The sequence below is a fragment of the Amblyomma mixtum genome, chromosome 5 (genome assembly GCF_055824585.1).
Source record: "Amblyomma mixtum isolate Tamu chromosome 5, ASM5582458v1, whole genome shotgun sequence".
Lineage (NCBI taxonomy): Eukaryota > Metazoa > Arthropoda > Arachnida > Ixodida > Ixodidae > Amblyomma > Amblyomma mixtum.
Window position 1 is genome coordinate 26,317,291 of NC_143016.1, and position 60,948 is coordinate 26,378,238.

Consider the following 60,948-nt stretch of genomic DNA (forward strand, 5'->3'; position numbering starts at 1 on the left):
AAGAAACCTCTACCTGGCAAGTCTGGCCTATCCGGGCAATTCACTCGAAAGCAATCAGGTAACCGCGCTTGTTGACCTACATGCAACTTAAGACCACTGTCGCTGCTTTTTGCTTACTTTATTTGCTGTATATCTACTAGTTACTTCATAGCAGTACCGTAATATCGCATTGTATGTTTCTTTCAGCATCAAGTTTCGGAACCGAAATAGAAACTCGATTATAGTGCGAATCACTGGTTTTTTTAAAAAATTTCGGCCAAGGTCGAATTTCAGGAGTGGCCAGGGTCAATTTTTGAAAATGACCCGAGCTAAATTTTGAGGTCACCATCGTGTTGGCCACGGTCGATTATGGTTGGGCATCGATTTTGGTGCAAATCTGCCAAGGCTGAAAATTCTGGTGTTGGCACGGGGCAAATTTTATAAATGATCAGGGACAAATTTGGAGGTCTGCATAGTATTCAGGATGGTCGATTGTGGGTGGGTATCGATTTTAGTCCAAATCTGCCAAGGCTTTAAATTTTGATGGTTGCCCGGGCCAAACCTTGGACACTGACAGGAACAAATTTGGACGAAACGTTCGTGTTGGGTACAGTCAGTTATGGCTGGAGATCAGTTTTGGTCCAAATCGGCCAAGGTCAAATTTCAGGGGTGGCCCGGGAAAAATTTCTAAAATGGCCAGGGCCAAAGTTGGAGGTCACCATCGTGCTGGGCGTGGCCAAATTCGAGGTCGGCCGAGCCAAATCATGAAATATCTATGTGTTGTGATTTTTTGAACTGAATATGACGTCGCTGTTGCTGGTTTCGTCACAAGATCGCACGGTCAAGATGCTTGGTGTTGGTGAGTGCATGAGTGCTTTCGCACTAATAATCTGCAGATTCGTTCCACGTTTGGACCTACTTACCTACGAAAATTCTCAAACTTGCAACAAATAAATGACAAAAAGTTTTGAGACAACAGTGAGGGTAGTGGCACCAGATTTATCACTAGCTTACTGAATACCAATGTTTCGGCCTGGCAGAAAGGAATGCTCAGGTTAATTGAAAAATAAAGATCTCTAATCATTCATCTTAGGCAAAATACAAACTTTTTCTTTACACGTATAAAAATGTACCAAAGGAAAGATAAGTGCATTAATGTTTTTGTTTTAATTATTCAGCCTGTGTTTTCTCCTCGTTGAGCTCCTATTTCTCAGTCTAGTGGTCAAGATGGAAACCCTGGCAGCATTATATGCACCACTGTATCACTTTTTTAGGGTCATTTTTTTTACAAAACTTATCTTCACAGTGAATGACCTGAAGCTGAACGTAACCTTAGAGTGTACACTCACCGTCAAAAGTAAATGGAAGGCGACTTTGTCAAAACAATTTAATTTCTTTAAATTTAAAGCATAATGGTCCATGCTTGTTGGTGCACAGTGCAATTCACAAAATCAAAATTAGGCTGCACATATGTATTCAAGGGGCCAATGATTAAATTTTTTTCATGAATATTGCCTTCCATTTACTTTTGACGGCACCTGAACATACGGGACAAAAGTCTCCGGACCACGTGTTCCTCTAACGAAGCCGATAGCTCTGCTATTAGTCGGCGGCTGAAGACCGCACTTGTGGAGGTAAAAGTTAAATTTTTGTTCTTTCATCTCCACAATTGCGGTCTTGAGCCGCTGTCTGATAGTAGAGCTATAAGCTTCGTTTGAGCAACACGGGGTCGGGAGACTAAGTTTCTAAATTTCTAACCAGTAGAAGTGCGATAAATATAATTTCAACGCAAAATAAAATTGTCTTTTGCTTACTTAAAGCCTCAGGCGAGAGAACTACAGGCAGTACTACATCGACCTTCGAGACATCGCCATTTCTGACAGAGTAGCTTGAACGGCCTAAAGAACAGCGATTGCCAATGTGTATAGATTAGCATCTTAAGACTTTTTTTATTCTACCTAGTCGTCATAGCTACCCCCGAAACAAAAAGTCAACTTTATAAAGGCGCGAAGCCATGTTGGCTTAACTAAGGTAAATCTTAATAATCACTTGAATATTTATAATAACAGCTTAGATGTGTGCAGGTGTAGCAACAGCTAACAGAAGAAAAAAGTTCTGCTTTTTTGTTGATACCTTGTTACCAGCGATACAGTGTGAGCGACTTAAATATTTTGACAACCTAACTTTCAATTTCTGTTGGGCTATAAAATGCACAAAGCAAGAGCGTCACGAACGAGTCGCGCTGTCACTGATGCAATATGTAAACATACATGCTCTACACATCCTTCGCGTCATTCTTTATTTAGTGCTAGGCCGTCTCGAAAATCGGCGTGTCCTAGCAATAAGCGATGCGTCTAGGAACTCTTTTATTAGCGATTAATGCTCAACAATGCCTCACATGGTGCACTGACCGATGCAACCCTTCCACACTGCTTCGACACCTAAATTCAGCCTAATTATTGCTTTTTTTTTTCGTGCTGCCAGTTCTGAAGTCGTGTCATATGCTTTTTTCGCGCAAAAGTAATGGAAGGTTTTTGTGTGCAATAACGTATGCGCAGATCCCCAACGCATCAACATTCAAAGAGCCGTTTCGATGTGATCGGGATGGTTTTATATCCTTAAATTCGCCATACCTCTGGCATCTCCCAGAACTAACTAGAAGACCGCACCAGCCGCTCGCTAAGAGGTGATGATGGTGAATTCTTAAAAATCTCTTTTTCTAACCCGCCTAAACGATACCGTACTGGAGGCAAATCTAGTGTGTTGTAGTTAGACCCCGTAATTGCATAGGCAGGGTATAGCGGCTTCCTGAATAATAAGAAGTCACCACATAAACCGGGTGAAAATGACTTTCGCTGTACTCGCAGACGTGGAGTACATCACTCGGAGCCACATAACTTCGGAGCGCTGGTTGGAGACCATCAACCGCCACCTGCCGGACGGGGTTGAGCTTGGCCTGGACAGTGAGATGCACTTGCTCGACGAAGCTCTAGTGGGGTACGTGAGCACACGCGAGCCTTGCAAAGTTAAAACGTAGAGTGCAGAATGGTTTGCTAAACCATTCTGCACTGGAGATATTAGAATTATTATTAATGGTTTGGAGATATTACCATTGCATCGTTTAGCAAAATGCGCCGACATCCACTGACAGTCACGTGGGACCACAACAAGCACTAAAGCCACCTCCCTGCCTCTGTTCGCAATGTGAAGCTGTGCACAACGAAGTTCGTTGTAAAAATTTATGGAAATTATATGAACCCTTTATTGGGAGTCCTTCTTGTGACGAGCTTGGGTCTGTCCAGTGCGGCCGTTAAAAGTCTTAATAAAGTTCTGATTAGTCGTAACACTCTCACATAACGTTAATAGCCAACTATTTTTACACCCACTCATGAGTACTGCTACTCAATTCGGCTTACGTCCCCCTATTTTTTTATTTTTGTCTTTATTTTCCACTTTAATAATCCAGCGTATTTTAACAAAAATTTAAACAGATGGTAACGTGCTGTAGCCATGCTTTTAAATGCACATGCCCACCAATTTTGAACAAAAGCATTTTTGAGCGGGAAAGAGTTTATGAACGCAACTTTTCGTATATTATAAGATTTTACTAAAACAATCAATATATCCTCAGATCTCCCGTCGGCAGGATCGCATTTTTTTTTTCTATTAGCGTTTTTGCTATCGCGAAAAGCGTTCCCCGTTGGTTTTTTATGGCAGTCTCAACTGCTTGATGCGAGCGATGGCAAAACTTTAAAAGAAAGATATTGCTACACACAAGAAGAATGGACCATTATCTTCAATATTTCCACAACACTAGCTTACAATTTTCCAATATTCAAGATTTCTGTCCAAGAATGGTGGACATGATATGCAGTGAGAAAACCGCATGGTCTTCCGTAGAAAAACCACAGAAAACCTTGTGGTTCTGCAGCACGACGGTTTTCGAGGTAAGCTAGCTGTTATTAGTGCTCCAATGTGATGCAGCAAACTAACGCGAATTTGCTCCAGGCTTTCCCATATATGACTATTGAGTGATTGCAGTGTAGTAAACACTCAAAGCGAGTCAACTGGAATCCATCATCGTTGGAACGTCGCTTTTTCGAGCCACCTAAACGAGCAGTGCCGGTGCCGCTGATTACAGGAACATCGGCGAGTTCGTGAACTTCTTTGAGTCCAGCAACAAGGAAGATGGAGTCGCGGTCTTAGCTGGCTGGGTGCTAGCCCTACACATAGCGCCGGCCCTCAGCTACAAGGTCTTCAAGGGCTACGAGAACGCTGTGCCAATGGTATGATATCGATTTTATTAGCTCTCGGTTACAAACACCGAATGAGCTGCATGAGCACATCGCTTCAATAGCCGCGTTGTTTGAGGAGAAAATGCACGAAGTGATGTAGTCCACCACAACCTGAAAACGTGCTCACACAGCAGGGCTCTTACTCGATAAACTGCTTTAATTAGGACGCAAGCGGCGGTTAAATACGAACAATGGCGTTGAAATTTAAACTTCAGGTAATTCAAGACTGGCGGCTGTGGCTCAATCTACTCAAAGCCATACGATGAGAACTTCCAGGAAACTCTGGCATCTCAGTACAGTCGTCAGTCTCGTTGCGTTCATGGCATTCTCACTGCACAGTTACTAAAAGGTTCGTAGTCAGTGTTTACTTCAAGCTGCTGGCATCAAGAGTAGGCATAAACATGTAATGGTTCCAGACATTTCGGTACGCAAAAAGCAGCTTCTGTCTGAGAACAATTAACTCATCAGACTTGTTTCTGAACGGCGCTAGATTTTTCTTCTTTTGTAGCATCGCTGAAACAACGCTTCAAGCTATATATTAGGTTCACGAAAGTGGAAGTGGATTTCAGTGTTGCCAGCACGTTCACAGCGGTTATTTCATGCTTTGAAGTGCTTTTTTTTTGCAGAAATAACGCAACCTAATTAAAACCGTTTCTATTTTCCGCGCTGATTATGCACTGGCTGCATTATCCACTACGTCTTTGTAGCATTCCATGGAACTTCAAGTTTGTGTAGTTTTTATTGTGGTATAAACTGTCCTGGCTATGCTAACGGCATGAGACCTTGGTTAAGCGAAAACATGCAAGACAATGTAATGCAAATGACAGGCGCGGTAATATTTTTAATTTACTTATTTATTTTATTTTATTTTACTAATACGGTTGGTCTTGATGGCTCTAAATTGGTGCGATACAGTACAAAAATTACATAATCATTTGGACACATTATCCAAAAGGTAGAAAATTCACTGGGTTCAACGATTACACATTTCATACTACGTAATTCATTTAACATTGATCGTAATATATAATTCATGAATACGTAGTTCACGGGTTCAATTTGAAACGCGAGAACAAATAGAATAGAAATAAAGTACATTTCTGGTCTGAACGTTGAGTGCACGATGATCACGAAGTGCAAATATAACGGAGCAATCGGTAAAATGCATTTGTAAAGTTAAATGAAAAGTTTTTTGTCAAATATTATTAACGTACTGGACTGCAACAAAAATTATAGACACATTAAATTACTTTTAAATATTACGCCTCACAAGCAATCCATGCCAGCCTCAACCTCATCACAAGGAGTTGTTTCATCTCCTGTGTACTTTGCAAACAGCCAAGAGCTCTGGTAGACATCTAAATCTTCTCTTAGCGGCGTATAAAATTTATCCAGCATAACACACAAAATTTAAGTCCACTTCAACGTCACTTAAGCTCAAATAGGAGGGGGATAAATTATGGAAGGGTTCCACCCTCGAGCAATCCTCATCTAATTCTTACTAGCGTTGAGCTCATGATTTTTAATGAAAAAGAATGATTACCGTAGACGCTGGTTTTTCTCATAAATTAAGCAGAAAAGGCTTCAGATTTATCATGTTGCAACACAGCAACCATAAAGCGGTGTAATATTGAACATTATAGAAGATAGGAAGTAAGCAAATTATTCGCACTCAAGGTAGTCCCCACCCGGTTCTTTGAGCTTGTCTGAAATATTTCATTGGATTCTTAAAGAAACAAAATTCCTGTTGGCTCTTTAGCCGCCAATTCCCCAAACCCTAGATGTCATCAGAACTGAAATTTTGGTATATGGAATTTTTCACTGGCCCATAGACCTATGGTGCAAAAACCGTGAGAGTATAAAATGTTCAGTAATGCGACCTTGCAGCCACAAGAAGATTTGTAATGACTAATGAGACTGCCGCCAATATTTTGGACTAGTACCGCTTGCTGTGAATAGAAACTCCTAGAGGTGCCTTGTTTAGTTTTAAAGGTTTTTCTCCCCAGATTTTTCCCTTAATTTTGTAGCATACAGACCTACTACCAAAAAACATTTTTTCTTTCAATGGGTGTCGACTCGTTTTTGGCTGTCTGCTTGAAAGAATTGCACGATTTCAAACAGTTCGTATTTGGTGGATCACTTTGTCCCACAGGAATAAGTAATTTCCTCAGTGGTTGGCGATTAACTGCGCACCACAGTACGCGCTAGACGTCGGCAGATAAGCACCTTTAAGAAATCAGCCGCTATTTTATCGTCGTAAGTCTATATCAATTTTTGTTTCAGTAAATTTCTTCGTGCTGTTTGCACATGCCGTAGGCAATGTGCTTAACTACACACGATTATATTTCCGAATACAAAGTTAGTCAAATAGGTGCAGCTAAATGCTTGGTCTTCATTTTCTCCGTACAGTCGCAAGAATGCCTTCGGACAGAATGGCACCTACTATTCGTCTCGCGAGCTGTCACCCAGTACGTTGCAAAGTGTTTCAAAGTCCCGCATAGCTCAACAGACCTAATTCTTAGGTCAACGCATTGTGCATATCGGCGAGGTGCGTGAAAACACAAACGTGACAATACGAACACCGTTCTAACTTACAACTGAATTTAATTCACAGCCTGAAAGCATTTATAGAGAAACGAGCACGTGAAATACAAATCGAACAAAGCGCACTTGTGTTCCAATCCCCCCTTTCTTTATCTGAGAGATTGATGGATGCCGCACTCACTCTGCACGTTCCTTTCGTACAAGATTTGCCCCTATAATTTCTCAAATGTAACGGCTTTGTTCTTTCCTTCGATGGTGCATTCCTGAGTGATTCCTGAGCATTCCTGAGTGCATACCTCTCGTCCAAAAACAAGTAAGAGAGAACCTACGTGCATGTTAAACCTCACATTTGCATGAACGTTCTTTTAAAAACAGCAATATAAATTATCGAGGAAAAACACGTGTAATTTGATAAGAAGGCTGGTATCTTCAGTACAAATGTGCACAAGTCCTCATACAGCTAGTTCAGATTAATCAATTTAGCAATCAGAATGGCAAATAGGCCACCGCGGTGGCTCAGTGGATATGGTGCTCGACAGCTCACCAGACAGACGCGGGTTCGATCCTGGTCGCAGCGGTCGTATATCGTTGGAGGCGAAATGCAGGAGGTCCGTGTGCTGTGCGATGTCAGTGCGCGTTAAAGAACCCCAGGTGGTCGAAACTATCCGGAGCCCTCCACTACAGCGCTCTTCATAGCCTGTATCACTTTGGGAGGGTGTTAAACCTCATAAACCAAATCAAACAATAGTGGTAAGCCCAACGTTCCCAAATTGTCGACATCAAAATTGCGAAAGCTTTACGAAACAGTCCATGCTTTGGACAATTCCCTGAGGATTATTAATCACACTTTGGTGGCCGAGCGAGAGCACTCTTTATTCTGCCACCGTGCTGTCAGCTTAAGACACTTTCGAAATACTTTACTTTCAAAGCGCCTTGTCCGCTGCCCAAAGTGGCGTCCACTTGAATCATCACTGGTTACACGTCGAACATGCATCGCTTTCATAATCTCAGAAGCGTTACCTCGACGTGTACTCTGGCACTGTTTTTCTCTTGTGCGCATTTGCAGTAATGATTGAAGCACAATTTAGCTTACAAATAACTGTAGTAAGAAAGAGCAACTATTCCAGAAAAGTTCTTGGTCGTGGAAAGTGGTGGTGTTTTTTATTTTCTTTTGTACGCGGTATTACCTAAGTTGGTTGCTACCGTAATAAATCACACTGCATCAACATTCTGTGGCAACACTTCAACACAAAACAAGTTATTATAATAGCACTTCATTTTTTTTCTTCATAGATTGGGCAGAATCGAAAGTACGCACTTTTCCGCTGATATAAAAGAAGGAGAAATAATTTTCTTCAGTGCCTGAAAGAACTTTGCGAACTTTGCACTGGAATTTTCGAAAGAATTGCAGGATATGCCTTTCTCTAGGCAGTGAGGCGGCATGCGCTAGAGAATTCTTCCGACCTCTACAAATCTGTACGTAATGAAGGAGCGCACAGCAAAAGTTGTCTCTTATCCCGCCAGGCAAGAGTTTTTAATATAGACTGGGCGTACCGCGGAAAAAAATTTAAATTGCTTCGAATAGTAAATAGTCGCTTAGAGCAAACCGGCTCGATTTCCTTCGCAAGTATGTCCGCCTGCCTTCTGCGGGCGTTTGCTTCCAATCAGGAACACCTAGCCCGCGTAACCTTCTCTTTCACACCTTCATTCCTTTCCTCATTGAACGGTTCAGGTGCCCACTCAGAGAGATGCAGTCCACTCAAAGCGAGCCTTTCCTTTATTCATGACCTCCACCTACCCTTTCCCTCCCTCGATGATGACAATGAAACAATAATAATTAGAGCTCCACAAATATTTTCTTTGTTTTTACCCCTTCCGGTGCCTACGGTTTATGACACAATGGCTTATAATTAATAAGCAATGTACATCGCAGGCTCTCATATTGGAGGTGAAGCTCGCTCATGCCAGCTGATCAGAAGAGTATCGGGAAAAAACTCGTTACGAAACGGAGTCTCAGAAGCCTATATCTTTTTCCTAATATTTGTTGTTTGTTTTATATTTTTGCGTTATTCTTTGTGGCGGTGCGAAAAGCCGGCATTCAATCCCGCGCCCTAGGGATTAGCAGACGAACGCCAAAGCCAGTGAGCCACCGCAACGGGTCGTCTACTGAAGGCTGCAACAGCTGCAATTGAATTCCAACCACGGCGGCCGCGTTTCAACAGAGGCGAAACGCTAAAAGCTCCCGTGTGCTGTGCGGAGTAATCACATGTTAAAGAATCTCAGGTGGTCTAAATTCATCCGGAGCTGTTCACTACCGGGCCCCTCGTAGCCGCATATATCGCTTCGGGACGTTCAATCCCCAGTAGCATATCATACTTTAGTAGGCACTGAATGGAACTAAGGCTCAAAGCACAGCTATCAAAGGTACTACTGATTTCTTGCCCAACGCCCCTCATGTGCGCCCTTCATTTAAAACGATAAAAGTATTTCTTGGGGAATAATATGTTGCGATCAGATAAATATCTATTATTTGTTGCCTTATTTGCTTCATAACCAACTTTATGGAACGGGATCTACTGTGCGCCTAAAAAGAATGCTGACCTGTGAAATACAACGGCCGTAATTAGAGCATGGCTATACTTGGCATTTGCCTTCGTTTTCTGCAGGTCTCAGCATAAGAATCGATAATATGGCGAGTGCCACTCGGACTCGCAGAAACATCCAGATGTACAGTCTTTAATAAATATTTAATAAGCCTGCCGGTAACTCTGCGAGGCGGTGGTCAAGCACTGTCAACGCAGACGAATGGCTAATTCATACGTGTGCCTTTGCAGGCAAAAAAATGTGCGGCTGCAGATGAGCCCAGCAATGCAGAGGCAGAAAAGTAACTAGACGTGGTTGTAGCGCATGCTTCGGGCACTGGTCGCTCAAAAAGGCTTTGCTGTCGCATTATGCGAAAACTTTTTTTCAGCGATAACAAAGCAGCTCAGCCAATAAGCGCGTGGGGACCGTAACATGGGCACGAATTCAAATATGTAAGAGTCTTTGTAGGTAAAGAAAATAGACCTCCCTGCGGGCGCAAACGAAGGCCTACAGAGGTTATAAAAGCATGCCGCACTTGCGCTCTTATTGTTTGGTCTTCCTGGTATAACTCCAACGCCGATTCCTCCTGTCTTGCCTCCTCCACTGGTTAAAATAGGCGTTCCGACTTGAACTTCCGGTTAGGTGCGCCTCGCACTGCTTATCGCTAACAAAAATCTGACGAGGGAGATACTTTTTCTCTCCCTACACATTTCGCTTAACAACAGTCGCCGTCACTCGACAGTAATCAACGTATTTTCCTGACCTCGCGGGTTCTATCATCAAAGCAAGTTATAGCTAAGGCAATAAACTATCAAATGGAGATCGTGCAGCAGTTTGGAAAAAGTTCCTAATAGCCTTTTATTTAGTTGGCAATGCAGTTGCGTTGAATCGGCCTGTTGCTCGATGCCATGCGCGAAGAAACTGCGTCGAGGCTGACTTGAAGCTGACTTGCTGTGGATGCAAGCGCTTCCGGGATGGTTTAGAGCAAATTTTTGATCCAAACTTAGGAAAGCACTGACAAGAACTAGAAGCATAGAATAAATTTTACATTTCAGAGAAAAGACATAAAGTAAGCTTTAGTAGCAATCTCTGTTAGAACCGCCCATTCCGCAGATGCCGTTTTATCATTTTTATCGCGATAGCTTTAAAGGCTCCGTTACGCAGAAAATACCGCGTCGGCGTTGTTGTTGTCGAAGTTGTCGGCGTTGTGGGCGATAAAGAGGGTGGCACAGGCAGCCACCTTTGCATTATGGGCGGGCAACCTAGGTTACGTGATCTCGTGGGGTCGTCACAGCCTACGCACCGGATTGAGAGAATACCTATCACACTGGCAGGTTGCAGTTCAATTAATGGTTGATCGTGAGAGGCTGTTCAGGAAGAGCGGCTTTGGCAGCACAATACCCACCGGTGGCAGCACCTGCCATCGCAGGGCAGTGGCGCATCCCTTAACCTCTGCGCCATTGCGCAAGGAGTGGTATGAAGACTCTAAGGGACATATGAATGTAAAGTTGCGAATGACCAATTCCGCATGTAAGGACATTAACTAATTAACTCTATCGCATCATGTCCTTAAGGCGGAGCTTAAGTGTCCCCTTCAATTTTTTTTTTTTTTATCTAGGGATCGTATCTTCTTTCGGTGCTTAATTCCTATTTATGGCGCCCTCTTTGCCACCATCGTAGACCTCAGAGGCATCTCACGTTTAGGTTTTCCTGTCTTTTCATCACAAACTGCAAGAATGCACCCGTGGGCATTGCGATGTCGGTACAAGTTAAAGGGGCTTTGAAAAGGGCTCCGAATCAAGTTGCGGAATGCTTGAGACGTTAAAGGACGCCGCTTCACGAATATATTGTCCATCAAGATTTCTTTGAACGCGTTTGTTATAATCTGAGTTATTTGCAGTCAAAATTTTAATTTCAGCATCTTCGTGGTTTTCTGTATTCTCTTGCCACTTTTTGCTCGTTGAAATGTCGGCGCTCCGACGCTGGCTCCACCCACTCGGCCCCATAGCCGGCTGCCTAAGCACGCAGTAATTTCCCAAGGGCTGTTCACTGATCCACCGGAGCGACGCGGCTGACTGCAGAACTGAAAGAATCTAATCAATAACCACATATTAAGAGACATATGCAGACACGCGACACTGAGGACAGCGAGTTTCAAAAAGTCGCCGCAAAAGGCTTACGAACTTTCTCGCGCGATTGTGTGTTCGCTGCTGGGTTTAGAAGCATTTTCTTTGGCTCAGGTGTTCATGACAACTCAAAGTAGTGATTGAGCCAGTTTATGTACTCCATTCGGATGCAAGGCTCCTTTAAAAAATTAAAGAAACACAGGTGGTCGAACTCATTCCGGAGCCCTCCATTACGGCATCTCTCATTGCCCCTGTGCAGCTTCAGGACGTTGAACTCCGCATAACATAGCACATCAAAACATAACGCAATGTAACCTGGCATTATATAAGCATTCACTTGCTGTGAAAACGAACGGTATAAGCGCTATTGCAGTAGTTTTGTTATATCCGCCACACTTTCATTAGTAATCGGTAGTGCGCCTGGTATTTAGATTGCTTTATTAGGCGTCCAATCAGTATTCCGATGACGTATTCTTCTTTTTGACACTGCGAATCATGAGGGAGAACACGTCTTTTCTAACAAGTCGCACTATAAACACACTGAAAGTGCTCAGAAGGCGAAGATACTTTCATCTCGCTCCTGTCGTCGAAACTCACACTGAATTCATGTGGGACTTGTGGCTAGACATTGAATTCGCGCTGTACACCACTGAACATCGACGACTGAAAAAGAAACGTTGTCTAGCAGTCTTTCCAACGTGCATGCTGTCAAACCCAGTCAGTGTCACAAGTTGTGTTAGGCATCCGGCCGTTCCGTTTTCCTTTATGAAGAAACAGAGAAATTATGTCCTGCAGTTAACGCTGAGTGCATCCTATTTTGTTTGGTCTTACAACTAGCAATAACTAAGAATGAACCACGAGACCACAAACACGCGTGGTTGTGCATGCTCTCCGCTCGAACATTTGAGGACAACGACATCAATGTGGCGCGTAATTTTCAGCTGTTTAAAGGGCACTTCAGGAAATATTACTTAAAAGCGATCTCGTGGAACACGTCAGGTCATTGTTTCTGCTTTTCCGTTTTGGGCTATTTGAAGCGCTGTCCGAATTCGTCAAGGCAAAGAGGACACTTGACAACATCCTATCAGCATTGCAAGGTCATAGACCCAATGTTATCCTGCAATATCTCACATGGTGCTCAAAAAAGGTAACTTTGGCTTGGCCATTTTGGAAGTAACAGCACCGCTCCCTCGGAGTTCTAGCTGGCAAAATTCAGTTCTCCTTAGCAGATAAAGAAAAGTTGCTCCTCGGTTGCGCGAGCCCACGTGTGAAGCTGCACGTGGGCTATGAAAAACTCTGCCGCGGAAGATTTCGGATTGATTTCGATTGCTTAAGGCTTTGTAACGTGCACTGATATAGCACACAACAGAGACGTTCTCGCGCTTCGCCTCCGTAAAAATGTGGCCACCGCGGTCGTAATTCGAGCCCGTGGATTAGCGCTCCGCAGTCGAACGTAAAAGTGACTGGGTCACCATGACGAGTTCGAAACAACCAATGAAACATGCCAACTTGGTATAGATGGGCCAATAGAACATGCTTTCTCCGATACAGAGGTAGAAAAGCTGCTCCATACTGATTGATGAGTGGAAATAGCTTTAAAGAGAAACTGAAGTATTTTTAGAATTCCATAATTTTAAAGGGGCCGATTGTGTGAAGCATGCTGGTAAAGACTGCGAAATCATTTTGCGCTACTATTTGAAATGGTGGCGTAATCGCCGAATAGAGTGGCGTTGGCGATCAAGCTTCTCTGCAGAGCATAGCGATGGGCAGAGGCCCTGATAATGACGTCACATATGACGGAGTTGCGTTTCCAGTGACGAAACAGTTGTTTCATGGAAGAAACCCAACGCCATTAGAGGTGAGCTCATGAAGCATTGTTTGGCGGCATCGGATGACGCACAGCAGCATGCAGGCGAAGGCAGCGGACGTCTGGAATTTCGGGGATAATGACGTCAATAAGAGTTTCCCCGCATTCTTTAATACAGTGAGGATAAGCCTGAACGCCATCGCGATTTTAATCTGCGATCACTTCACCATTAAAAATGCTAATGCAAAAATACTTCATGTTCTATTCAGAAGCTTCATAGATTCGAATTCTTGGATAACCTCGAGTTCTCAAAAAAACAGTTCAGCTTCCCTTTAAGGTAATAAAGTGGCTAAGGGGCTACTTGATGTGGATAAGTGTCGGAACTTGTACAGTACTAGTATAGCACGCGAGAAGATAGATCACCCCATGCATGTATATCACTGGCTGGCGCTGTATTGCTACGGAGTATTCCTCCTACGGGCAGCCTAGGTAGTATCGTGTTTGTTTTAAAACTTCATAATAAACTCGCACTTGTTTGTCAATAGTGGCGACCTCGTGTGAGCCAGACTTTCATTTCGCGAGGGTGTAAAGGAGCAAGCAAGAGACAAGGAAGAAATCGCGCTCTGCGGTTGGAAAACAGCTGGCATGAAAGAGAAAGGGTATCGACGCAAACTTTGGATAGAATTCTAAAATGGCAAGGTCAACTATGAAGACTTTCGTACAACGGGTGAGTGGCAGAAATGTGAGTGCATTTTTCTCAATTTTGCGCTACAGGAAAGGAATAACCAGATATTTCCAAGCTACGTAGAAGCTACAAAGAAAGAAAAGTTTGCCAGCCAATGGTGTTTCAATTTTAACTGACAATTGAATGACACCTTTCGTGTTTCAAAACTTTTATTTACCACGTGTCACATACGAATATTGGTTTCTAACGAAAACAGCTGGGAAGCCTAAATTATGAGGTCGCCTTTTCCGCGCACTCTTTTCGCGAAGCATTTACTGCGCCTTCTGTTCTGTTTGTAAGCAATGAATGGAAGGCATATAATGAATGTAAGGCCAAAGCGGCACAAGTCTTCTCGCTCGATATTATTCGATTCTTATCATCCGCCTGTCTGACTAACCAATCCCTGTCATAGCGAGGGCATGGGCAATGACGAAAGGCAAAACCAATCATAATTAAATTTAACTCGAACGAAATCTAAAAAAACCCGAACAACACCCCGCTTTCCGTGAAGAACAAAGCACCACATCACCATACTGTCATGCTGTAATAATGCCTGTCATTACAGAGACACTCACACACAAAACTCTTCGCCCTTGTAATGTACCCTTTAGTCAAGTGTGCTCAGCGACTCTTGTTAACGGTGGTGCCTCTTATTTACACAGGTCATTGAATTCCATGCAAATCATTTTATTTTAGAAATATAAGCTCAGTGACACCTGGCGACTGTTCCGTTTCATCAGAGTGCAAACATCCGTATAACAGCGCTTCTAAGATACATTTATAGAGAACAACTATGACAACAACGTCTGAATGCGCCGTCTGAGCACTCGCAACGAAACTAACGATTCCACGCGCGCAGATGCTTGTTAGAGTAGTTCGCCGTTCCACTACAGCGTGGTGTCGATTTACTCCAAATCGACAATATGTATAATCGCATATCTCGTATCTCTGCTCCCATGTGTCTAGAAATGCAATTTATCACGTACTTTAATGGTGTTCTCAACACTGAGTTTGTTACTCGTAAGTTTCCTATAGGTGGTATGCACTGGCGCACAGCCGCGCCGCGGCGCTGCGGTGCACCGCCGCCGGCCGCCATGATTGAGGTGCACGTAGCAGACGAACTCCTGCTCCGCAAGCATGTTTCCTTCGAGTGTCGCGTTCAGACTGCCGTTTGGAATCCGCGTGCTTCGGAAATTCAGCCGGTAAGTCGCCCAGCGCTAGAGCCGCACGAAACACGTCGTAAACGAATGCCAATTTGATTGGGAAGCTGCGCTTGTTAGCGCTGCTCGAGCCGGCCGAGAAAACAGGCGCAGCGACGAAAGTTCGTCGCGTGTTTAGTTCCCCTCGGTTCTGGGATAGAAGCTCGGATAGCAGTCAATGACAGCAGCGCTTCCGTGAAACCGGAGAGCCGCATGTAGCACACTCGTGGAGAAGTGATTGGTGACTCGGCGCCACTCGATAGCTGCGGCGTCCGCGGTGCATGAGCACACCGAGTAAATGTCTGACAAAAGGGGCCGGTATTATGTCTTGTGTAGGAGTCCTCTGCACAGAATGCTCACTCACATGGCCGGACATCGGAAGCCTTTTTACCACTCTGGAGCAGTCGTTCTTCAGCACAAAGGTGGTCGTATAGATTGTCACAGCAGCCGCTTATAAGGCAGCATGCAGATTGGGCTAGGTGCACTGTGCACGCAATGTTGACAAAATTCGACACGAGAGTACCTGCTAGCTTACACTTGATAGCCCGCGCTTTGTTAGTATCGTGCCTCTTTTTCGTGTCAGCATCTGACAACATAGCGCACAGTGTAAAAATTTGCGAGCTGTTTTGGTAACGATCGGGTTTGCCGTGCAGCTCGCAAACCATGCAGATCACCCTGACGCAAGCGTAAATTTCACACCGTCCGGACGCCGCCTGGGTGGCCACGACTCCATCGAAAAACGAAGCGCATGCCCCAGGAATTCAAGACCAAAAAAAGCACGAGGTCACATCCTGTCATTTAACATATCTAAGCAAACTTTGGTGGCCGTCCTGCGTTTTTTTAGGATGCACTTCGTCCAAGAATTTTGCAGATCAACCTAAGATTAAAGTATGAAACGTTATATCACGGTGAGATATGTAGTGCAGCTCGGAAATCAACAGCTCTGCGCAGGTACACAGTCCACAGTAATGCAAGGAGCACAGCAGACGCGCCGCAGCTGTCGAGTGGCGCCGAGTCACTGATCATTTCCCCTCGAATGGGCCTGAACTACATGTGGCTCTCCGGTTTCACGGAAGCGCTGCTGTCATTGACTGCTATCCGAGCTTCTATCCCAGAACCGAGGGGAACTAAAAACGCGACGAACTTTCGTCGCTGCGCCTGTTTTCTCGGCCGGCTCGAGCAGCGCTAACAAGCGCAGCTTCCCAATCAAATTGGCATTCGTTTACGACGTGTTTCGTGCGGCTCTAGCACTGGGCGACTTACCGGCCGAATTTCCGAAGCACGCGGATTCCAAACGGCAGTCTGAACGCGACACTCGAAGGAAACATGCTCGCGGAGCAGGAGTTCGTCTGCTACGTGCACCTCAATCATGGCGGCCGGCGGCGGTGCACCGCAGCGCCGCGGAGCGGCTGTGCGCCAGTGCATACCACCTATAAGGGACTGGCGCAAGAAACGCAGACAGTTCAGGACACAAAACACACAAAATCAACTCTGCCATTACTTTTCTCTCCGTCTTGTGACGATGTCCTTTCATGCATCAGTCTTCTGCCACGTAATGCCTTGCTTGTTTCAGCAATTTTTAGCAACCCACTTCAGCAAAGTCTACTTCGGCCCATAACCATCTCTTAATAATCCAGAGTGAGCCCTGATCGCCAGCCGAAATGACGCTCTGACCACCCCTCTCGCGCGCGCTCGCAGGCCGTGCATCACTGCCTGCAGCTGGTGTCCGACATGGCGCCGTATCCGCTCAACTGGTTCCTCACCGAGAAGAGCGTCAGTCCCGCCGACTGGAACACCACGTGGGCGCTTCTCGCCGACGTGCACCACGCCATGGCGCAGTACTTCGACTGGATGGACGCCGACTCCCGCGAGAGGGCTCTGCGCAGGTTGAACGTCATACGCCACGTGGTCGCTTACCCCAGCGTCGACTCGACGCGCGACACCGTCGAGAGGCGCTTCGCTTACCTGGTGAGCCCCGAGGCGTGTGAAGTAAGGGCAGTGACGGTTCCTTGTTGAAAAGTTCTTGGGAGTTCGGAAAAGCATGTACACATCATGCAGCTTACAGCACGACACGAGACTCACACGGAAGATCAGAAGGCTGAATGTTAGACAGGACAGAGCTCTGCGTCGCTTGTGTGTCTTAGTGTTGCTTGCCAAGCCAACTATCTCGCGTAGAATGTTCCAATTTAAACAGTTCGGTATTTGTAATGCGCGTTTCAGTGAACAACGAAAACGAGTAGAGCAGCCGCTGTGTCGAAATATGAAGCTCAGTGGCGCTTTGCGGATTTCTCAGTAAGGAGTATACTTCAAGTGACACATGTAATCGCCGTTCATGATAGGATAAGCTGTATGCTGCTTTCACTTCAAGAGTACCGAACGATGCGATGCCGTAGGCACTAATGGTAAAGGTAGAGATAGTCCCATGGCCTTTAAGTTTTCACTTGAACTATAATCTGGGCCGAAACATTAATGATTATCTCTTTCGATCATGAATTATCAAGTATTGAGATAAAATTCTCAAATTTATATTTCCTCGAGAGGAATGTTCCAAGATTACCAAACTAATTCCCGTCCTCTAATATAACTAACTGCCCCGATTATACTTGTTTAGTTACAATATTAGTTACAATTTTGGTTGTTTGGACAATTTACGTGCACTGGAGAGCTTGCTTTGGCTGGAAGCTTCTTGAAAGCCCATGTACTATCCCGATGGAAAGAAATGCGAACAGAGTGGGAACTTAGGCGCTCCACTGTTCGCATTTTATTTAAACACGGTTTTAGTTCGGTGGTAGTAAAAAGATGCTAGAGTTGTCCGTGACGCATTCTAGGATGACTCTAAAGTATTTTGCTTACCACCCAGGTAAAAGCGCCATCAAAAAAAATCGAACAGTGGAGCACGTAGGCGCCGCGCTGTTCGCGTTTCTTTCTATCGTGATAGTACTTTGGCACGATGTGAACAAAATTTGTTGGGCCACAGCGGCGAAGGTGACCACAATTTCGAAATTCTAAAAACTGCTATGGGCATTACTTATAGTGGTCTGCACGCCTCTCAATAATTAAGAAGCCTAACTGAAATAGTTGACAAGTTACCTATCCAATATCAGTTAACCAGCCCGTTAGTTAAGAAGTCATAGCTGTATCCTGACGTACTACACCGCTGACAATGATATGCCGAAAAAGCTCTCTTCCAACTCAAGAAGCCAATTTTTAAAAACTGTCTAGAGCCTTAGGTGAAACACCCTGTATACACAACCATGAAGTCACTCAATGAAAACTGTATTTCTCGAAAACGGTTAGAATGGGGCTCTGCCTGTTTCGCGTCCGAAGTGCGGCGCATTGAAAACTAGATGTTTAAAGTTGTTTGCTCATCTGCTTTTTTGGGGCTCTCGAAGCAGTTCACGAGCCGTCATAGCCACAATCTCTTCGCTTCTCCTACCTGCATTTCTTTATCGAAGTTATTCTGCATCATTCGACTCTGTAAGAAATTCGCTGTCGTTTTTAAAGGTCAAAAAACACGGGAAGAAAGCACGTAGCTCTCTGTACGCTTACTCCAGTGGCTAGTTTTGACGTACCTGCTGTCAAATAGATGCCGAGACAACCTCCAGCAAGAATGTTTGTCACGACTCCGCTCGAAACAGCACACAACTCATTATACAAAATTAGAGGTCCAAGTCCGTGCTACGCGTTGATTACCTTACTTTATAAGCGTATGCAGATTGTTGAATATTCTCATTTCACGCACACAAAAGGAACAACACAAGAAAGACTGTCACTAAAGAACCCTTTATGCACTCGTCCGTTACGTCTCTGGTGAGCACCCATGACTTAGCGTGTGCGGCATCTCCGCTCAGAATAATCACCTGTTATCGGCGTCTCGCAGCAAGCATTTGTTTTTGATTTCATTTTCTTTTAAATTATTTCACGTATTCCAAGTGATGTCGGTATGGTGGATGCAAGAAAGGAGCACGCTAGCGTTGGCACAAGTATTATTATATACGTGTTATGAGTGTTATGAACATATAAACACTGTCACGCACGAAGAAAAAAAAACAGATACTACCAACAAGTGCAAACGTGGACTGGCACGTACTAGGGAGGCTACTAACATGTTCTCGAGCGAAATAGAAGGCGCATAACAACGCAAGACACTGTGCACACTTCAAAAGTATAAAAAGCTGCCACGTTCCGAGGAGCCTCGGTTTGGTCATCACGTGAGGATATTTCATATCCATATGCGGATAAATTATCTCTTCCTACGCTGTCTTCTGACTAAATCTATGGGTTCCCTCTTGTGTTTTACTACGTACGAATATAAGAGAGTTTCTAGCAACGCTGTTGTTGTTAATGTCGCACTAATTTCAAGCTAACTACGAGCAATTACCTTTTGCATAAGCTTCTACGATCTGCACACGAGTTGAAAGGGGAGCATTAGAGTATTGGTGGTATCTTGCTGCCGCAATCGCTTCGGCGGACGTGGCTGTTGAGATGCGCCTTTTCTTTTAATCTTTTCTTTCGCATTTGTTTATTTCAATTCCCTTCTGTCTGCACTCGGTAGTCATAGTGGCCCAATTGGAGATAGTCATTTTCGCTTAGATCGGATGAACGATGGACAAAAATCTGCAGAGAGGTGGAAATGAATAGAGCTATCAGAAGGCATTAACTTTTCAGACACCGAGAAGAGTGATTTCGAATTGAGCAAGTCTTGTGCACTTTGCCTAGAAAGCAACTGCACGCATCGATCACAGTGTCACGGCCCCAATGGCCCCTGTTCCTGACCCCAAGATTGCAGGTCCAATCCTTTGCCTTGGTTGCATTATCTGAGTCGGACAAACTGGTAATTTTGACAGTAAGCACGCAGACAGTGAGGGGCGGAGGTGGTGAGGGCGGTTTATCATAGCTAACGGCGCAGCTTCAGGACGCAATGAACAAGTCAGCAGCGCTCCCTGCCGGAGGCGTAACCACGGCCAGATGCACATACATTGAGACCAGCGCGTCTGTGATCCCAGAGATTGAAAATACGGCACCTGCTTTCGGCTAAGGAGGACCATTGGCCATCTCCCCATATGCATTGCGTAACGAAGCATCCCAGTCAAGAAGAACGGTCTCCTTCCATGGCCTTCTCCCCGCTACCTCGCAACAGACAACGTCATTTGCATCGCTGACAGGCCTATACCTGTGCATGTCGTTGCTCTCGGGCGTGTTACTGCTGACGAAAACGCAACAAAAACGGCAAGGTAGCCGCGAGTTCTGCTGTAGTGCCATCGATCGCGGCGTGACAGGATCGAAGACCGCTCATGGTGACTGCAATTTAGCGGTGTGTCCCTTCGCATGACGCTGTGTGGTGAGTTTATTGTTGTTGGCTCCACCAACAAAGATTACCTTTCAGAATTATGAAAGAAGGATGCCAGCTTGATGTTCGATGAACTATCACGCGTTGTTTATTGAAAAGTTCGCTTCAGAAGTCTATTATGCTACGGGTTCATTGCCCCCACAGCGACGCTGTCATACAAAAGATATAAAGCGCAAATAAAAATAAAATAAGATTCCTTTCGGCTGTTTTTCTTGTACAGCATAAATCAGCGACCTTATTTGGACATAACTTTGTGAAATCAAAAAGCTCCATGTAAACACGTTGAATGGAAGCTGAAACGCTTTTCTGAGAATTCGACGAGGTTCTAGGGCTCGAAGGCATGACTTGTACTTAAAGCATGCCAACCTTTTTAGGCTAGGTCGCATAGATCTTCGGGCTTCTTCTCGCTTTATCTAAGAAGTGTGGAGAACCTCATACTGTCATTGTGAGGTTTCAGATTTTCAATGAATTCGCCCCAGTCCTGCCGTGCGTCATCCTATGCCAGCAAACTACGCTTCGCAGGCTTTGCCTTCGGTGGCGTTAATTTCCTTCCTTCGAGCAAAAGTTGCTGCGTTGTACATGTACAGCCGCTGTAATGACGTCATCATGGGGCCCCTTACCCGGCTCTGGGGTCTGCAGAGAAGCCTGAAGGCCACTTTGGTTTAATTCATCAATTGAGTCATCATTTCTAATGCTGGAGCAAAAAAATTTCACATGTTTTACTCGCAAATTTTATGCATTCGATGCCTTTAAGAGCGTCCAATTCTAAAGCATCTTTAACTGCTTAATTTATTTAACAGTAATATTAAAATTATTTAGCAGTAACATTAAAGCGAAAACCCTATTCTGCTTTCACTTTCCGCCGGGCCGATGTAATTTTTTGCGGCAACGTAAGATCCAAAGAGGTTCACCGAGCAGTATTAGAAATTAACTGAGGATGCATTCAAATTTCACTTGCATGCACACTTCTATGTTGAGAGTGCTTAAGAGCGAAGGATACATGACAGGGCTGGATCATAGAGACAAAAATTCAGCTCAGGCTTCGCTCATCATCATCAGCCTGACTACACCCACTGCAGAGCAAATGCCTCTCCCATGCCTCCTCCCTATTAACACACTATTTTCCAACTGCGGCCACCGCAACCCCGCAAACTCCTTAATCTCATCCGCCCACCTAACTTTCTGCCGCCCCCTGCTACGTTTGCCTTCTCTTCGAATCCACACAGTTACCCTTAAGGACCATCGGTTATCTTGCCTTCGCATTACATGCCTTGCCCCAAGCCCATTTCTTCCTCTAGATTTTGAATAGCATGATATTAACTCGAGTTTGTTCCCTCACCTATTCGGTCCGCTTCCGGTCTCTTAACCTTACACCTATCATTTTTCTTTCCATAGCTCGCTGCGTTGTCCTTAACTTAAGCTGAACCCTTTCCTTCAGCCTCCACATTTCTGCCCAGTAGGTGAATACAGCTAAGATACAGCTGTTGTATATTTTCTTCGTGAGGAATATTGGCAAACTGCCATGCTGCGCTGTTCCCCTTTATATATGCATGAAGAATGAATAAAATGTTTCACTGTGCAACCGCGGCATCGGTCTGCAATAAATCTGGCCACTGAGGACAAACTGTAGTTGGCCTGTGTGAACAGATTACGGCGTTATAATTATAATGAGACGACGTTCCCTGATAATGGAGCTATTAAAAGCTACTAATTTTAAAAAATTGAATACGGGTGTCGTTATCACAGGCCAAAGCGCAAATACACTGCGGTGCGTCAATGATTTTTTTTTTTTTAAGCACGGATTCCAAACGCTAGACAACACACTCAGTTATGGTAATCACGGAGGTCTGTCCGGGTGTAGGTATGAAGAACTTGAACCGAGCGGCTGGAAAAATTTTTAATAGAATTTTCTCAATAATAAAAGCGTATTACGCTCCTGAACAAACATGAGCATAACATAAACCGCCATAAGTTTAATTTTAGTGCGGTCAAAAATTTCAATGAAATTGTCCCCAGGGTTCCTTTAAGTGTGTTGGCTGATCAAACGACAATTCCCATCGAGGCTCGAAAGATATTAAAATGTTATACATTGAGAAATTTAAATTCTGTGCTCTAAATCTAACAATATGTTTTGATTTCTGTTCAATTGGAAATGTTTGCCCTTCGGACGTGCTAAATTATTATTCCTGAAAAAGAATGCGCGATGGGTTTCTGGAATGTTAAAAATTTTGCAGGCTATATATTAGATCCTTGGAAGTCTTGTATGTGCTGGACGCTGCACGCAGTTTCAGTAGATTTATTTTAATGCACAAACAACTTTCGTGGGTAAGGTTCCTTCGTTATACCCTAAATCTTAGGGAATAAGATGCGCAGTAGCCTAGGACACTTCCTTGGAGCTGATAAAATTATATGGTTCACCCTCTATTGTGCTGGCCTCCGTGCAGTACAAAATATCCTACTGGGCAATAAATTTTAAAGGAACGTGTGCCCAGCGCTCACCTCCTGGCCCCTAATGTATTTTGTGATTAAAAACCTAATGCTCCTTCTTGCGCCTAAAGAAAGCAATACATTAAAATGTTCTTTCCGAAAGGTACAGAATCGCCAGTGCCCACTAAAAAACGCAACTTACAGGGGCTCTGAAATATCTTCCGAGGAGAGCAGATCAACTCTCTCAATCACTGCATTATGCTGTCATGAACACCTGAACCAAATAATATACATCTACACGCAGCAGAGAAGCCACAATCACGCGCGAAAGTTTTCGAGCCCTTCCCGGCGACTTTTTCATGCTCGCACCGTCCTCCGTCGCTCGCACCTGCGTATAAAAGTTGATAGATGGCTATTAGTTAGATTCTTTCAGACGTCAGGCAGCTACCACGGCGCGGCCAATAAGCTGCATAGCTCGGGCAGGTCAAAAAGTCTGCGTCCGGAGGAGGGGCCGGCGGAGCAGCGCCGACCTTCCAGCGAGCAAAATAGTGACGAAAGAAGGAAAGCCGCGAAGACGCTGAGATTCAAGTTTCGGCTACGTGTAACTCAGCTTCCACAAAGCACATTAAAAACAATCTTGCTGGACAATATCCGTGAAGCGGGGTGCTTGAACATCACAGGCCCACCGCAACTTTATTAGAGCCCTTTTCCGAGCGCCTTTAATATTTCCTGGTGCGCTCTAGACTTTTTTGGTAAGTAAGCCTTATTTACTGAAAAGTGCAGTTTCTGCTGTTTCAGTCCCGGCGGTCACTCGATGTCGGCACAGGTTGAATAATACGGAGCTATCGCTGACGTTCTTCTCACGTGATCGCACAAAAACAGTCGTCTCACCTCGTGTTGATTCAGCGCTTCAAGCCACGGAGGTTATATTTTTAAAAGCGGAAGCCTTGCAGCCCAATTACGAGAAAAGCCGGCGACGTGTAGTATTACGTTAGTGTGTACTCGCAGATGGTACAGAAAATCCGTGCGATGGTAAGAAAAATAGGGTGACGTCATCAAGCGGCCGTAGGTCACGCACAGCCAGCCCGGTACCACCGTTTCAGACAACCAGATACATTTAGTTCATCTATATATACCCCCGACTGACCGACCTCAATCTCTGGCGCCAGTATTCCCGATTAAATTTGTACTAAAATTGTGGTGCAACCGTTTGTCGCACAGCGTTCCGGGTACTGTCATGCTATTTCTGGTTGCGTATAGCTTACATGTGACAGTCAAGCTGGAGACCAGTTTGCGATAGAGATTCGAACCGACAACATATGCACCTTAAATTGTATGCCTTCCTAGACTCTTTACCTCTTCCCTTAAGGCGCGGTTGAGGTGGCCACTGAGAGTGGAGGCCTTTACTCCCTCATTTCTTTTCCTCAAAAACCAATTTTCCTATTAAAATTGTGATGCAACCGTTCGTTGCACATCGTTGCGGGTGGCATCATTCGATTTCTCGTTTCATATAGCATACGTTCCTTTTATCTCATTAAAGTCCATTCTCTCTCTCTCTCTCTCTCTCTCTCTCTCTCTCTCTCTCTCTCTCTCTCTCTCTCAAGTTGTAGGCTGTTCGATGCAGGAATTCGAACCGAGCGTCCAAGTGTTCCACACGTATCTTTGTAGATTCAGTGTTTGCGGAATCAGCATTCGGAGGCGCGTCTTCATTTCATATCTCAGTGCGCAACCTGCATCGACGTCGAACGCTCACCATGACACACTAAAGCGTTCGCCCTTACAGCCCGTAAGCAGTCTTGAGTGCCCTCTAAATTATTTTTCTTTTTCAGCTGCCGGGTAATGTTACGCGTGCTTTGGTTCCGCTTATGTATGAGCCCCAAAGACCTTAAAAACTTTCCGGTGACGGGTAGTTGCATTGTTTTACTAACTTCCAGAGTTCGGCGTAAAATGTATCAACGTTCTCACCAGGATGTTTTAGTTTGCAAACATTTCTTCCTCGGGCTGCGAAGTGGCTGTCGCATGACAGTCCAAGAGATTTACATACGTCACACTAATAGACATCTGCGTCATCACAGTGGGTAAACCGTAGCGTTTGCATCGTTCAATGTCGTGCTCTTGCCATTGGGCTTTGCATCAAAGATATATAATTCTACACATATATGTAAACTGCATGTTAGTTGGTCTACACCCATTGAATTAGGGAGCCTTTCTGTCGTGATCATGTAACAGTAATTTCGCGCGCCTTAGTCTAAATTAGAAACTAGGAACAAATTTGCGATGTCGTTGCTTATTTAACAGTATGTCGACCCTCATCAAGGTACTGTCAGACAGGTGTTCGACAACAGACAGAAAATATTACGCAATAGCCTACTGAAAGCATTTATCTAATCTTCAGAGGCGGCTCAGCGGTTCTCGCTCCCAACATATCTTAAAGCTGAACATGAACAACCAACACAATTTAGCACCTGAGTGCACCAAGAAACCAGCGGACAGCCAAGGAGCTAACGCTGAGGGCATTCACTCCTTAGCCGTGGCAGACGCAAGCAAAAAATTATTCTGTCTCCTTTAGCTTAACTTCGCCTGGAGTTATTTGTTTCATTAACAGAAAGCTTGTCACTTGCGATGACTGCCCACTAAAATTGGCAGCTGTCTGTGTAAGCCAACGCTGTGTAGATTTCAATACACTGTAGCGCAGCAAAAGACGAGGACACAAGAGACGAGAGACGAACACCACGTGTAGATTATCAACAAACCCGTGACACATCTATTTCGCAACTTCCGAAGAGCAACAGCTCTGACAATTCTTTTTTTTATTTATTTATGCAACACTGCAGGCCTTAAGCCTTCGGTCAAAGCAGGGAAAGCGTAGAAAGCGTTTCCATCATAACACACTGTATGCACGCTCTATAAAATAATGTGCACAGGTAAGAGAGCGTCTCAGCGCAACTTACAGCGTCACAGCGCAATGTGCAAAGATGGGCAACCAACCATCACGTATTCATGACTAGGCGTAAGCTAAAGGATCTTTGAGCACACAAACTACTCTTCGTTCTGTTCCCACTTGTTTTGTAGCCGTCGTTTCGGTCGTCTTTTACGGTGCTACAAGAGGGCAGTGCGCTACAGGCTTTCTTGGGGTGCTTGTCCACGATGTCGTGATCGTATATTCTGCCCAGAAGACGCCGCTCCGAAGGGACGGACTCTCCAAGTCGGGCCCGAGCTACTAAGGAACGGTCGAGTCTCACGAGCTCGTATCAAATATGCACCGCTCCCACTCGCGCCGCAACTTTCAGTGCTCCAAGCAACTGCCCAGGAGGATGCACTCCACTCTGCCTCATGAGCTAGATTACAGAGACTGACGCTTCCAGACTTTTCTGACCAGAAGCTTTTTGAAGTGAAGCTGACAGTTCAGGAGCTGCAGTCCACGGCTTTTACCTCATCTAGGCTTGTCTCGCGTCGTTTACTAAAATTACTCAGCCAAATCACACCATGCGTCGAGTTTAGGAGTGCAAAGTGTAGTACTTTGTAAGGATTAATTTTTTGTAACTAACTGGAATCTAGTCTCTTTACCCCTGTAGTACTGGTAGCGACTGCTCTTGAGGTACCTCCTGATTGCGGCGCTAACCAATTAAAAACTGAATGAAAATAATGAATCAGGAAAATAAAAATTAGAACATACGGTGCCAAGTTTTCATCTCATCCTGTATAACAACGATCATCATCATCAGCCTGACTACTCCCACTGTGGGGCAAAGGCCTCTTCCATGTCTCTCTAATTAAACCTGTCCTGTCTTAGCTGCGGGCGGTCACCGTGTCCATGCAAGCTTCTTAATCTCATCCGCCCAACTAACTTATAAAAAATGCACCCTCTATGCACTCGTTTAATTAAACTTTGCGTGGAGTGCTGCAGGGCTTACAGGTGGTGTCAGTTAGCCAGCAGCATAATCCACGAAGCCCCTCGAACATAAAAATGGTGACCCATGGCCTAGAGGTGACCGATTATTTTTTTTAATTGCACAAACTTCGTGTGTGACGTTCTTCTCTTCTTTGTGTCTGAGTTTCTTGGCGCTGCTGAGCCATGATGTCTTTGTACCAACCAGCCCTACTTTCAGTGTTATTTCGCTTCCTTTTCTGTCGCGTAGGGTGAGAAGTGACAGCGAAAGCGCTTTGACTTATTCGTGTGATTTATTCAGTGTGCGTTCTAAACACGAATGGAGTAAAAATAGAGTAATCTGTTCTCTAGAGCACTTCATTTACGGGGAAGGACATAGTGCCCAAGCCATAGGGTAGATTTCAATCGCTAAATATACGGAATACGTACGTTTGGTAACGGAAAGAAATTCCCTCTTCAAAACATGCGAAGTTGCAGCAGTTATGAATATTTAAACCGAGGTTTCAACCTCCTCTATTTGCTAACCTCAAGACCACCCGTGCCGCGTTTAAAAGCATTATCCCATTACTAACCACATCAAGTTACTATGATTTGCAGAAGTAATATACCTCCGTTTCCAAGAGAGCATTCTGGATATTTACTCATCAAAATCTGCTCCGGGACTCAGAGGAGAGCCCTTTTTACCCCAAACAGGCATATTCGTGTTCAGAGTGTGAGCTATTTGCCTCGGGTGAGAGCAAGAAGTTTTATAACACACCTGAAGTTAGTGTTGTGCATGCCTGTCCGCATGCCCTTCCCACAGCGACATCTGTCGACTTTTCCGAGAATAATCGTGGCATATCCTTTGGCGGGTGCCCTGTGATTAGAAAAGCACGGTTCATTGCAACGGCGGTTCGATGCATCAGACACGTGCGTGGGCCTTCAACACTGGCGCCAGCAGAGAAAAACGACCGCAGCACTTTCACGTGCCACACGAAAATTAATTATTACGCTCCGCGCAGCCGCTAAAATGGTTCCGACCTGTTTCGCCGCAAACTAAATACGCCTCTCCTGAATAGAAACAACGGTATTTGCATCTGATTAAGAACCGACTATGCGTTTTTCGTTATGACATGGCAGGTGAGTCGCAGGATTTTCAAAGCAAACAAAAAATGTTGCACTCGGTAAGAGCGACTGCAATCTCAGAGCTTTTTCATGTGGTTGCCACTTCTCAATAAAAAAAAAAGTGCTCAGACAGCGGAGCTATGCGAATTAACAGTTTGTGCAAGCCTCTAACAGCGACTCTACCCACATGCGGGGAAAATCACATCGCACCCCTACCGCCCTCAGCCATCGTGCGGCCTTGCTGTAGTAACTAAGGCCTGGCTCTAAAAAAAAGAGCGTTTTCACTGATTTTTCTTTCTTTTATGCACATGCCTTGGCATCTTTTTCTGCAGGCATCACAAGTTTAAGTTAAATAACACTTATACTGTGCATACAAATGCCTGTCTCTGAATGCTATTTTACACATTGGTCGTAGCGGCATGAATGCGCACCATCTATTCTTTCATCTTTCTTTCAGGAGGGGGGGGGGGGGGGGGGGCGGCAGGAAGTAGGAGGGGGAGGCATTTTGCTTCAGGGTACAGCTCCTAACACTACAAACGCGTTCTTTCTAACTAACGGTCCCTTTATCTGCTACTACTGTGCACTTTCATTGTCTGAAACGAGAAGGAACCCTTTGTGCAACCGCTGACAAAGAGGTAGTTACTTCGCACAAGCGCTGACAGCAACTTTCGTTGCTCATGACCACCCACACCTTTATTTGCTCGACCTGTAAAATGCGGTTAAGGCGTTTATTACAAACGCCGTTGTTAATTAATCAACAAGCAAATAAATACATAATTACTTATTTACTTATTTATTTACACACTTATGTGTTTGTTAGATTGTTTTATTCGTTCTTTGTTATTTGTTCGTTCAATTATTTGTTTGTTCGTTTTCTTGCTTAGCCATTGCTTAGAGTGGCACTCGCTGTTATAGAAAATACTCTGATAACCTTCGTTATTATTGCGAAAGCAATATAATGCCACGTATCATTGTAGTGTTTGTTCGTTCACGCTCAAGGCTGCAGGAAAGGGTTGTTATCACTTTTGTTCGTGACGCGAGAAGCGACCAGACTAATCTCGATTGTTCGCAGCCATGAAAGGCTGCATCTAGGTTTTTCCAGATTACCGTAGATGATCTTGACCTGTTATCTGGAAGTTTCCTTGCCGGCTTTAAATTGAGCGATGCCGGGAGCGACGGACATTCGTAGTTCGACGACTGACGAGCACGTTTGGTGCTAACGCCGCCGTCGAGTGACTCAGTTCTTTTTTGGGCGCAAGTCAGCCCAAATAAAGAGCTTCGTTTCCAAGACTGGTTGGTGTCTTCCTGACCGCTGCACTGCCGTCACTACAACGTGACATCTGGTGGAGGTGCGGGGTAGCCTTCCAGGTACCGGACAACCCCTGCAGGTCGTGACGCCAGCCCTTTGAGTTATTCGCCGAAAGACCTGACTCCAGTCTACCACGCAGCATCTGGAGCCTCCAGCCATGACTTACGCCGCAGCAGTGCGCCGTCCTGTACCTCGACGACGAGACCCAAGCCCCTATCCCACTTAGCCAGCTGCGCTGGAGCGCCGCCCTCTCGCCCCAACTCGCCCGTCCTACGAGCGTCGTACACGGCCGAGGAAATGCGTCGAGTGGAGAACACCCGACCAGCGCCGCCCACAATGCTTCCAGTGCGGAGAAGCCGGTTACATTCTCCGGTACTGCCCATACAGGAGAATGGGCATCCGAGGGTTCCATTACGACGCCCTACGACCACAACCCGGCCAGCGACCAGCCGAAATCGAGGATTTTTTGCGTCGGGAAGGATACTCATCGCCGAGCCGCCTATCGCGTTATCCGTCGCCATCGTCACCGCGCTAAGTATCTCCTAGCCGAGGCTACGCAGTGCGTGGACGCTTCCCCAGCCCCCGAAGGTTAAACTGAATAAAGCAGCCTCTGGAGGTGAGGTTGCTTCTGAGCGCAAGAACTAAGATCTTCCATCGACGAAAACAGAAGACCATGCCCCCTACGACGACGACGACCCCTACGACGACGACGACCCCTACGACGAGGACGACGACCCCTACGACGAGGACGACGACCCCTACGACGAGGACGACGACCCCTACGACGACGACGACGACCCCTACGACGACGACGACGACCCCTACGACGACGACGACGACCCCTACGACGACGACGACGACGACCCCTACGACGACGACGACGACGACTACTACGACGACAAATACGACGACAAAAACTACGACGACAAATACGACGACAAAAACTACGACAACACCGACGACAACACCGACGACAACACCGACGACACGGCCAGACTTGAAGCTTTTACCGCTGCCCTTACACCTTATTAGGAACGCTAAAGGACTCTAAGTTCTCGAAGCATTCTCCGTGTTTAATTTCATTTTAAAGCATCGAGGCGATGCTTCTTTGGAAGGGGGTAATGCCACGTATCATTGTAGTGTTTGTTCGTTCACGCTCAAGGCTGCAGGAAAGGGTTGTTATCACTTTTGTTCGTGACGCGAGAAGCGACCAGACTAATCTCGATTGTTCGCAGCCATGAAAGGCTGCATCTAGGTTTTTCCAGATTACCGTAGATGATCTTGACCTGTTATCTGGAAGTTTCCTTGCCGGCTTTAAATTGAGCGATGCCGGGAGCGACGGACATTCGTAGTTCGACGACTGACGAGCACGTTTGGTGCTAACGCCGCCGTCGAGTGACTCAGTTCTTTTTTGGGCGCAAGTCAGCCCAAATAAAGAGCTTCGTTTCCAAGACTGGTTGGTGTCTTCCTGACCGCTGCACTGCCGTCACTACAACGTGACAATATATACCATTAGCACAAAAGCTGGCGTCCTTCGCCGTCCATAGAACGTAATTCAGATGTCAAAACGCCGGTATACGAGGTCACAACACACGTAAGCGAACATGTGGATTCATTTTGTTCGTTTTCTTGCTTAGCCATTGCTTAGAGTGGCACTCGCTGTTATAGAAAATACTCTGATAACCTTCGTTATTATTGCGAAAGCAATATATATACCATTAGCACAAAAGCTGGCGTCCTTCGCCGTCCATAGAACGTAATTCAGATGTCAAAACGCCGGTATACGAGGTCACAACACACGTAAGCGAACATGTGGATTCATGATTCACGAAACGTAACGTATGAAAGTCATGACTCATGACTCAGTCAATTTGGAATAGAGCATGACTCAGCACTTTACAAGTAACGTAATGTAAAGTGCATAGATGTCAAAACACCGGTGCACGAGGTCCCAACACATGTAAGTGAGCATGTCTAGTCATGAATTACAAAACGCAACATTTGATAGTCACGACTCGGTCGTTCTGCAACGTAGACTGACTCAGCGCTTAACAAGTAATGTAAGGTGTATAGAGTTCGTGCAAAGTATGCATAGTCATCCCTCGTAGTCATAGCCATGACTCAGTAATTCTGCAACGTGGCATGATTAGCACTTTAATGCTTCCGAATGCTCACACTTGAGCAGTCATAAGCGCCTCTGCCGTTTCTTTGCCGCTGGCAGTTTTTTTAGTTCAGGATTTTAGTTTGTTTTTTTAGTTTTAGTTCGCGGATAAAAAGGGTGCCTATGCTGACAAACTACCAGGCTCGTTCTCATCTCATGGAGAGGGCGTTTTAGTTCAGATTTAGTAATGGTGCCAGTACTGATTGTGAACTTAACTTTTCTTTTTTCGCATTTGAAGCTCCGGGAGCCTAGTATGATTAAAATAAAATAAATGTTAATTTTCTTCATTTGCCAAGGAGCGCATCTGTACAAGCTTATGATAGGCACAAAATCCGTATTTAATCACCGAAGTGTACTATATTTGTAGAAAGCAACCATGAAAGTTCTGTTCTTTCGTGGAATGACCTCGTATTCTTCTTGATACTGCACGTGTGCTTATTAATATGAACGCTCTAAGCGTGTAAATGAGTGCTTCCTACTGCATAAATTTAATAGATTTCTTTCCCTTATTAAATCATCTGAAAAGTACTGTAACGAGCAATAGCCGTGGCCGAGCATTCCTTCACAGTTTCATGGGCTATTCGTGGGAGCGAATAAATGGTTAATTCCTACAAAAAGCTGCGGCCGACCGCAACGGCGTATCGTTCACAAAATTTCAAACAAAAATATATATCGAATAATTTTCATTCGGTCCTCTCTATAATGGTTCTGCCCTGATGATATAATAACAAAAAAATTGAAACACCCGCAAGTTCCAAGTTTTACGCTGAAAATTGCATTAAAACTCTGTAATAAAATTTTGCCTGCAGTGTTTCGCGAAACTACATGTAATCTTTCGCTTAGTGCTTGTTTGTGTATTCCGTCAAAAAAGCTCTTCGCTACGATGTCATGGCACGCTGAAACTTGCTATGTAAAGATACGAAGCAACTGCAGCTCTTCGGGAGGCCAAATTCGACGCCAAGGAACTGTCTAATGATGTCTTTCATCGGCGCAAGGAGACTCGCCTTATACTTCGCTTTACAATGATCGATTGTCATTTGGTCTTCCATCGTCGGCCGCATTTTGTAGAGCTAAAGTTTTTAACTGCCGCCTATCTTTAATCGTTTGTTTCATTTGGTACAGCAGCTTGAGGACAGTGGGCCTTACCGCATCACTCCCGGCAAGACGTGTGGGTCAAAATTTACTTCGCATTGTACTCTCGAAGCAGAACAGCCGGATGCAGCTGGCGGTAAATTACGGCCGATGGGGCACAAGAAATTTCTGGAATAACCGGCGTGATAACAAGCACGCACGATTTTGCCGTATATTTTCTTATATTACCACAGTTGTCGCGGAAGTTTAACAGCACACAGAATGAGGGGCTTGCTCGCACTCATAATGTTCTTCGTCTATTATTGCCAGCGCGAGACAGTGCGCTCTCCGTTCGGGCTGGGCTACATCCACACAAAGCGCCGACAGCGAGAACAGCGCAACTTGCTCCTCAAGGCGTCTATGGCTCGCCAGGACGACGACTGGTTCACCGTGCCCTTGGTGAACGCCGTGTTCTTGCCCTACTACCACATCGTGTTCATACCCACATCCATGATGCTGCCTCCTTTCCTGGTAAGGAAACTGCTCCTTGCTTCCGCCTGTAAAGTATGCACCACCGCAATTACATTCTTAGTGCGGTGAAGCCAATACACTTAGTGGATAAGACAGCCATCAGACTACGGCTGGAAGATTTGTCACTTTCTTTTATGCATAAATGAAAACAAAAATTATCTACATACCAGGTGTTTGAGAGAAGACTTTCAAAATTTTCCAAAAATTGGCTTTTTGGGGTAAAAATATGGCTTTTGCGGCATAGTATTACCAGTATTCGCGGACACCGGACAGCCGGTGAATTGTCTTAAGTACTAAGATGGTTAACTAATTACCGATAACTATTTAACTATCACAGACAAGCAACTGGTTGAAATTAGAAATTTGTAGCCGGTTGCTAGTAATAGCCATATGAGTTTATAGAATTTCGAAAAGGCTATTACCCTCGCCTCTGTGGTTTAACAAAATTTGGCTGCATTGTGACAAAATACGTGCGCTTTCGAAAGCATGCAGGCAAAGCGACCCTCCAGTGCACGTAAATAGTCGAAAAAGCCTAATTTTTTCGAGCCACAGCTCCACGGGTAATCGCGAAAAACTGATGTGGCTATTAATAACAACCGGCTACAAATCTCTACTAGTTAAAAAGTTCATTATCAAAAATTAGTTAACCAGCTTACTACTTAAGACGATTCACCGGTTTTCTGGTGTCCGTCAACACTGGTAATGTTATGCTGCAAAAGCCATATTTTTACCCAGAAAGCCTATTTCTGAACGTTTTTGAAAGTGCTCGATGAAACACCCGTATCACAACCCAAAACATCAAAATAAAACGACGCATCAGACGCGTTAAGCATCAGTAACAATGTATCAAGTCTTTCCACTGCACATTGACCGTTAGGACCGCAGTCAGTGTTCTCATGTGTTGTGGCAACGACAGAGCATGCCTGTTGCAGTGCTCCGTCTCGAGGCGTTAAGTATCGACGGAACGATACCGCAATCCCTTGGGGCGTAGTGCTTGGACGCGCTTTTCGGCCACAACCGTATGCCGCTACTGTCTTTTCACTTTAACCACAAATCACCCACCATTCTGCGTACCTGTGCACGTAGACGCTGCGTGCATAGATGTATTGTTGTACGCGATGCATTCTAGTAATTTCAGTTCCATCGATCTGCCGTTTCTTTCACGATGAGTACAATGAATGTGTGCCCTTTGTACGTACGTCATTCTTGAACCCGTGTATTGTGAGGACCAAGATGATAGCGTGCAAGAGAATGCCTAGCAGTTCCCAGTAAACAAGAAATTTACAATGTTAAGCTTTGTTTTCGTTATGCGAATTTGTTCCACCGTGCGTAGAATAAGAACAAGTGAACCTTTTTTTTCTTTCCGGTCGCTTGCTGCCTCTGTTCTTTACTCCCTTAAGAAATACAAGCACTCCTGTTTTCACTCAAGGACTGCCAAAACGCGCTTCCTCGGCTCATTTTCATTTTTTCACATGTTCTGACTGCTAGATTCTTATGTTGCTATCAGACTCAATTAAATACAAAATGTTCTTTGATGAAACATTTTGTTCCAGGCGTCTAAAGACACTGATATTATTTCTCCTCCCAGGAAGGTATGAAATGAGAAAATCATCTTTATTCTGTTCGCACTAAACTAGGGCTTTTACATTAAGCCACACTGCCTTGCTTTATGCGGACAATTATAACAACATGTTTTCCGCCGAACTGCTCACAATAGTTCACGGTATCTAAGAACTGCTAATTATTCAGCTACTTCGCTAATATTGCTAATCGTCTTGTTGAAAAGCGTGCCCTGCGGAAGTATATCCCTACGCGCCAAGCTATGAAACCCTAGAGACTGGGATGGCGTGGATTCCTGCCTAAAGATAGAGCTCAACTAAATAAGAAGAAGAAAAGCAATACAATCTGTGACGCTCACTTCGTCCAAGCTTTCGCATAAAAACAGTCCTTCTAAAGTTGAAGTGTCTTTTATAGCCGGAAGGCAGTGAGGCAGAGAGAGGAAAGTACTAAAAAAAATTCCGGTGCAGCAGGAGCCGAGAAGCCGCATTGCAAATTGGCCAAGACCCAATCTGACGAAAAGTAATCTCGCTGTGCACTGCGGGGAGTGGAGCTCATCTGCTTGCGTGTTGAAACTGCTTGTGGTGCTTCCCTTTGAAACGAGGAAGGTGGATTGGTTTTCCACGACTGACTGCGTGGTTGTCGACTGCTGAGCACAATAGTTAACCAGAGTGAGCACATAAGGCAAAAGGTAATGTAAACTTGAAGCGGGTTGATTCTCTACTCTCAGATCAAGTTGGCTTCCGAGTTTACTCACGTAGGCGGGTCCTCCCTGTTTCTTAGTATGCTACGTGCTGAAAACTGTCCCATATGTCTTTCTTTTGGAACTGTTCACGTTTGCCTGTGAGCTCAGAGCACCAAAACAGCACCTTCGTTACGAAAACACTAGCACGTTGCCTATGATGTGGCCAAGTGTTAGCAGTCTTCTACATGAATACGGTTGCAGCATCGTTGCGGCAATCATGTCATGCACCACGCCAGAATTTTGAAACACTCAATAACTGCTAAATTGTGGGCACTGGAGCGCGTAGATGCTTTAATTGTGTAGCTAATTTACTGCATCAAGAATACACTCTCAGCTACAAGGTAAGGCGTATAAATTAGGACCTCGATTAGTTTTGACCATTTGAAACTACCATATTCCGGTGGCATCACAGTACTGAACAGCTTTAGCAGTTCATCTCCTTCAAGATGCGGTAACCGAGGATGAAAATTGGACCTGCGAGCCTGCGGCACTCGAAGGCACTCATAGCTGCTCAGCCACCGTGGACGGTCACGTTAAATTCTGCTTCTGGCAAAAAGACATGTTTGTTTCAACAAGCATACGTTCATAATAAGGTCAACTTGTCTATCTCTCGCACTCTAGCACATGTATTCACAAGCAGTTCGGTACCATAACGCAATCGCTGCTAAACAGATAATCCGTGCCGATCCTGCCATCATTATCTCCAAATATTTTAATGCATTAGCATTAGAAGCATCCCTTGAAGAAAAAAGTCCGGCGTCCGGCGGCGTAGTGTTCTGCACACCACCTGCCATGACTGGCGGGTGGAAAAGTGGAGAGAGGTAAAACCTCCTCTCCACTTGTATGGTAGAGGCGGAAGAGGCCGGAAGGTGACGTCATAGGAAGAACTCAGAGGGTGACCAACATGGACGGAGGAGGTTCTCAGGCTGATGGAGGAATGACCAACCTGAGGGCGGTTGCCACGGGAACCACCCTGCGGATGGCTACCGTGGAAGGTGGAGGGCCAATCAGCCTATTTCAATCAGCTTTCACTGATAAATGCGCAAAGCCGACAACCTTAGCTCTTCAAGCAAAGAGAAAAGCTAACGCTAACGAAATGTCGTCGCATGATCATAATATGGCTTTCCCATACTTTTTATTCTCATTCTTCCTTTTGCATCGAAGAAAGGTCGCTGTGTAGACATTTGCACCAAACTGTTCACCAAATACAACAGAACGCGATGGACGATCAACGCAGTGTCAACGCATGCGTTCCCCCTGCATAAGGTTATCTTTTACTCTGTAATTATGTGCGAGAAAATCAAGAAACTTGCCCAAAAGCACGTGTTGTTTGGAGGTGTCAGCTTCGCTGCCCAATGCATACCAGTAGCAGGCAAAGTGATTGAAAGATAGTAACGAACATAAGCTCGCTTTCCACCCGCTTCAAGCATTATATCAGTTTTCACAAAACGCTCACATGTACGCGCATCCAAAGTGCTACTTACAGTAACTCGCTGAAATTTCAAAAAGTTATTAATAGATGCAGGCGCAATACCCATTAAGGAAACTTCACCCACTTTGTGCTGGATTACTGCTCTAAATCCAGCACATTTTTATTCGTAGGAGAAGTGTCCCGTTTAATGCGACTTAGGTTGCGTCTAGGTCCGAAATTTTAAAACAGGTACGCAAACTGAGCACCAGAGAATTTGCTACCGGGCAATAAAAAATGGACACACGAGCGCGTTTGAATCAGAGAGCATGCACCCTGAATAAAAAAAGATTCTGCAGCTTGTTTAAAAACGGCCTACATATCCCGGTTGATCCTTCGTTTCCCACGCTTCGTGCCGTTTCACAAAACTGAAAACTGAAACTTGGTTTTCAGGAAAGAAAACGACACAGTAACTGTCTCACATATCTAGGTGGACCCCCGAACCGCGCCGTAAGGGAAGGGATAAATCAGGCAGTGAAAGAAGGAAGGAATAAAGAGGTTCCGTAGTTGAGGAGTCCGGAATAATTTCTACCACCTGGGGATCTACTGTGGAAAAATTAAACCTCGTCGAAAGAATCCCACTAAAAAGAAATCGCAAAGTTTCCTTTAGAATTCGATCTTTTTCACTGAGGGTGTCTTTTCAAGCAGGCTCAAATAGCAAACCAATGTAAAAGTTTCTGCCCGGAGCCAAAATTGCTCTGCTCACGCTCTTGCATACTGTCTCGTAGTTTGACAGAAAGAAACCAAAGAATAAAATCGTTCTAGCCGAGTCAGTGCTTCACACTCGCCTTAGTTGGGGATGTTAAAAAGCTATTCGGATATTTATAATTTTAAAAAAAACTTGAAAAGCTACTCAAATCTTTTTTAATAAGGCGAGATCTAAAGCGATCGTACATGGCTGGACTTAAAAAAAGCTAGCAATAAATCAAACCCGATTCATGAAACTCGACACTGTAAAAAACGTGGAAGTAAATCATCGTCATCATCATCATTTTGACTACGCCCACTGCAGGGCAAAGGCCTTGTCTCTCCAATTAAACCTGTCATTTGCCAGCTGCGGCCACCGTATCCCAGCAACAACTTCCTAATCTCATCCGCTTACCTAACTTTCAGCCGCCCCCTGCTGCTACGCTTGCCTTCTCTTGGAATCCACTACGTTACCCTTAAGGACGAGTGGTTATCTTGCCATCGCATTACATGTCCTGCCCAAGCCCATTTCTTCCTCTTGATTTCGGCTAGGATGTCATTAACCCTCGTTTGTTCTCTCACCCACTCTGCCCGCTTCCGGTCTCTTAACGTTACACCAATCATATTTCTTTCCATAGTCCGCTGCGCTGCCCTTAAGCGCTGCCCTTTTCGTTTCCCTCCATGTTTCTGACCCATATGTCAGTACCGGTAAGATACAGCTGTTGTATACTTTTCTCTTGAGAGATATTGGTAAACGCCATTCATCATCTGAGAGAGCCTGCCATATGCGCTCCACCCCATTCTTATTCTTCTAGTTATCCCGCTCTCATGATCCGGATAAGCGGCCACTACCTGCACTAAGTAGACATATTCCTTACCACTTTCAGCACTTCGCTACCGACTGTGAAGTGCTGTTTCCTTGCGAGACTGTTGCGCATTACTTCGGTTTTCTGCGTGTTAATTTTAAGACCTACCGTTCTGCTCTGCCTGTCTAACTCATTGATCATGCTTTGCAGCTCATCTTAAGTGACTTACTGCTGTTCAGAACAGACGAAGAATACACAATTACGTTTTTCTTTTTGCGCTCCGAATAAACGCTCTTACTATTTGTGAGCACGTGCACTGAGCGGAAATCTAAGAGAGAATTTGCTTCTGTGTGCTTTATTGCTTAAAAAATTTTCCTTGAGGTTCGAGGCATGACGTCGATTCATGTTACTCCAGGCCTGTAGACCACTTCTGTTCTTGTACTGTTGGCCTGCGCAACGTTTTCAAACCTCTAGTTTCGCACACCACAGCCGCACGGTTTCGATCCGTCTTCCACTCCTTTGTATTCCAAGCGCGAACCAGTTACCGAGAGTTTGGGCCTATTTGAGTGAGGAGTCACCGCGGTTCCCGAGGCTGCCTTTCGGCGTAGCCCCATGGGAGATTGCACGCCTTTCCACCTAGCATTCGTGAGGCATCTCGGCATTCGACGCATGCGCTGGTGGTAGGCCCAGTCTTCCTTCCTATTACCCTTCTCTCCGCTCCTTCCTATCGCTCCTCGAGGCCATTAGCTTCATTAGTTTACTTCCGCGCAGTCGGGCCGAACATCTTCGTTCCAAGAAAGAGGAATTAAGAGGGCGACTGTCAGGAGGCCGCAATGGCGGAGGAACGGAATATGGCCGCGCCTAATTACGCACTCCAAATCTCAAACCGGTATACAATTATATCTGAAAATGTAATCTTGACTAATGACGTCGGCCTCGTGGCATGTTGCCTGACTTGCTTCGAGAGTAACGTCGACGACAAATGAAGCCCAAAAAATGGCGCACGTGGCGTTCACAGGAGCTCTTTTAGGGAGCTATGTTGTGCAAACAGAGTGGAGTGCATCTGGGACATAAAATCTGGGACTTCTATTTTTTTTACTGACAGAACATTTCGGCAGTCTGTAACTCCGTATCGTTTAAAAAAGCAGTCGTACCTGACTTATTTTCCCACAACTACGCCAGCGGATGGAAATTCCCGTGATGTTTTATATCAGCAAAAGGTACGAAGATGATTCCGTGTTTGCGGACAGCTCGCACCTTGTGCCGGCATCGCGTGGGAATAATACGAAACGCGATTCTAGCGATGTTGTTTTTTTTTTTCAATAACAGCCAAATGTTAGAAGTTATCTGCACTCGAAAACAGAATGTTTATAGCCCGAGGTGCCGCCAGGACAAGAAAAAGAAACGAATATACCTCGCCTCACTTTCAATTCTGAAGAAAAAATTGACCTGGAGCTCTTTTAGGTTGCATTCTGCTCTCACTGTTTACGACACGCACTACGTCATGGGCGCTGAGCTGAATGAGTTTCAAGTAAACAACAAGCAATTCCTTTTCAACAGTGTTGTTACAAACGGATATTGGGAAAACGGAGCCCACTAAATTTTGTGCCTTCAGCTAAAATGCTGAAAGGGAAGCAACTGCGGAGAACGAGGACGTTGAAAGTCGATAAGTTGGAAAGCTGCAAGCGGTCGAAAAGAAACGGTAGTGATGTAACAAGTGAAAACGTAGCTGTTTATTGAACGGCTTTTTGCTTTCGTTGTACAGACTGAAGAATACGAAACTACAGAGGACCACAAAATTGTGTCCAATAAGAGCAGCGGTGACTGCGCCAAGCCATATCAGAAAGCATGGGTTTGGGCTGGCTGATAACTCACGATAACCTCTGTTATCATCTCTTTGGACGTTTTAAGTCAGCCATACGAAAAATTAGTAGTGGAGTTATGTCAGTTTCACAATGACCAAAGCATGTGCACCCACCTCGAAAATTTCGTATTCCGTGCCATTTCCTCCGGACATCCAGGATAGTTTCACAGTCTCGCTATAAATAATAACAATAATTAAGCCTTTTGTGGTTGGTTTTGACATGCTGAAGCTTTTAGCGCATCATTAAAAGGAAGAAAACATAATGTGAACAAAATAAGTGCGTGGGTATCGTAAAGGTAGTCGTGGTTGTTTTAGCAAACGGACAATTATAATCTTTGAATTAAAAACATGCAAAGCATGCCGCATTTTTAGTCACTGTCGGCTCAGTCTCAGCGGGTGTATTCTATTAGTCTCAGACAGATCGTTTCATGCGCATGCGCAGTTTGTGATTCAGAATCGTTTGGGCTGCGAGACGCACTAAAACGCGTCCTAGATTGCGCAGCTGCCCTCTTGGTCACCCACTATTTATTCTTTCGAAGTAGTTTCAGTTAGAACTTAAGAATCCAAACTTTGGAGCAACGCCGCCCGCGCAGTAAATACAAAATTTGAAGCGCAATCTCGAACATAATTGGAATAGATAAGAACTTTACTTATTACCTGCACAGCGCGTCTTGTACCCAGTATGAAGGTGAGAGAGCGTTTCTGGCACACTGATCTGCGTTTATTGCGTTTTCATTTTGAGCATGCGGTTTGAATACGGAATAACCTTCCACAAATTATGACAAAATGTCAATCCTAAACGAATCTTCTAACTGCGTTACTGCATGCTTAAATATCTGCTCCCAAACTTTATCCTTTTTGTTCCCACTGGTACGGCCACCGTGAATTGCGTTTTCGCTGCTGTTTTCTGAGAAAAACTTTTGATGCTTATTTTTTTGATGCACCAATCTTTCGCTCCTCATGAGACGTCTTCGTAGCGATGTTGGGTTCACGGTGTAAAGCAATAATTGAACATCCCCTATATCTAGCCCTCTACCGAGGTTAAGAGATGACAGCAGTATTCATAGTCCAACTTCTTCCCCTGCCTACCCCCCTCAGAGGGGGTCAAATGGCCACAGATGACACGCACCAAACTAGAGTTTCTCCAAGAGTTACTCCGATGAAACTCCCTCAAGAGGCTTACAGCAAAGCAATACACCGATGCATGGGCGCATGCGCAGACCCCCCAGTACCCGGCCGCGTCGTACGGCGGCCTGGGTCACGTGCTGGCGCACGAGGAGAGCCACGCGTTCGACGTGGAAGGGGCGCCCGCCGACGCGGACGGCCTCTACCGGCAGTGGTACTCGGCGCCCACGCAGAGCCGCCTGGAGGACCGCAAGCGCTGCCTGCGCTCCGTGTACAGCGTTCCCTCCGGGGGACCCTGGCCCACTGAGGGAGAGGACTACGCCGACTCCCTGGGCCTCACGGTGCGTGCCACGTTACCGCAGCCCAATCTCGATAATGCGAACTCGCTGCGAGTTGTTTTCCCGAACTTTGAAAAGTTCTAACTAAGCCCTGACGCGGCCAATGCGTCAGTTCCGATAAACCGGAAGTCTGAATTAAACGAGTTTCAATTAAACAGATCGTGCTGCATAAGTAGCGATTACACCGATCAACTGCAATCGAAATTAAAACCGAAAACGTTTCCTCTCCGGCTGAGGAGATGCGCAGAACAGATGAAGACGTTTTTACTTGAGTAACGGAAAGGATGCAAATGCAAGGGAAATGTAGGCAGGGAATCACGCAAACCGGTGAGGTTAAGATATTCGCGCGTATGTGGTGGGCGCGCTTGTAGAGTTTGTAGCAATTGAAGAGGATTTTGAAATGTTTTTAATTTACATTAGACTTATTCACTAGGCTTATTTCAGTCCGCTGAAGAGTTAAGCACTCGGAGAGTAAACAAAAGCATGAATTCGGTAGTGCACTTGCTTGACCAGCGATGTGTGACGGGTCTAGCTGTAAACACTTACGGCGGTGTAAGGACGCCTTATGTATGCCGGTGTCGAGACTTCTTTCGATCTTTCGGCTCCCCGGAGATCGCTTTACTTCTTCTTGCTGAACTACTCGGCGTTCAACAACAGGAACGATGCCAGGGTTTTGAGTAATTCTAGTGGCCGGAGAGTTGTTGACGATGGCAGAGTAGATCACGTGTTTAAACACAACCTTACCCTGACCGGAGCAGTGGAGGTAAAATCAGCGAATGTCTACGGTTGTGGCCAGGCGCCCGATCCTAAATTCTAGATCTTACGTTTCATGAAAGTTTCTTGAGCCCCAAACACAAAACGCGAGCTTCAAGCTCGCAAACACTCCACTTGAGAAATTCGGAAAAAGCACTGCCAGATTCAGTATATATTTTCTCCCGTATACAAAATACATTTTGAATCCTCGAGTAGTCGGCAAACAACGATTTCCATTGCCTGCGGCATCGCATAGACCCTGCACTAGCTCAAAAGGGTAGGAGACAGGGCTCACGGCTACGAAAACTCAGTGAGGCATTCTGTTCACAGGCAAATTTACTACCTAAGGTCAGAACTAACTACTGCAAACAATGCCTTCATTTTTCATCCGTATCATTTTGGAATTCTTTGAACTAGACGTCAAACAAACTAATACGCTTTCTTTATTCAAGGTCAAACTAAAGCTTTTCCTTCTTAATTTGTGATTTTTTTGTTATGTTATTGATTCTATGTATCGCGGCATCTGTGTTTTATTTTACATTATCGTGCATTACATTGTTTGTATTTAAATATTTCAGTAACTAATATTACATTATGTGCCCATATTTATTCTGTTTCGTCGCTAATTAATGTGTTGTGTATTTTATATTATGTTGCATATTGAAATTTATTTTCAAGGGAGGTCCCGCCCGCGGTCTTGTACCATGGGACCTCTCGCTGTATACAATTGTAACATTTATTGTATTACTCAATAAACTTTCAACTTTTCAACTTTTTCAACTTTTCAAATGTTGATGCTAACACTCAGTCAGGTAAGCGGCTTTATTTCAGCAAGTGCGCACGTAAAAAGCAAGCAGTGGCAGCGCAAGCTTACTGATTTTATTCCTTAAAAAAAAATGTGTAATGAAAACATGTATAAAATACCACCACGCAAAACTTTTCTGAGCGCGAGAACAGGTATAAGCTTGGTTATGAGGGAAACTTGAGTGCACGGTTAGGCATGAAAAATGGAAATCTTTCCAATTGCTATGCAGTTCTTTATATGGAGCTGAGGAATTTCTGTTTAGACACTCGAAATTTTCACAGCTGCGGAGAATTTGTTTTTCTCACTCAACATTCTTGAGTGGACGAAAAAATCGTAATACGAAGGTAATGATAGCACAATCTGAGATGCAAAAACACATGTGTGCTGTGCGATACCATGCGCTTTGAATGGCCCCAGGTGCTGAAGATTAATGCGGAGCCCTCCGTTACTACAGCGCCTCTTTTTCTCTTCTTCTTACTATACCACGTCACTTATTTCCCCCGTCACGGCGTTATTCAGGTGCCCACCGAGAACCCGAGAAAGCCTGCGCCCTTCCTTTCCCGACAAGATATTTTCATTTGCGCTAATCACTCAACGGCGACACCGCAGAGATTGCAGAGCTTTAGCTTTTGGTTCATGTGACCTAAATATCACTTTACTCACAAAGTCCATTTTACTCGCCTTCACAACCGAAGACCTAAAAGAATCGCTGAATAAACATCTACCATGCATGTGCTCTTATAAGGTACAATCAAACATTGCTTTAGGCCCGTTTTACCGTTGCGTCGCTATCACGGCATTTCATTCTATCATAAGTCGAAAAAATTTAATCCTGCGTGTAATAAACTGAACAACCTGAGTACTGTAATATGTCGAACATATGAATTTGGAGGTCCCAATTCAATCTCCGATTACGGAGTCTCGGCCTGAATATGAGACGTGTCCATGCACTAAAGTCGAACAAACTAATTGGGATGTATTAATTGAGTCTTCGACTACGAGACCTCCTCCTGGATACTGATTCTGATTCTCACAGAACTTTTTATGTCTCTCGTTTTTTCTTTGAAACCAAAGAAGGCTTAGACAACACAAACTTCGAATGCCTTAGGAGCGCTCCCGCGCGATGGCGAAATTTCGGTATCAATAAACTTCCGAGAACCACTATTATGCGGCACCAGATTAAGTTCAACAACTGAAGCAAGCTTAGAAAACAATTTCGCTTGAATAAAAAATTGGCTGTGGCTTGACCAATGGCCAACCCGAGTAGAATTGCGGTTGAATTTCGATGGAAGCGAAATTCTAGAGGCCCGTGTACTGTGCCATGTCAGTGCACGTTAATAAACCCCAGGTGGTCGAAATTTCCGGAGACCCTCACTAACGGCACCCCTCATAGCCTGAGTCGCTTTGGGACGTGAAACCCCAATAAATCAAATGAAGCAACGGCGCGGCAATGGCGCCGGCGGCGGCATCTCAGGGGGCACTTTGACTGTCTAAAGTGCGTTGAGGCGAAAGCGTTTTGCGCACCACTTTGAGTACCTGTGTGGCACTGGTGACGTCACCACTGGATGACGTCACACATAATTAAGTACTAATTACTAAGTACTGACAAATTACTATTTAATGACTAATTACTGATTAATGACAAAATACTAAGCAGTAGTGCAAGACCTTTATTCAGCCATAATTTAGAGGCCGAGCATGTCGACCGCCTGGGCGACCATACTAATTAACTGCTAATTAATGACGCTTAAGCTTCGAATTTAGCTGTGGAACGCGACAGCGTGTTGTAGCGCTGCCAGGGAGTCCGCGGAACGCCACCACCCGTTCGGCGCGATGCCTTGCCCTTTGAATGCAACGCTTTTTGAGGAAAGGAAATGGCGCAGTAATTATCTGTCATCTCGGTGAACACCTGAAACGCACCGTACAGGAAGGGAGGAAGTCGGAGTGAAAGAAGAAAGAGAAAGGGGGCCGTAATGAAGAAAATGAAAATTGTATTTGAGGAAAGGAAATTACGCAGTAACTGTCTCATATATCTCGGTGGACACCCCTCATCCGTTTGTAGAGGAAAGGAGGAAGTGGGAGCGAAAGAAGAAAGAGGGGCCGTAATGAAGAAAATGAAAACTATATTTGAGGAAAAGAAATTACTCAGTAACTGTCTCACACTCGCTCCTCGCGCATGCGCAGTTGGGGATCTCCGGGGCTCTGCGAAATCGCTCACATCTAGCGCAGTGTTGCTTCCGCAACAAAAAAAAAAAAAGCATCCAATAAATAGTCGGCCACTTCTCTATCTCAGATCATTGGGGCTCTCTGGTTTTTCTTCCGTTACGGAGGAATTCTTGCAGTTAGAAAAGCAAAAGAACATAAATTAGTGCACCAGCTCAGCATTGAGAAAGACACAGTGACCACAAGCCACTTTGAGCATCTGTTCACATAACGCAAGAACCAGCGTACTGCGCGATGTCATTGCACGAACCCCAGGTGGTCGAAATCATCCGCAGACCTCCACTACGACGTCCCATAGCCTGAGTCGTTTTGGGACGTTAAACCCCATGAAACCTCGTTTACTCCTTCACATCTGTTCAAGGATCAATACATTCGATCCAGCGCCCCTATTGTTCATTGACGTGTCTCTAAACGTGTCTTGTCATCCCTCCCTGCATTTAACGTAATTCACGAGGAGACGACTACAGTGAAAGAGTACAAACGTAGCAGCCTTTCTTGCATTTTTTCTTATTTACCTCGGCATCGTTCGTGGTTTTTGCTGAATTAGGATGATCTTGGCTCGGTCATCAGGAATAATTTGGCACTGTTGGTCAGCTGATTTGCAACAAAGAACTACGCGATTACAATGGCATAATCTGAAAAGAAATATAAAAAAACGGCTCTCTATAACAACGTGTGGTTGACCAAGAAACGGGAGCGTTGCATGTGCTATAACGGTCTAGGCCTTGTGCTTTTCAGCTGCATGATAGCCTAAAGGGAAGGAGGGAGGCCTTGGTTAACATAAAAGTGTTAGGTTTAACTAATGTTGTTAAGGGCAGCTTTTCATGCGGCCAATTAACCACATTGGAGGCAAAGGAAAAAAGCGTTACTAATAATTGTTCATTCTGACAGACACGCACATATATCTTACCTCTATTTTATATTATTCCCCATTACAGAATAAGCATCAATATAGCAAAATTGTTTTAATAACGCAACTTATGCATCTGCGCCTACCTACCATTCTTTAAAGTCCTGTGAATGCACTTGCAGGATTAGAGTATTTAAGAGCAGTTTTTTCCCCAAGCACGATATACGAGTATAACAGGTTGCCAGAGGATATTGCCTCTGGACCTGCTCCACCTTTTATCAGAAATTTGGTCAGAAAAATCGCTTCAAACAGTTTCAGTCCCCATTGCTTAATATTTTTATACGTTTCGTTTTGTCCCAATTACTGCGTTATTCTCTATCAAAAGGCGCAGATATTGCGGGTAAGCAGTTGCATTCCTGTGATCTTTTTGTCGTCCATACGAAACCACCTCTGAGGTACCATGTGTGCTCTAATGGTTTTTCATTCTTTCCCCTCCTTCTCACTTAACAAAATGCCCGTTGAGATGCTGTGGGTATCGCAATAAATGAATAAATAAACAAACAGCCGTACGTATAATAACAAGTACTCGAAACACTCACCAAGGAAAGCCAATCGAACGACATTCTGAAAAGAGATGTCAGAGACACGAAATCAAGCTCATTATTTATTTTTTTATTTATTGATATTGTAATCGTAAAAAAAAAGGATTTTGGAGGGTTGGAACACAAACACAACATGCATCAAATTTTCTGGAAAATCAAAGGCGAAAATAAATAGTAAATAAATCAGAAATCTGTAGGACGCACACATGTTCCACCTTAAGGGTTTAACGCGATAGTATTAATGGATTAATGCCCCATATATGAGGAATTGGTCATTCTCTACTTTACATTCATATATCTCGCGCAGTCCTAATACCACCCCCTGGCGCAGGGGGGGTAGTAGGGCTGCTCCTAATACCACACCTGCTTTTTCGCTCGCAACGCCGCCTCCCCACCAAGGACGCCGGGATTTTCGGCAGAACCGGACCCTACACGCATCCGCATTAAAACGCCTGAAGTAAGCAATATTCATAAGTTCGAAACTAAAAGAGGCCCCACAGCAAAGACGTAATCATCAAAGTACACTAATGTATTCGGGAAATGAACGCATAATAAATGTTCAGTATATAACAATATTATTACGAAAAATCAGGTCTTCAGTAGTACCATCGAAACGAGATGGAAGTGAAGAGTACAATACAAACTCGAAGTAATCAATAATTAATTTTCTGACGACTTGCGGCAAATGATGTCAAAAATTGCTTAATGACTTCTCCGTCAGTGAGCTGATTCCTGACAAGGTAAGTTACTGGGCGAGTTGGTTCCGATATTCCATGACTACAGCGCAACAAACGGGACAAGAAGAAGGACACAGGCAGAGACACAACACAGCGCTGTGTTGTGTCTCTGCCTGTGTCCTTCTTGTCCCGTTCGTTGCGCTTTAGACATGGAAGATGATTCCATCGCTTCGCTGTCCTTGGAAAAAATGAATTCTTAAAGTAGTCATTACGCGCGAAAAAGGGATGATTATGAGATTGTGACGTTGTTTGTAGTTTAACCTGAAGATTTAGTGTGCCAGCATTTTACTAACTGATGCAGGAATTGAATCAAGAAACACGATTCCTTTCCACCTTAATAGCTCTTATAACCAAAATGAACAGGCTTTTTTTGCTCTTTTACTATATTAGTAATGCTCGCATTTGTTAAAGGATTCCAAATTGGATATTTATTTCCTACATATCATTGGGGGCCCCCGGCGAAAAAGCTGCAGAGAAACAACTAGACAGTGCATGGGGCCAGCACAAGGCAGCAGTGCACGAAGTATAATTAGTGTAGAAGTAATCCGATGCATTTAGGATATCCATTAATAAGTTAGTAGGCAGACGTGGGTGCTGAGAGGATGAAAATTTTACGGTTCGCAATGGTTTTTACTTGATCAATGAACTGAACCGCGGTTCTAAATATTTATCTCATGAAAATGCGGGAATATTGGTATTATAGAAAGGCTAATGAAATATGCGAGAGTTTTTCATGCGAGTGATTATAATGCAAACGTTTTTTTTTTTTTAATTAATAGGCATCTTCCGGGCATCACACGATGAGGTAACTTTTCGGAGAGCATCGTTTAATATTAGCCGGCTGATATATTTTTAGTTTCTGAACAAAAGCACACATTCATCTACCTATAGTTCAATGTGAATGGTTTCACATACTTTAATGTAAAATGTGTAATCTTTCACGATGTCGTTGATATAAATGATAAACAAGGGTGGCTCAAGCACCGGTACGCTAGAGTCAACAGAAGCGGTTTCAGAGGAACGATAGCTGAAAGTGACATTTTGCTCACGGTTAGTCAAGTATACTAATATATAATCACCGTTTTCTTTTCTTTCTTTAACGTGCTGGCAATTTTTAAAAGCAACTTTTTCGGAGAAATTTGTCAAATGCTTTTGCAAAATTCAATAAAATGGCATTTTTGTGAATTTCGCTGTTAATGGTAATAGCAAAGTCATGTACAGTCTGAACTAATTGCATGCAAGTGGAGTAACCTTTCCGAAATCCGTTCTGAAATTTTATAGAAATGATTGTGTTTGTCTAGAAAATCGGAGATGTGGTTTTTTTATTTATTTATTTGGTCATACTGTTAACCCTCAAATGAGGGTCGTTACAGGGAGGGAACAAAAACAAATACATAAATGAGCAATCATGAGTCAGAGTTCAAAATTTGTGCACCATTTCTCAAAAATATATCAACACCTAGCTCAAATTGTTGCAAGTTCATACTCTCCACAACCTCACTTGGCAATTTGTTCCACATTTCAATTACATCAGGGAAGAAAGAATACCGGTACACATCCGTACGTGTGTTAATAGGCTGTAGTACCCTGCTGTGGTTTTTCCGGGAACCACGTTTTAGAGGCGCTTTCACATAATGTTCTTTATTTATTTTTAATGTCCCTTGCATTATCTGGAAAAAAAGTTTGAGTCTATGTTTTATTCTTCTAATTTCCAGCGTTTCCAATTCACACTGCTGCATCATCTTTGTAACCGAGTCAGTACGGTGATACTTTGAACATATAAAACGTGCTGAAATCCGCTGTACTCTTTCTACCTTCTTTTTTAAGCATTTTTGGTGAGGGCTCCACACAGCATTCGCATATTCCAGAACTGGTCGTATAAACGTTTTGTAGGCGACTAACTTAATTTCTCTAGTTGCGTTTGGAAGTTTTCTCCTAAGAAAGCAAAGCTTCTGGTACGCTTTTGAATAGATATTCTCAATATGAATACGCCAGTCTAGATTATGCGTCACTGTCACCCCTAAGTACCGGAAACTCTGCACCTCGACCAAGGTATTTTCTCCAATATTATATTCAAATCTGATAACGTTCTGTTTTTTAGTTACGTGAGTGTATGTAGATTTATTGTAGTTAATTACCATGCCCCATCTTTGGCACCACGAGTTTAATGATTGTAGGCATTTATTTAGTTTGATCTGATCTTCCGTGCAGGCTACACGCGTGTAAATTAGACAATCATCGGCGAATAGTTTAATTTTTACAGGTGGGTTAATATTAGACGGAATATCATTAATATACAATGAAAACAAAAGCGGGCCTAAAACAGACCCCTGCGGCACTCCAGACACAACTTCACACTTCCCCGACTCACTTTTCCCGATTCTGACCCTTTGATAACGGTTTTTTAAATATGCCTGAATCCACAATACTACATATTCACTAATTCCTAGGCTCCTCAATTTGGAAAGTAGTTTATGATGTGCAACTTTATCGAATGCCTTCGCAAAGTCTATACATACAACATCTACCTGTTGGCATTCATCTGTAGCTGTACAAAGGTCATGTACAGTTTCGATTAGCTGTGTCACCGTCGAAAGGCCAGATCGGAAACCGTGCTGAACTGGGCATAATAAATCGTTTTTTTCTAAAAAATACAGAATATGTTTTGCTATTGCATGCTCTAGGACTTTACAGCACACAGAAGTGAGCGAGACCGGTCTGTAGTTGTTTACACATAGCCTATTGCCACTTTTAAATATCGGAACAACGGTGGCATCGCGCCAGTCCTGAGGTACTGAATGATCCCGCAAAGATTTTTCGAATAAAAGCTGCAAATAATACGACATCCATTCAGCGTACCGTTGAAGAAATACCGTTGGTATTTCATCTGGGCCACACGATTTTTTTGCATCCAACCTAAGCAAATGCTGGAACACGCCCTCCCTTGTAATGCGTAGGTCTTCCATTGGGTATTGTATTGCGCAGACTAAAGGATCACCGTCACTGTCACATCTATCCTTCGTGAAAACTGATTGGAAAAAATGATTAAATACGTTTGCAATATCTTTCTTTTCTGTCACGACTGCGTCGCCATCCACTATCTGTTCTATTTCATTCTTTCTGTCTGCGAAATATCGCCAAAACTTTTGTGGCGAGCTTTTAAGGAAGTTTGTAAGCGTTTTATTGAAGAACGTTTTCTTCGACTCGGTTTTGTATTATTGTTCTATAATTTTACAAGTCATTGATGTGAATGAAATTGACCGGTAACCATTAATTCACTGTTTATTTCTGATTTCATAAAGTGTTTGGACTCTGACCATACTCTAGACATTGGGAAGCTACCCTCGCTTAGGGACCTTGAAGTTTGTGTAAACACGGGCTTGGCTACCATACGCATAATGACTTATGAGGTATCGCTGATGCACTCTGTTGCCTTTTCTCTAATGTGGAAGACTTCAAGATTTAGCCACGCGTGTTCAGTAGCATTTCTGGAAAGAGAAAATTATGTTACGCAACCACAACTGTATATTTTTCTTTCCATTTCAAAATTAGAAGCTCCAACTAGCCCATTAAGTTCTATTTGGGTATTTGAAGTGCTGCGGTTTCTTGCTTACAAAGAAACTTTTGACCGAAGACGTCTAGTTCTAGTCTAGCCACGATTTTTGCGAAAATTTTTCGTTGTGTAGATGGCGCACGGTCCTTCACGGCAGTGGGGAGGGACCTCGACCTAGTCCTTCACCGCTGCCGGGACTACGGTCACACCGCAACTAAAGACGCTATAGTAAACAAGCCTATCAGCTCACCCAAGCGCGTCGCGTGCCGACAGTTATTTGGGCAAAGACTGACACTCTCAGGCCGCTAAGTGTTTCACGTGCTCGGATAATTGCCACTCCAGCCGTGCAACGAACCGCCCTCTCCCACTCTGTCTCTTCTGAGGAGCGCGTCGCGGTTGATCGTTTCTACTCAGGCCGTTTATCGGTGAGTACTTAGCTTGAGTGGCACAGAACGATTTGACCCCCACCCCACGGCCGATTGCCAGCGGGCTAGGTTGAGGCTAGGTCACCACACCTTTCGGCCACCAGCTTGATAGCCCAATAAAGACACTTTGTTGTCCCAGCCAGTGACTGGTGTGAGAACGCCGCACACGGCTCTTAAGCGGCAGTTGTCAGTCACAGCGCCAATTCATCGGGGGAGAGGGGCAAGGTCATCGCAGCTCTTAAAACAACGTGATAGGATGCCGATGTTGCGTTGTGCTCGCCCTTACTCAAAGAGAAAAGAAGACTAAGATGGTTCATTTCTTGCCATTGCCTTCGCGTGTTGGATTTGCGAAGGTAAACATAGGTTCGCAGGACGAATACAATGCGACAGTCAGTTCATTGCACTGGTCTACGTCGCGCCGTCTTTTTCTTAAATTTCGCTTCCACCCAATTCCAAGCCGAGTGGATACTTGAGCTTTAAGAATTGTTAGCTGAAAGGCGTTTCTCGGCGGTGTGTAGCTACTGCCTCACGTCAGTCTCGAAGCAAGGCAAAGCGCGTAACGCAGATCCCCGCATGTGGTTAGGAGCCACTGCTTTACCAAGAAAGCGACGGGAGGCTTCCTAACCGTGCGCTTACAGGGTGTAGCAATGCGGTTAGAGGGGTTTTCCATTCGGTTAACCCTAGATGGAAACCTGGGAAATTCGACTGGGATTCAAAAACGAGTCTCTCCACGAAACGCGCACCTCTGGCGGAAAGGAAGCCTTTTACGCTATGGCCGCCGCAGCTCACTCTCTTCTCTAGATGTCTGCAACACTCCTCGTCTTTAAAATTCAGGCCGAGCACTTTGCTATCGGAAGCTGGGAGAAAAAGAGTTAGCGGCTATGAGCTGGTCCCCCTCCCCCACCGCCAGATCCCCGTAGGCTTTGTCATTCGTCCCCCATGTCCGCTACCGTGATCGGTAGAACAAAAGAAACGAGAGATATCAGGCGTGTACGTGACTGGCCTTTTCCGCCCGAGTGGCTCGCGGCCCGTTATTGCATTCTTGTGCGCCCTCTGCGTGATGTTTATACCGAGTGTGCGCCGATGGCTGCTCGAAAATGAAGTAGAAAAATAGACGCTGCTGGTCATATGAGACAACGCGCACTCCATGTTTCTTCCTGAAACGGGCAATACATGTCAGGATAATAGCGGACAACAACAGGCTCCCTCTTGTTGTGTGAGCGCCGTTTGCAGCCCTTTAAATTATAGCGCGGGAAAATATTGGAATAATAGTTCTCGCACGTTGGTGCGAACCAACCGATGCTCTTCGGATTGAAAACATGGGTGGGTCAGTGAGAAAGTCGTGTTTTTTGGGCTGAATGCAGTTGCGGCACTGGGCTTTGCAACGGTGTCTTTCCAATTGTTTTGTTCCTTGTCGCGGCCTTTAGTAACCCGCTAAAAACCTTCTGAGCCAGGTTCAAAGCCACAGGAAGTGCGCGCTGAGTTTTTTGTGTTTTTTGTTTGAACTGTAGTTGTTAGCATTATTGCATTGCAAGGCACCATTGTTTGCATTGCAAGTAACCATGTTCTGAGAGATATGTCCTCCTTGCGTAGAAAGCTTAGCCGCCATGCTGTTTCAAACACGGCAGTGTAGTGTACCAAATGAGCAGCACAGCGGCGGCAGCGTGTTGCTGTGAACACCAGTTCTGGTTAACTGTAGTCTCCGTAGTCCTGACGGGGCGCAGCGTTTTGTTGATTTCAGTGAACAACATTTCAAAAAAAATTTAACACAAAAAATGGCGGTTGCAGCAACACCTGAAGAGCATCGCTTTTCCGCGCCAAACCACATCATCTAATCCTGAACATTCAACAAATTTCCTGGTATTTCAAAGGAGAAACTTTCTCTGTTACTGTCGCACATCAGGTCTTTCGCGAGAGGTTTTATGAGATATCCGTGAACGCAATACTGCCTTCACGTGGAATTCGGTAAGCATCGCAGTTTGTTCTCTCGTAAGCAAAAGAAACTAAATTCTAAAAGGTTTTATATTCTTACTTTTTTTTTCATGTCGCTGAAAAGCAATCCTGTTAATTTGGTTCCTGAGTTGTTCCTAAAACATAAATTCATGAAAACTTGCCGCAAGTGTTGCACTGGGAAGTTGGAATTCTTTCATCATTACATGTTACAAAAATAAACAACAGTATACGACATCGTCTTTCGGTATGGTATTTACAGAAACATTCCGGAGATTTGAAAGAAAAACAGCAGGAGGGGCCTCTACATGCACCGATACACCCCGTACGCCCGCATGTAACGGACAGCAAATATAAACTTTCTGCAATACAATCAGATTTATTGCTTTTAATGTAAGGCGACGGAAGAGCGATGAAAACAGAACGACACACGGAAGCAGCATTCATGCGCGAACGTACAAGTGGACAGGCATGATAAGCTTGTGTGTGTTCTCTTTTTGTTTTGCATTTCTGAGTGGTTCTGCAAACACAGCAACGAAAGTTTTCATCGCGTCTTGCCGCCCTTTTTTTTTTTTTCAAACCTTCATGTTTTAGCGCCGCGTAATATTGAACCTTGAGAATTATTAAAGAGAGAGCACTTGGAAATTTCGGTTTCACTCAATGCTAGCATTTCATTTACTTTGTTCTTCTTATTCTAACGCCGGCATTCAGTTCTCGGGTGAAATTGTTCATGAGCTGGCGCAGATTGAGACGAGAAGGTCGACGCTACGGCGTCCTCTAATGCAGCCGCGAATAGCACGTGGAGTGCATATCGGTCATTGTTGAGCTGGACAGCATTCTTCTGTCCGCGACGATAAAGAGATCGACACAAGGCCATGCACGTGGTGGCACTGAAACAGAAATAGGGCCCTTCGACTACCGGTAGAAAAACACGGCCGATTCCATTGATATTGAATGGGAGGAGAGTCAATCGATCCTTCCGTGCAGCTGGCTTTGACAAAGCTTTTTCACGCGGTGGCGCGTAATTGACAAGACCAAGTTTACGACCTCGTAAAACTGGAGTTTTATTGAGGCGAAGAGTACGAACGACGTACGAAAAGGCGGCCATGCAGTAAAGCTTAGTGTAGAAGAAAAACTGCTTCGCAAAAGTTGCGCAACTGTCAACTGGCCCTCTTATTCACCTTTGTACAGACTGACCCGCTCGCAGCGCTGTTTACTGCCTCTGTTTATTTCTTTCAACCCTGGAGGCTAAGAAATAAAAACGTTGAGTTGTTTGAAAAAAGAAGCAAATCATACGTTTGAAGTTGCTGTTAACATCATCAGCGCTGTTTTTAAACATATCCGTGTCTTGGAAAGAAGTCATCATCATCATCGTCATCATGAGGAAAGAAGTGACCTTGGACATTTTTTCTGCATGCAGCAAGAGTCAATTTTTGCAGTTTACGAGTTACTGCAAAAAAGATAGACAAGTCCATTTGTCGAAGCGATGGCTAAGCAAACTACATGGTCTGTTCTGAAAGTAGTAGGACTCATTTTTTTAAACAAAATATATTCAAGAGAATAGTACAAACGATTACAATTTTTCAAGCTAGCACCCTTCCGCACCTACACGCTGCTGCCAATGAGTTTTACAGTTTTCGTACGCCTCCAGGAACGCCTGGACCGGAATGCTGTTTAGCTCCCTCGTCACAGCCTGTTGAACCACCTGTACCGATCCGTGATGTTTCCCCTCGAGCGTCGATTTTATTCTCGGGAATAGAAAAAAGTCTGGCGGGGCCAAGTCGAGGCTGTAGGGGGGCTGAGGCAGCGTTGTCGCCTTGTGCTGGGCAAAAAATCGGGGTCCTCATTCACATCATGAAGAAGATCCTACCGGTTGGCCTTTTCCTCCTCTGACAACACTCCCGGCACCAACTTCGCGCACGCTTTCCTCATGGATAAGTTTTCTATCGCGATCTCAAAAACTTAGGTTTGGGGAATGCTCAAGTCATCAGCCATCATTCTGATACTCATTCTACGATCACTGTTAAGTAAACGTTTCACTCGCTACACATTTTCGTTGGTCTTGCTGGTCGAAGGGCGTCTGGAGCGGTCGTCTTCCTCCACTCTTTCCTTACCTTCTCGGAACAGCTTGTGCCACTCAAAAAACATCTGATCTACCCATGGAAGCGTCACCGTAGGCCTCCTTAGTCATGTTGTGAGTCTCTTTGGCCATTTTACCAAGATTTACTCAAAATTTAATCGCGTATCGCTGATCCAGTAAACGCTCGATGATTCTGCGTGACGAGACGTTTCGACAGGGGTTCACAGTACAAGCGACCTCCTCTCTTCAACGGCCGAGAGCCGACTGCCGATTTTCCCCAGCATTCCCAATATCCCCCTTCAACGATCCTGCACGCGCAGACCACCTCTCGTCCGCCCGTTCGCCCAGGAAAAAACCAGTCCTACTACTTTCAGAACAGACCCTGTATGTTCCCTCCTCAACCCTTGTTCAGTTTGTTTTGTGATGTCCGAACATGATAATTATCAATTCATCATGCTCCAGAGAATCAAACAATCATGACAGAAGTGATAGAGTTTTCTGCTATAAAAAAAAAGTGATTCCAGCCAAGTAATTCTTACTGCCACATATGCAGCGAGCTTTTCAACCAGGCTACTGCGAAAATCACATTGAACTGCATCGCGCACAGTTCAGCAAAACTTCGTCATGATCTTTTAGCTGCGCGTTAGCTCTGGACCAGTTATTTCTGAACCTGAGTTAATGGAGGAACGAAGCTACAGGAGAGAGGCGACAAAGGGACGGTGCGGAGCATTAAGAAACCGCACAGAGCGGAAAGATTTTGCGCAGGTTTTTGCCATCCTTTTGTTGCTCTACGCTAATGCCGCCCTTTATTCCGCATGTGACGCCCTTCGAAAAGGCAAGTAGGTTCCCGAATATGCTGTGCGAAACTAATTAGAAAAGCATGCATATCATATGCGAACGACAGGAGACGCCAGTGAAGGTAATGAGCTACAACCCACGCTGCCATTGTCGGCGGAGGGCTTCATTTGATGGCTGTTCATTATAATGAATGCATTTTAAAGCTGAAAGTATGAGAAGGCGATGATGCTCTATAACTAAAATGAATGCAGTTCTTGGGCAAATTATCTTCTAAAGGAAACTTGGCCTTTGTGAGCTCAGCATGCTTGCTATTGTAGATGTCTTTTAGCGCCGAAGGTACGAGAAGGCGGAGATATACCATAGCGACAACCAATGCTGTCCTTAAGCAAGTTATCTTTGCAAAGCTTGGTCTTCGTGAGCTGAGCATTAACGAGGAGCGGCATGTCAACCGACAAAGCGTTTTGGTTACCATCGCCGTAAATTCGCCTATCTCGTTAAGGACGTATCCAGAAGTAGTAAAAATGAAGTTGCGCAAGCATGCAATGCTGACATAATTACTACGCTTGGGCGTGGCAATGCTCATTAGCCTTCGGTGAGTCAATGAAGAAAACGAACGTGAAATATGGCCCCTCGGGGACGTACAGCGACACAACATGTTCGAAAAAAAAAGTGCACAACACATATAGCAATTACGAGCGGCATGCCTACGGTATTCTTCCTTAGCTACAGTCATGAAGACTGCTAAACAAAGAGACCTCTTTCTAGTGCGCTAGACAATGCCGGTCTCGCCGTTTCCCTGTCCGTTTAATTAGCGAAGAACGCGACTCCTCCGAAGCGCCTCGTTCTGCTCTCCCCAGCGCACTCGCGGGAGCCTCGTGTTAGAGCTGCGTACATGAACATTTCCCTCTGGAAACGAAGAAACTCCGATCTTGGTGCTTCAGTGAAGTACTTCTACTCTTGCGTAACACAGGAATGCTTTTTTTTCCTCCTTCAGGCAACTGTAGCCCACGATAAATTATTATCTCTCGGGCGCACATTGCCAGCAAGTATATGAGTTAGGAGAGACTGGGGCATGAATATGCAAACACGTTACCATGCGGATCACCGACGACCATTTGATATGCACCCCGCACTACATTTAAATGTGTTTGATCAGGCGCTTCAGCAGGCCGTGTACGAATAACCTCGCCAGGTAATCATCTAATTTACCGCATGAAACATATGCCTCAGATCACATCGTCAACAGCCGGTGGAGTGGTCATAAGTGTAGCCCACGTCGATTTGCTCCTATATAGCAGGTATGCCTTAATATTTGGGCTTACTAAAAGTAATAATAATAATAAAAATAATAATGAGCAGAACCGATTATCGTCAATTTCCCATCAAGGTGACCATTTTTTTGCGTCATAGCCATCTTAACGTCTGGTATCTAAGTGCTAGTGATCATCATCATCATCAGCCTGACTACTCCCACCGCAGGGCAAAGTCCTTTCCCATGTATCTTCAATTAACCTTATCCTTTGCCAGCTGCGACCCCCATATCCCCGCAAATTTCTTTATCTCATCCGCCCGCCTAACTTTCTGCCGCCCTCTGCCGCGCTTGCCTTCTTTCGGAAGCCACTACGTTACTCTTAAGGACCAGCTAGTGATAATCTTAGGTTGCCAATACGTATGTTTTTTTTTTATGTGTTCTCTTATGCAACATCAGATGTTGACGTGGTCAGAAAATATACGATGTTCAGGCGAACAAAGCCTCACATGGGGTAACATCCGCCCCTTCGTGCGCAACATTAGGCTGAGGCCAAAATTATTTCCGTGTTCACTAAGCTGTGCTGGTCGGCGACCCACCCAGTTCTGAAATGTAACACCGAGAGTTGTTGAACTGCAAAAAAAGTTCAAGCACGACTGCAAGAGCCGACCAGGGCAAGCTTCCAGAACAGCAGTATCTTTTACGGGGCTAGTTGGTGTGACATTGTGTTCAGGAAAGTAAAAACAGCGCTAAATTCTACACAAACCACACAGGAAGACGGACAAGACGGGCGCTGACGCCGACTACATCTAAAGAATTTTTCGTGGAAAAAGGTTCAGAAGCGTGCAAATCCCTCAGGTTCTTAAGCAAAAAGCGGCTGATGTGTTGCTGCCAAGTACCTTTCTCACTAACTATGGCCCTAAACGGTGCATCTGGTTTATGGGTCTTAACAGCAAAGAAGATTGACAAATAATTCACAGAAGAGTTCAAAACACCTGTTGCCAGGCTCTGCAGCTCCATGGATTTGCACAGGTCAACAGCCTTGCCTTTGATCCTGGTAGCGGACGGCTTGATTTCCCCAGAGGGAAAGCCTTGACTCACAAGGTGATCGCATATTGCAAGGAGAACGGCCTGTCCCTGCTGCAGGCGGACCAAGAAGGGAACTTTGTTCTCATGCCTTCAGGCCTTTACAACGAGAAAGCCTGTCAAGCAATTTCAAAGAACTTTGTGTTAATCAAGCCGTCCGCTACCAGGATCAAAGGCAAGGCTGTTGACCTGTGCAAATCCATGGAGCTGCAGAGCCTGGCAACAGGTGTTTTGAACTCTTCTGTGAATTATTTGTCAATCTTTGCTGTTAAGACCCATAAACCAGATGCACCGTTTAGGGCCATAGTTTAGTTAGTGAGAAAGATACTTGGCAGCAACGCATGAGCCACTTTTTGCTTAAGAACATGTGGGATTTGCACGCTTCTGACCCTTTTTCCACGAAAAATTCTCTAGATGTAGTCGGCGTCAGCGCCCGTCCTGTCCGTCTTTCTGTGTGGTTTGTGTAGAATTTAGCGCTGTTTTTACTTTCCTGAACACAACTTCCAGGGCAAGCCGCGAATTATCTAGGCTGCGAACCAGTTTTTCCACTCTTCTGCCACCTAACAATATTTATGTAACTGTTGCGCCTGGACATGGCCGCTGCAGCTCCGCACGTCTTGAACACACCTATATAAGAAACATGCATATAGATATATGGAATATAGAGACCTGTACGTGGCAGCGCGTACTGCAAGCTGTCAAAGAGCTTACAGCATGCAGTGTGTGCTCATTTTGGACTCGTAAAACATATTCATATTGTCTCGAATAACTTTGAACCTTCGCTATTTCATTTTTTGTACGAATCTAAACGGAGAATATTCGATTCGCAGTAGCTGCGCCACTGTGGCTGCAGCGGTCATCATGGGTAATCATGCCACCATGGTCATCATGTAGCGTCATCATGCCCAGCGTTCTGCGAATTTAATAACAATAATGCCTTCATTTTCTATCATAAAATGTGGGAGGCAGAGAGAAAAATCTAGAATTTTGGCTTGACAAGCTCTCGCCTACCCGAGACAAGGATACATGATACACCGAAAAAAAAAGGCAAACAGCATACGCATATCATTTAAGATTCAGTAGCAGGACGTTGAAAGAAAAAGTGCAAGCCAAAGAGCAATTTTTACACAATTATACACATTCGTAACAAAAAAAAAACGTTTTACATTGTAATATGATACTCATTTCACGCAGTGTACTCGCTCATGCGTAAATGACACAAAATGACGCAATTTTTTTGTCGTATGCGCCAAAGAAATAAATTTTGACTTCGGCAGAGGTTGAGCACGTGTGGAAGGGTGTCCAAGTATATGTTGTCCCTAATCTGTTCTGATGAGTGCACGTACCAAATATCAGTGTTCCTTGTTGTGTACGTGTAGTTTCTTCTGCGTAGTGAAGCCAGTTGTACAATAAACAGGATATTGTTATTCATCTCGGTTATATATTTAGAAATTAACCGCTATTGTACATATGAATTGGGATTATGTTGTCTTTCTGGAAAAGTGATTTAGATGTATTTTCATACGCTACATTGCGCTACACTGCGCTGCATTGCGCTACATTGCCCTACACTGCGCTACACTGCGCTAACTTCTGGCGCTAATTCCCGTCACAGGTGGCCGCGACGGCGTTCAAGCAGCGCCTGTCGCCGCACGCTCCTTCGGGCATCGCTCCGTTCACCAACGAGCAGCTGTTCTACGTGAGCTCGTGCTTCAAGTGGTGCAACAGCCAGGGAGGGCCGAACGCCGACAAGGACCCGCGCACCGTCCACTCGGACATGTACAAGCGCTGCAACGCGCCGCTGCTGGTGGAGGAGAACTTCCTCGCCGCCTTCAACTGCACGTCCGGCGCCGCCATGCGGCCGCGCCACAAGTGCGCCTTCTCCTGAGCGTGGTCAGCGCGACAGGGAACTCGGACACCACGTTATGTTAGGTCTCTCAGGCTCGTGCCAGCCTTATATGCGAATAAAATATTTTAAGTGATAAAAAAATTTGCACCCACAAACAGCTACAAATATGACTTTCCTTTTCAAAGACGGTTCTATTCCGGATTAAACTACAGGAACAATGTACCCGAAATAGTGACTTTGTGTAACAGTTTGAAAACAGCATTTTGTAATGTTGCTATTCGTGACTCGCTCTCGGATTT

At 44.7% G+C, this 60,948-nt stretch overlaps 2 protein-coding genes across 2 annotated transcripts in view; both read left to right on the plus strand.

The window, feature by feature from the left end:
* LOC149341561 (neprilysin-11-like) overlaps window positions 1-17,273 on the plus strand; it is a 49,172-nt gene extending 31,899 nt beyond the window's left edge. The window contains exons 4-6 of the mRNA XM_089546682.1: window positions 2,847-2,976; window positions 4,121-4,265; window positions 16,956-17,273. Coding sequence (XP_089402808.1) covers window positions 2,847-2,976; window positions 4,121-4,265; window positions 16,956-17,273 — 593 coding nt within the window. The remainder of the gene's footprint in view (window positions 1-2,846; window positions 2,977-4,120; window positions 4,266-16,955) is intronic.
* A 15,805-nt stretch (window positions 17,274-33,078) lies between these two features.
* On the plus strand, window positions 33,079-60,688 carry LOC149341562 (neprilysin-2-like). The gene is made up of 3 exons (XM_089541994.1): window positions 33,079-33,099; window positions 41,447-41,692; window positions 60,416-60,688. The coding sequence occupies exons 1-3, from the start codon at window positions 33,079-33,081 to the stop codon at window positions 60,686-60,688; spliced, it is 540 nt and encodes a 179-aa protein (XP_089398120.1).
* Window positions 60,689-60,948: the final 260 nt, after the last annotated feature.

Excerpts from the sequence above, each read along its gene's own strand:
- LOC149341562 (XM_089541994.1), top strand. The coding sequence starts at position 33,079 with ATGATGCTGCCTCCTTTCCTG. Across the intron at positions 33,100-41,446 it reads TGATGCTGCCTCCTTTCCTG|ACCCCCCAGTACCCGGCCGC; the intron begins GTAAGGAAACTG and ends GCGCATGCGCAG. Across the intron at positions 41,693-60,415 it reads CCGACTCCCTGGGCCTCACG|GTGGCCGCGACGGCGTTCAA; the intron begins GTGCGTGCCACG and ends TTCCCGTCACAG.